Source organism: Microcebus murinus, chromosome 3, assembly GCF_040939455.1.
Source record: "Microcebus murinus isolate Inina chromosome 3, M.murinus_Inina_mat1.0, whole genome shotgun sequence".
Lineage (NCBI taxonomy): Eukaryota > Metazoa > Chordata > Mammalia > Primates > Cheirogaleidae > Microcebus > Microcebus murinus.
The window spans coordinates 16,428,647-16,500,327 of record NC_134106.1 but is presented as its reverse complement, the minus strand read 5'-3'; the positions used below and the strand labels follow the sequence as shown (position 1 = coordinate 16,500,327).

Genomic DNA, 71,681 nt, shown 5'->3' with positions numbered 1-71,681 from the left:
ACCTAGAATTCCTAAAAAATGTAGTGCCATGTGTCACTCCTGAGTATAATATTTACACAAGCATTCCAATTTCCATCCTATTGGAGCAGCATTTCCAAAAACATGTAAATTGAAAACACCCATTTGTTGTGTAAGCAGCCAATCCCACTCCTGTCATCATTGTGAAGAATGTAGATTACCATGGTGGATTCTGTCACTATGATTGTTGCTATTAAAATATGGAGAGAAAAGAATAGGTTGACTGTACCATATCCAGCTGGGCCATGATGTTTCTTTTTGAATTGGCATACTGCAATTCAGAAGATCATCTTTGGCTAATTGTATATTTGATCATATTGTGTATATATAATATGATTTTTAAAAGTTTGAATCTAAGCAAATCTAAATTTATTCTTAGAAATTATTAGGCTATTTCTCTTCTCTTTTGTTGTAGGGGAGAGAGTTTTTTTTTCTTAACCTTAGAATAACCCTATTGCTGAGGAACCAAGGGAAAAAGTTTACCTGCAGGACTTGTCCTCTAAATTACCAAATAACTTTTAAACAATTATGTAATCGAAATCCAGGTGTTTTTTATCAGAAGATTAAATGTAGCCTAATTTCCCAGCTGGTAACTTTCCCAAATCCAAAGAAAATTAATTTCATACCTAATTTGAAATTGCTTCATTTTCTTTGTATGATACCTCACCTAAAAAACAAAGCCACACCATAGGCCTCTTTTAATCCTAATTATTTAGAGTAATAATAAGTTTCTTATGGATAATTAATATTAGCAAAATTAATTCATTTACTAAAAGCAGTGATCTGACAACAGATGAAAAGGTTGGGCTTTTGAAAAAGGACATTGGCCTCTATTCATTCTTCTTAACATTCTAAATCAATAACTATCTCTGCCATAACTGGGTCATTACTCACAGCGTAAAAAAGGATAGGAAAAGTTAACAGTTAACCACACCATGTACCTTTAGTTATGTAATGTTGATTTTGGATTATTGTATAAGATTTGTACAAAGCAAACGCTGATTGACCACTAAGATAACAGAAAATAATATCAGTCCGCTTTATGACCGGTGAAAATCTAACATGATAATTTAAAAATATTCATTTAGTTTATGATGCCGTACTTCAAATACACATTTTGAGGATGATGGGAAAGATGATTAAAATTGGCCCAGTGGTATTTTTCAGATAGCTGAGAAAGGAGAAATATATTCTACCCTTCACAGCTTTATGTGTCATTGTTATTAACTGATAGGTTCTTTCCCTAAAGAAGTGAGCTAGTGGTCCATGTACTAGAGAGTTTATTATTTCCAGTTCTAAACTACATTTTCCTGAATCCCAAATAATTTTTTCAAAGTGAAAAATTATATCTCATTACTGAATCATAAAAAAGAATTGAAAACTGAACTCTGTGCTTTTTCACAGAGTATAACGATGTTTTCTAAAGCATAGAGCTACAGGGAATTTCACAAGACACAAAGGACAGGCATTCTCTATGTTACAATTGGCCAGACAGACAGTAAAAATTGCTAAAAAACCATCCACTGCATTAAGACATGTGGAATTTTTTTCCTTTCATATTCACTAATTGTTTTTTTTTTTTTAGAGACAGGGTCTCACTCTGTTGCCCAGGTACAGTGGTGTGATGACAGCTCACTGTAACCTCAAACTCCTGGACTCAAATAATCTGCCTGCCTCGGCCTCTACAGGCACACACCACCATACCCAGCTAATTGTTTCATTTTTTGTATAGATGGGATCTTGCTATGTTGCCTGGGCTGATCTCAAACTCCTGGCCTCAAGCAATCCTTCTGCCTTGGCCTCCCTGGGATTACAGGCGTGAGCCACCACACCCAGTCAATAACTACATATTATTATAATGGAAATACAAAGCACATGACTAACATTAAGAACAGCAACTAAATTTGCTGCAGGTATCAAGGAAGGCTACAGAGAAGATTTTGAGTTTGATTGTCAAACTACTGGGAAAGGAGCATTCCAGGCGGAGAGACAGGTATCTTCAAGACTCAGGGTCCTGAGAGAATTTGAAATCTTCAGGGAACCACACCACGATTTGTGTGGCCGTGGCTAGAGTGCTAGGAGACCACTGTCATAATACAGGAGGGACATGTCCAGATCAGTGGCAGTAGGTACGAGATGGAGGAGATATTTAGAAAGTAGACTAAGCTCCATGATTGATGGGGTGCAGTAGTAATAGAGGGACAGGATGACGATGACTCCAGGGTTTCTGGCTTGAGCCCATGGAGGACGGCAGTACCATGCACTAAAACTGGGAAGGCACACAGAGACAAGATTTATTTAGAAACAAAGATGGGTGAGATGATGTATTCAGTTTCAAGCACCTCGTGTTTAAGATGCCTGCAGGACATCCAACTGGGCGTGTCTGCTTTGCCATTACATTGGTTAGGTGAGGAGCCCAGAGATGGAAACTGGGCTGAAGAAATAAATGTGGAGCTGTCAGCATACAGACAGATGTTGAAGCCACAGAACAGCTGAGACAAAGAGTGGCAAGGACAGAGGCGGGGAGAAGACTGACGCATAACGTAATAAGGAGAGCAATAGCTGTGACGTAGGCTGCAAAGGCCCCACACGCAAAGTAGGAGGACTGGACTGTGACCTCAGGAAGCCTGGCGGGAGAGGAGGGCTTTGACAAGAAGGCAACGTACGTTCATGCCAAAACCTGTAGTTAGGGCAAGCAGAATACAGATTGAGCTGCTGCCACTGGATTTGTCAAATAAGCTTTGGCAACATTACTAAGGCAGTTTTCGTGTCTGAGTGGTGGAGAGACTGCACTGAAGTGAGGAGTGAATGGAAGTGGAAAAGTAGAGACAATGCCTGTGAACTACATTTGGGAGAAGTACATTGTGAGAAAAATCAAGAAAGAATAGAGTAATTGTTAGTGATTCCGTTTGGGGTAAAAAAAATTTTTTTTAGATAGTAAGAATTTGACAAGCTTTATTTGCCAACAACATAGCATGTTTTATATGCACTGTTCTAATGATTTCATACACATTTTCCTGGTTAATCCTCAGAATAACTCTGAGATAATAATATTAAATACTATTCCACATTTATTGAGTACTTACTATGTGTCAAGCATTGTTCTAAACACTCCATATATTACCTCATTCAATCCTCACAGCTCTTACTAAATGGTACTATCACCCCATTTCACAGATGAGAAAACTGAGAGACAGAGAAGAACCGGCATACAGCTAGGAAACGGCAAAGCCAAAATTGAACCAGAAGTCTGGTCTGAGAGTCTATGCAGTAATAAAACGGTAGTTCTTACAAACCTTTTAAAGATGAGAAAACTGATTCTAAGAGTTTAATCAAGCTGCCTACTCTTACACCAGTGAATGAGTCCCAAAGCACGATGCACATGCAAGTCTGATTCCGACACTGGGAACAATCATGTTGCCAACAGAACAGAATCCAGAGATAGGAAAGGGAGGGCACCGCAGGTGAAATGAGAACTTCAAAAGCAGGAGGGATGACAACACAGGTGGAGCAATTAGTCTGTTGTCGGAAAAATGCAAATCCAGAAATGTACAAATCACAGGATTGGAAAGAAACTCTGAGAGGCCACTCCGCTGCCATCCTAACACACCACCAGCAAAGCCAGACAGGCAAAACGTATCTGTTCCTGCCCAGGGAAGAAGTTCAGAACCCAGAGGGAGGTGGGAAGAGGGATGGAAATAAACTATCAAAATGACTTCCCGTCTCTCACACAAACACCTCTCTCTGCGGGCTCTCAAAAATATTTCTTCCAGCACTTCCCTGAAGAAGCCTGGTATCTCACGTAGATGAATCTTTTCTAATTTCTAGATTTTTCAGTCTGATCTTTTCTTGCAAGGGACACCTTTCTTTCTTTTGTTCTCCAACCAAATAATGCACAATATCAAAGCATTAATCTGCCCTTCCTGGTTAAGCCAAGGTTTGTGGCTGCAGTGTCTTGTCAGCTAAATGAATTACTAGCTTGAAGGTGCATGGGAGTCCTAGCACTCTGGGAGCCTGTCTTTAATCCCCGGGAGATGAGTTTGCTCTGCCCAGAGAAAAATGGCCCCACAGAGCAAAAGCAACAGGCTTTATTATTCTTTTTCCAGGGTCATTTTGCTGCTGTGGACAGGCTTTCTTAGTGCCCAAGGGCTGTTGTTTTTTGGATTTATCCTACCCCTGAAATGAATGCCACAGGATTTCACAGCTGTGTGGCCCCAGAGCACAGTATCTAATCTGCCCAGTGGTGCACCCTAGGGGCATTGTCCATCAATGTCCTTCATGGCAGCATCCACCACCACCAAAACCTCCCAGGAAGCACCCTTACACTTGGGGAAGCCACACTTAACGAGGCGGTTTCAAGACAATTTGCACTATTGTCCCTAGTTAGCTGGTGAGCTGATAGGGTCTTCTCACAGCAGTTAAAAGCCCTAAGGAGCTCCCGTACTTTTGCTCGTAGTCCCCAGTCAGGCTATTATGGGCTCAGCTGTGTCCACCCAAAATTCATACGTTGAAGCCCTAAGCCCCAACGTGATGGCATGTGCAGATGGGAACTTTGGGAGATGATTAGGTTTAAATGAGGTTATGAGGGTGGGACCCTCAGGACAGACTTAGTTCCCTTATAAGAAAAGATATTCTTTTCCCACTCGGCCTCCCTCCATGTGAAGACGCAGTAAGAAGGCAGCTGTGTGCAAGCCAGGAAGAAAGCCCTCGCCCTAATCTCAGACTTCCAGCCTTAAGAACTGAGAGAAAACAAATTTCTGTTGTTTAAGCCACCCTTCTGTGCTCTTTTGTTATGGCAGCCCAAGCAGACTGACACATATATTGAAGCGCTAACTCCAGGTACCTCGGAATGTGACTATATTTGGCGATAAGGTCTTTAAAGAGGTCATTAAGTTAAAGGAGGTGGTAGGATGGGCCCTAATCCAATACAACTGTTGTCCTTACAAGAGGAGGTGACTGGGACACAGACATGCAAAGGAGAGACCGTGTGGAGACCCAGGGAGAAGACAGCCATGTACAAGCTAAAGAGAGGCCTCAACATAAACCAATTCTGCCAGTACCTTTTTCTTGAACTTCCAGAACCCAGAGGTGTGAGGAAATGGATTTCCATTGTTTAAGCTGCTCGCTCTGTGGTACTTTGCCACGGCAGCCTGAGCAGACTAACCCACGGGCTGTGCTGGGAGTCAGTGTGGCACATTCCACAAGTGCCAGCATCACAGCCCACATAGCTCAGAAAACAAACTAATTCAGAGACACCAGGGCACCAAATGGTGGGGATGATAAAGACAACATGAAGGAGGGGGAAGAACTTCATAAACAGGGTGGAGATTACAGCTGAGGTTTGGTGGCCAGGGCAGGAGGGTGCGTGGCGGGAGAGAGAGAAGCAGGGCAGCGTGAGGAGAGGGTGAGAAGGGAAGTGAAGCAAGCCACACCCGGGTGTGCTTTCCCTCCCTCCATGGAAGCACTGCAGGGAGGGGAGTCGGGGCAGAGGGAAGAGCAGCTGCCCGGCTACCCTGACAGTGGGACAGTATCAGTGGGTGGGCTTAGAAGCTGCTGGAATTATCTGACTCTCCCACCTCTCTGTCCCCCGCCCTTCAGGCAGGCTCTGGCTTCTCTGTCCAGTAAGGGCGCAAATAGCTCATCTGCCCTCTAACAAGGAGACATGGCTATGTTATTAATGAAGTGAGAATGAAGTTATTATCTGGATAATTCAGGCATCCATCACCACTTTCCACTAAAGTGCCCAGGCAGAAAAGGCATAAGAGTCAAAAGGAATAGATTGATTTTAATAAACTGCCTCAATTTACCATTTTTATTTTGGCAGTGTCCAAATCAAGTGACAGAGCTGGCCTCCAGCCTTGCTAGGGTCAGCCAATGACGGAAACTGCTGTCAGCCAGGGTCCCCCAAGGGGTTCCAGTGCCAGGACCTGGCCCAGATTGAGAGGACAGACACGTCATTTCACACTGACTCATTTTCAGAGGTATTTTCTGGGTGTGATACAGCATCTCACATTGCAGGCTGTTAATCCATTAGGATTAGCCATGTAAAAGCATTATTGGACATGTCCAGGATAAGCATGGAACAAACTGAGATGGCTGAGCCCAGCTTTTTGTTTATCTACTTGGGGAAAATACATTCAGACATTTAGAAGGGAAAAAATTGCAATAAACAGCATTTACAATAAGACCACATCCACAGAGCAGCAACCGCAGGTGTTTCAGCATGTTTATGCCTCTCCCCATGCACAATGCATCAGAAATCTGGATATTATCAAAGGCAGGCCCTAGGAAATAACTCTAATTCCCATCTCTTTCTCTGTCAGTGGGTGGCTACGGTATTTCCATGTTGCCTCTCTGTCCTTCCTGAGAGCCAGCGGAGGCTCAGAACCCCCTGCCTTATTTCTCTAACAAATGCCAGGAAGAGTCTTGGGTTTCCTAATCCTCTCATTGAGATTCAGGGTGGCGGAGTATCAACGGCATGGGATCTAAAGTCAGGACACCTGAGTTTGAGTTCTGGCTCAGTTATTTATACACCAGGTGATCCTGGGAAGGCTTTTAACTCTAGGGAGTTTCAGGTGCCTCACTTGTAATGTATAAGGTAAAACTCACAGAATTATTAGGATAAAAGAAATGATGGATACCAAAGCCCTTTACAAACCTTAAAGTATTGAGTAATTTCAGGTCTTGCTAATAAGACGCTAGCTCATTTCTCCAGACAGGGGGCAATTGTGTGTACATCAAAGTCACAGAAAAGCAATCTGAGGTTGCTCGTTTGATCTTCTTACATATTCGTTAAGTGCCCCCTTCTAGGCACCTGTGCTTGGATAAGGAGGACAATAGAATTTGGTTAGTTCTGTAGAACTTAGCCTTGGCTTTCTTATTTGTAAGATCGACTGTAATTAAAATATCCCCTATTTTCCAGGTTTTTTCTTTAGAATGTTAAATGAGATAACTTATGAAAGTTAACTATTACAATGATTTGCCCATTTTTGGTGTTTGGGGTTTTTAAAAAATATTCACAATGATATGACTATTTTTCTGTTGCCACTTGGGAGCAGAGAGATGAACACTCTCTTCCGCATCTGGCGGACTGTTATCTCCCGTGGGTGAGGGGTCTTATCTCATTTTGTTGGTTTATGTGTTTGTTAATTCTCCATCCTCACCACTCATTCCCCCTCTCGACTCTTGTTCTCCTCCTCATTAACACCCAAAGTGACAATTGCAAGGTGTCTGATGTCACTTTATTTTTTTAAAAATTTCAAAACATTAAGGAGGTACAAATGTTTTTGGTTACATGAATCACTTTTGTAGCGCTTAAGTCACAGCTATAAATGTGACCATCACCCATATCGTGTTCATTATACCCGTTAGGTAGGTTTTTGCCCTTCCTCTTCTCCTTCCTCACCCCCTGCTTGATCTCCCCTGATTTTTGCTTCCCTCTATGTACACGTGTGCTCATTGGTTAGCTCCAATTTTTTAATAGCAAGCACATGTGGCCTTTGTTTTTTCATTCTTTAGGATACTTCACTTAGGATAATGGTCTCCAGTTTCTTTTGCAAATTGTTGCCAAAGACATTAACTCGTCCTTTTTAAACGTTTTTTTTTTTTGGTTACTAGTTTTGTGTGTTTCCTTGTAAAACAAGTTGAGCTGTGTTGGGTGCATAGCAAGCTTTCTGTTTCTAACCGCTGACACTTTCTGAAGGAAAAGGGAAGAATGGTCATCAAGGCATCATGGACTCCAAAAGGAGCTTGAGATTTCAGCTTCAGAGACCAAGAACATCTCTGATTTTCCTTCTGAAAAGGCAAGGGTTGTGGGCTTGTCCCCTCAGTGACTTAGCTGTCAGCCCAGGTGACTGGTCACAGCTTTGGAAAGCACCAGGGAGGAGCACATCCTGATAAGGTCTGATCCTGCCCATTGTGCAATAGGACTGATGTCACCCTCATTGGGGACAGCCACGCCGTATTAGCAGGGAGGCAGAAGAAGTAACTCAGGGCCACTTACAGGCTCACAGAAACCTAGAAATTTCTAAAAGCAAGGATCAAAAGGAATCCTCTACACATAAAAATGAACTCAAAATGGATCACAGCCTTAAATGTAAAACCTAAAACTGTAAACCTCCTAGAAGAAAACACAGGAGTAAATTTTCTTGGCCCTGTTTTAGGCAATGGTTTCTTAGATATGACATCACAAGGACAAGCAACAAAGGAAAGAAAAATAAATTGAACTTTATCAAGATTAAAACTTTTTTACTTCCAGGAAAGGTGGAAAGACAACCTACAGAATGAGGGGAAATATTTGCAAATCCTATATCTGATAAGGGACCTGTATCTAGAATATATAAAGAATACTTACAATTTTAATAAAAAAAAAAGTCCAAACAATCCAATTGAAAAATTCAAAATCCAGAGGATTTGAATAGACATTTCTCCAAAGGAGATATACAAATTGCCAGTAAGAACACAAAAAGATGCTCTTCCTCTTTGGTCCCTAACCACAGGGCCACAGAGTGGTATGGGTCCATGGCCTGTTAGGAAGCAGGCCACACAGCAGGAGGTGAGCAGCACTCAAGCGAGTGAAGCTTCATCTGTATTTACAGTCGTTCCACATCACTTGCATCACCACATAAGCTGCCGTCAGATCAGCAGCAGCATTAGATTCTCATAGGAGTGTGACCCCTACTGTAAACTGCACATGGGAGGGATCTAGGTTGCCTGTTCCTTATGAGATTCTAATACCTGATGATCTGAGGTGGAGCTGAGGCAGTTATGCTAGCACTGGGTAAAGGCTGCAAATACAGATTATTACTAGCAGAGAGGTTTGACTGCACAGTAAATGTAATGCACTTGAATCATCCCAAAACCATCCCCCTCACCCCTAGTCCATAGAAAATTCATCTTCCATGACACCGGTCCCTGGTGCCGAAACGGTTGGAGACCACTGCTGTACATCATTAGCCAATTTACATGGAAATGTAAATTGAGATCACAATGAGATACCACTTCACACCCAGTAGGATGAGTATAATCAAAAAGGGTCAGCAAGGATGTAGAAAGACTGGAACCTTCATACACTGCTAGTGGGAATGGAAAATGGTTGAGCCACTTTGAAAAACAATCTGGCAGTTCCTTAAATGATTAAACAGAGAATTACCAAATGACCCAGCATTTTCACTCCTAGGTATACACCTAAGAGAAATGAAAGCATATGTCCATGCAAAAACTGGAACACAAATGTTCATAGAAGCATTCATAATAGCCATTAAGTGGAAATGATATAAATGTATATCAATTGATAAATAAATAAAATGTGGTATACCCATTCAATAGCATATTATTTGGTAATAAAAATAAATAAAATGCTATAAGAGGTGAGACTCTTGAAAATATTATCTAAGTGAAAAAAGCCAGTCACAAAACACCACACATTGTATGATACCATGTTCATGAAATGCCTAAAATAGGCCAATCTGGAGAGACACAAAGTAGCTCTGCGGATGCCTACGGCTGGAAGACTGGAGAGGTTGAGGGGTGATGGCTAACTGGTACCAGATTTCTTCTTGGGGGTGACAAAAAATTCTAAAATTGATTGTTGTGACTCTATTAGTATATTCACAATTCTGTAAGCACACGAAAAACCATTGAATTGTACACTTTAAATGGGTATACTTTATGCCATGTGAATTGTACCTCAATAAAGCTATTAAAAAAAGAAGTCCCTTTCCAGGGTAAACCTTAGAACACCTAAAGGTGTCCATTACATATTTTTTTAAATGACCTTATTAAAAGCTAAGTACACCACTAAAACAAAAAAAAAGACAAGGAACGTCTAATACTAACCAGAATATTTACACCCACTTTCTGCATTGCAGACCAAGTAACCAAAGCAGGCTGGGTTCCAGCAATGGCCTGAGCCCTCCTCCATGCTAACACAGTGGGAAGGACATATAGATAAAAACATCAGGCAATCTGGTAAATATCCGGTCTTGACTTCAGAATCTAGGTAAAGACAGTGTCAGAAAAACTTCACCTCAATACTGATAACGTCCCCAGCTTTCCCTGTAACGGATGGCCTGTGACTCAGAGGAGGACAGAAATAGCAGAGACCTGAGATAGGCCCACCCAGCATTGCTACACATATGCGGGCTCCATCTGGCCATCTGTATCTAGACAGGATGCTTCCCTTTCAGAGATGCCTAATTGCTATACTGACAAGAGCATTATCTAATTTCATAAAATTCCACCAGTTAGGCAGCCCACTAATGGCTGCCCAGGTATTCTCAGATTGCTAGAGAAGAGTGGGATTCAATGACCTTATGGCCCTTTGAGACCCTGAACCTCTATCATTCTATATAATTAGTTATATATTAATATTTATTCTAATGACAAACCCATTAAAAAAAATCACTGAAAGTTTTCACTTTTAATGAGAAATAGACTGCAAGGGAATGCACTGATATCAAAGATTCATGTTTATAAAGCAATCTTCAAGCAATTTTCTGTAGTCAAGTGGATTCAGTGCAAATAGAGTAGAACGAATAACCTAGACCAGGCGTCCTCAAATTACAGCCCTCGGGCCACATGCGGGTATTTTTCCCCTTTTGTTTTTTTACTTCAAAATAAAATATGTGCAGTGTGCATAGGAATTTTTTCATAGTTTTTTTAAAACTATAGTCCTGCCCTCCAATGGTCTGAGGGACAGTGAACTGGCCCCCTGTTTAAAAAGTTTGAGGACCCCTGACCTAGATTATAAATTAGAGACCCAAGTTCTTGCCCTTCTTCTGCCCTTGTCATGAGAACAAAAAAAGAACCATAGATAATAAAAACGAAACACCTTAGGCTTTAGACCTCAGTTTCTCCATCTATAAAATGAGAATATTAGTCTAGATCTCTAAGATCTTCTCTCTGTCTGAGACTCCATGAATTCCTGTTTCGATATCTCCCTTCCCAGCTCTGGACAAGGAGAACTCAGCCCCAATACTCATGGTTTTCTATGCAATCTAGAGTTTCAACGCCATTTAGTTAGTCTGGGAGCTCTATCCGTGGCCCAGGGAACAGCAAACTCTATCCCCATCACCACCCCACCCCCATGCACACCCCCAGCCCTACCCCCAGCTCCATCTCCACATCTTCCATCTCCCCAGCCTTCTCCACGGACCCCAGGTGGCTGGCTCACAGATTGCCGGACACAGCAGATATGTTCTCAGCTTCCTGCCGCCGCTCTCTCTGTGCTGCTGCCCCGTCCAACTACCCAGATCCTGCCCATCATCCAAGCCAGCTCAAGTCTCACCCCTCCAGGACCCCTGATGACCCCACTGGACCACCACAGTCTGACTGCGTAGACCCCACGCTGGGCATTTTACATACACTCGTTATTAGCCGTGATGTATAATTATGCCCTCCTCTTCTGGAAGCTCACAGGGGACAGTGCTCAGGGGCGCCCTAAATTCTTGAAGAATTGTCAAGAGAGGAATGATGAGGTTTGTTTATCCACCCAGCTGCCATCATCAGCACTGGTCTCTGGCTTCTAAGAGGAGTGCATGCGGGACCCTAGTCTTATGAGAACATAAAGAAAACAAACAAAAAAATAGTAAAGAGCAGCTAACAAGAGCCAGCAAAAAGCCTTTCAAAGGAAGCACTAAGTTGTATCAAAGGAAGGATAAAGCCTAAAGCTAGACATGAGGAAGGTCCCAGCAGCTGTGAGGCTTGAGCCCAGAATAATTTATGCATTTGTTTTTTAAGTCCCAAAGTTTCCACAGAATCAAAGCAGTCAGAGCTGGAATGGGGCTAAGAGGTCATCTAGTCCTGTCTTCCCATCACACAGTCGGGGGACTGACACCCAGAGCCTTAGAAACCACCCCACGACGATCCCAGTTCACGGATCCTGCCCCCTCTCCTCCAGCTTCAAGTTGGCCACGCATTCTAAATTAAGATATGAATACGTGCAGCAGCACCCAGGAGTAAAAACGGAATGCATATACCAAACAAGCCCATCTCGCATAGACCACGCCACATTATAATCACAAAATCTACCGCTTGACTGTGGCCTGCCTTGTCTAAGGAAGGTGTTCACGAGGGACAGGGCAGGGATAGACACACGTGTGGACGACTCACAGTTCTTGCCCTCCAAGCTTCTCTCTCTGCTTGGCAAAAAAAATATGTAACCACGTGATAAATTAAATAACGTTATAAGAGAAAAATATAAAGTGGGGGCAAGAACAGCAGGATTGTACGAAGGCCCTTTGTGATCGTTGTCCTACCTGGAAAGTGACTGACAGGGGATCAGAGTCAGAAGCCGTCATGTCTGACTGGGCTGGTGCCAGGGGAAGGCTCTTCACAGGAGGTGGGGCTGCAGCCAACCCTGAAGGGCGAGAGAGTGATAACTCACACACAGCCTCACTGCACGTTGAACCCTGCTGACTTCTGACTTCTCTCCCCCTGCTGGAACTGCTGCTCAACATGCTGACCTTATCTCTAGGATTGCAGAATGACAGAGGAGGAGAGTTTTTCTTTTTGCTCCCTCACAGGAGGTTAATAATCCATCTATAATGTCTGCACCTTGTTGACACTGGCCCACTCTACCATTTGCCACCTAAATGCACCATTTTTTTTCTTGACATTTCTCTTGTGTGTGTGTGTGTGTGTGTGTATATGTGTGTGTGTGTGTGTGTGTGTGTGTGCTTTATCGTTGGCATGTAGAGACCACATTGGGCATGCTTCCATCCACGATGCTTGAAGTTTACTTTCTAGCTTCTGGGCATCATTTGCAATTATAATGCTGTCATAGGCAGAAAAGAGATAGACTAATTAATCATTGTCAATACTGGTCCCTATTTGCCAAATGAGTTTTTGGAACAGCATGGCTGGGAATAATTTGTATAGATTATATTTCCTTGCTTTATGTCACTGAAAACATTTATTTAGCATCATGGTCACGGTACATAAACATCCTGGAAGCAACAGGGTATAGCTGAATGGCACAGATTCATTCATTCATAGTGAGAAAATGGTTTTCTGAGCATCTACTTCAGTCTGTGAGCCGCACTGAACTCAGAATATTGGGCATCTGGGCCTTTAGTAACTTCCATGGTACCCTGAACTTGGCCAAGATCCTTCTGGTCACCTGCAGTTGGGCAAAATGGATAGTTTCACTCCTAGAGACTTTAACTGGGACATTCGGCATTACCTAATTCCTTGAAATTCCACCAGTCAGGTGGCTTTCTAATGCGTACCCAGAGCCCTGTGATTAGTCAGATTGATGGCTCACCCAACAGGACTTTGCATTCATGAGCTGATAAGTTATAGTGACTAGCCGAGATTAATCTGTGTGACACCAGAGCGTGTCTCTACTTAAAGGAAAAGGAACGAGGGTGATGTCTGTGGTCACAAATAACATATTTTCAAATAGCTTTTGTCCAAGGATCTAAGGGGATTTTGTCATTTAAGACCAACCTCTGCATTAATCCTTACAGTACTTCTATGCATATACTCAAGTCAGCTCAACAAGTGCACGTTTGCTCTGTGGAGCTCGTATGCTAGACCCGGTCAGAGGACAAGCACTGCTGGCCGAGGCCAGTCCAGGGGACACTTCCCCGAGGCCGTCGGACAAAGAAAGGGAAGCTGAGCCCAGCAGTTCAGTCTTAGGTTTTCTCCTGTGGAGATGGTGATGGCAAACTCAGGCTCATCCAAACATCCCACAGTGTTTCCCTGCATCCAAGTTACCAGATTCATTTTTGATTCCCAATTTGTAGAAATCATGTTCTCTGTTGATGCCACCCGTAGGACACTGGCTTCATCTGTCATCCAACCGAGAAAGGCTGCACTTGTGCTTGTACATCAGCTAGCCATCTCTGTCTGGCTTCTCTTGACCTGAATATTCTCCCCCATTCTCCTTAAAGTGAGTGTGTATGGGAGCAGGACCCTTTCCTCAAATACTAACAGCAGCTTGTCCTGTGGAACATCAGTGCACGTAAAATAATTCAAATAAAATGCTCAGAGAAATGGAGTTTCGGGGCAATTACTTCTTTCAACCCTTTCCCAATTCAGTGGTGCAGTATGACCAGGCTTGAGTTGAGACCTCTGTAATATCCACCTTTCACAACATGAACATGCCATGGATGCAACTCAGCTGGTCTCTGGAGGGAGTTTAGCTGCCCATAGGAGTTTGTAGCTAAAGACAAATGAGGATGGTGTGGAGGCCCAAGTGCGGGGAACAAGGCATAGGTCATCGTGTGAGTCTCATCTGAGGGAACAGGGGTCTTCATACACAGTGATGACCCTCCTGGAACCAGCAGTCATGCCATCAGAAGATTTAAGCAACTTCACAAGTAGTTTGTTACATCTGGATATATCTTATAAATCAAGCAAAACCGACAGACTGTAACCATAAACACACACTGACTTCTGTGCTGTCCACATCCTGTCCCTGACAGTCCTGTGTCCCGGCTCCTGGCCGCCTCCTGCTCTCACTCCTTCCTGTGTGTCCCCACACAGCGCCCTCATCTCCTACCTAGATTGCTCGCTGGCACTTTCCTGTCTGCACATGTTGTCTGTCCAACCGGGCTGGAGTTGGGGGCGCGGTCAGGTGCAGACACCCGTCCGCCCCCTCACAGCCCCCCCAGCAGCAGCCGGTTCTGATTGATCCCGCATCAGTGAAATGAGTGCCCCCAAGTGTCTGTCCTAGGCCTGATGCCCTACAGCTGGGCAGGGGCGGCGAGCACTGGCAAGTTCCCTGTGGGAAATGGAAAGCACCTAGAAGACAGGGAAACAATTCCTAGAGAAGATTCCAGCATGTTTGGGAGGAACGTGCTGTGTCCAGTCCTCTACTCTACTTCTCCTCATTGCCCGAGCCCCACCACCACCACTGGGGGAAACCCAGGAGCCGGTGCAGGTGGGGAAAAGCCTCCTCTCCATTCCCCAGGAAGGCCTTGCTCAGGAGGGGGGGGCCCAGGGAGCCGGTCTTCTCCAGAGCCCCCACCTCGCTGGGGTTTCCTTCCTTGAGCTCCCGCTGGGACCGGGTGGCCCCCATCCCTCAGGGCCAGTCCCGGTCGCTCACCAGACCTCCCGGCTCCCCTCTCTGTCTCCTCCCTCCCGCTAGGCTGAATCCCAGGTGTGCGGCCCACAGACACCGATACCGATCAGGATTAGGGGTGTCCATGCAAATCCAAAGTCCACCAAAACAGGACAGAAATGGTGAGAAATGCCTCAACCAACACGCTGTGCAGGACGGGCCTCCAAACGCCTCAGAAATCAGAGCAGGGAGAAGGTGTTGTCCCTGTGGTTGGTCGTCCCTGAAGGCACCCCGGGCCTGGGCAGGCTTCTCAGGCACTAAGTCTCCCCCGGCCCACGGTCTGAGACCCCAGCGGGAAGGCCCCGGGTGGGGCGGCGGGTCCGAGTGCGCCCCCTCCCCAGCGCCTCCTCGCACCCCGGAGACAAGCCTGGGTGGAAAAGCAAACAGGGCCGGGACGCGCCCTTTGGACCTTTTGCAACTCCCGGCGCTCGGTCAGCCCGGCTCCTATAAAAGGGGCGCGGGCGCGGGCCGCGCATTCCCCCCTGGGCTGCAGGACGCGCGCCTGCCCCTAGCCCGGGTGCCGGTCCGAGGAGCAGCCGCGGGCGCGAGGCCGAGTGCAGGCCGCAGCCAGCCGGAGCCGCCGCACCGCCGCTCGGCCATGGGCCCGCCGAGGCCCGCGCTGCTGGCGCCGCTGGCGCTGGGGCTGCTGCTGCTGCTGGGCGCGGGCGCCGGGGCGCGTGAGTGCGCGGGCGGGCGCGGGCGGGCGCGGGGCCGGGCAGCCACAGGGTCCTCGGGGCTGGGCCGGGGCAGGACGCGCCGGGGGCGGCAGGACGGAGGGGGCGGCAGGACGGAGGGGGCGGCAGGACGCGCCGGGGGCGGCAGGACGGAGGGGGCGGCAGGGCGGAGGGGGCGGCAGGACGGAGGGGGCGGCAGGACGGAGGGGGCGGCAGGACGGAGGGGGCGGCAGGACGGAGGGGCCGCGCGTGGCCCTGCAGAGCCTGCGTGCCCCCAAGGGCGAGGCCGCGCGTGGCCCTGCAGAGCCTGCGTGCCCCCAGGGGTCGGGCCCTCGCCCCCGCCGGCACAACCGGGAGACTCAGAGTGCTTTCTCCTTCTCTTACAGAAGACGACGTGCCGGAAAATGTCAGCCCGGTCTGTCCACGTAAGGCCTCCCCCACCCCCGCCCGGCTGGGAGGCGCATCCTCTGTGCCCCGAGGCTGGCATGGCCCCCGCGACACGGCTCTGACTGCGGACGCAAGTCCTTTGAGCCTCTGCCCACCTCTAGGCTCTAAGCTCTCCTCCACCTGCCCTACTTTTCTGTCCCCAAATCTCAGCCTGGGGGTAGGGAAGGGTAGGGACTGTCACTCTGTTGGCCTCTGGACACTTCGAAGAGATATCGCTGTCCTGTTTATCAGTGACTAATCATTGATTCATTGCATGTGAGGGTGAGGAAATGCTGACTTTAACCTTCGTGCAGAAATACGGACCTCCACCCCCTTCCTATTTACCTGACCCCTGGGGTCAAGGGAGCCGGCCTTTCGGAGAGCGGTGGTACCCTGTGTTCCCGCCCTAGCCGCGGGGCCAGCTTCTGGTGGGGCAGCACCGCCATCTGGTGGGCGTTTGGCATCACTGCATCGGGTCGCCGCAACGTCACCCAGATGTTCTTTTTCTCAAATGGTTCAGAAAATTCCTCTCCAGCACTGTGAAAACTCCAGAGATTCCCTCTTGGGGCTTTCTTAAAGTTATCCAGACACCCCCAATGCTTAATCAACTTTGCCTCATGTATTCGTAGCATCAAAAATGAGTCACAGAATTGGTGTTTTCAAGCTAAGAAAAAGATTAGAGATAGCACTATCTCTTTGCTTAATGCTGTCAACTCTTCATTTACCAGAGGGTGTCTTCTATAGGTTTTTCTGAGGCCCATTACTTGACACTCGACACTCCCCTTCCTGTACCTCAGATGAAGTATTCAAGGAATGCCAGCTAATTTAAACATTGGCCTTGGCAAAAACATAATGAAATTAAATCTATAAAGGAAAATCAAGTGTAATACAAAGTCAATCAAAAATAATTTGAGTTTAGTTATCATTTTTAATTATCTATGCCACTGCCCCTCTCTGCCCAGAATTGGCTGTCCTTGGGAGAGTTATTTCTGCCCTGTGGCTGACTTATTCCTCCTCATTTTAGGAGATGCAACTCGATTCAAGCACCTCCGGAAATACGTGTACAACTATGAGGCTGAGAGCTCCAGTGGCGTCCCAGGGACTGCTGATTCCAGAAGTGCCACCAAGATCAACTGCAAGGTATGGAGGGTGGGGCTGGAGGAGCCTGGAGCCCTCAGCTTCCCCGAGCCCTGCTCCCCCAGGTGCCTAACACCCCACCCTCCGGCAGGTGGTGTGCTGAGCAAACCCAGCACCTGCCAGGACTGTTGTAATCTCAAAGTGCTCAGACTGTCCCTCAGTCTCTAAATCGGCGACATTGCTGAGAAGTTGTCTGCCACCAAAAAATCTTGCCAGCCTAATGTATCTTCCCGTTATCTTCCAAGATGCAATCATTGTCCATGATCTAGATTGTCAGCAGTGTAGGACTGTAGATTTAGCCCAGTGGGTGAGCTAAGGGAGGTGGGCATCTCAAGAGAGCACCAAGGAATGCAGTTTTTGTAATCTAAGTAGAACAGAACCTGTTGCTAAAAGCAAGTGGGAAAAAGAAAAAAATGTAAGCATGCAATTTGTTCCAGAGTTAAACTTATTATTGAGACTGCTGTACTCACATGCACGTGTATCTGGAGCAGATCTAAGGGCTCTTATTGGGGTTTGCGTGAGGAAGGGACGTCAGGCTGAGTGAGAAGTTGGCCTCTTCTTTAGAGAGCTCTGTAGCTCTTTTCTGTGCTATCAGATAAAGTAGACATCAGCCACATGTGGCTATTTAAATTGAAATAAATTGAAAATTCAGATTCCTAGATCAAGTGCCCCATAGCCACTGTGGCTAGTGGCTACCATATTGGACAATGCAAATGTAGAACATTTCCATCGTGGCAGAAATTTCTTTGAATAGTGCTGCATGACAACTAGGGATCTTTTAAATTCCAGCTGTGTGTGAAGCTCTAAATAGGCCCTAATGCAAACAAGCTGGTTTGTTGGTGACATTAAGGAAACATTTGCTATTTAAACCAACGCGACCCTTCCTGCTTCCTATTTTTCTTCTTGACTGTCACTCTTACTCTGCATCTGTTCTAGCCAATCACACCTCCCTATAACTAAAGTGAGTAAATTTAGAACCAACAGAAGCGTCTTTCTTCCCATGCACAGGGACAAAGTTAAGAAACTTGTTACCCTAGGAGGGAGAAAAGGGCTAAGTCTAGGTTGGTGCATGGAGAAACCACGAGGTGTGTTTAGAAGACAGGTGGTTTTGGGGAGCAGGCAGCTGTGTTCCCCTGGGTATCCTGATTAGAGATTAAGTCCTGGGCAGTGGGGGATGCCTCTCATTCCTGATGTAGAATCTCAGTGTGCTGCTACTCTCAGGTTGAGCTGGAGGTTCCCCAATTCTGCAGTTTCATCCTGAAGACCAGCCAGTGTACCCTGAAGGAGGTGTATGGCTTCAACCCTGAGGGTAAGGCCTTGCTGAAGAAGACCAAGAACTCGGAGGAGTTTGCTGCTGCCATGTCCAAGTAGGTCATGGGCTTGTGTATTTCAACTGCTGAGCTCTGTGCATCCCTGGGTGTTTTTGTGCATAAGTCTGCATCTGTGTGTGTGTGCACGTGTGTGTGTGTCCATCAAAGTATAAACTTATGTGTTCATATTAGGCATGTATGTGACTACAAGTATTTGTATTCTGTACTTACCTACTTACTGAGCATCAGGGAATTGCTGACTTTTCACAATCATCTAAAGAGGGAAGCATTATTTACCTTCCCCTATTTAGGTTCCCTTAATTATCATTTAAATGTGTTTCTAAAAGATCTCATGCTTTAAACTTCTTGAGACAATAAAACTGAGATGGTTTGTTTAAACAAAGAAATCTTGTTTAAAGAATTAAACAAGGCTGCTGCCTGGTGGTCCTCCAGGTGGGTCCCAGCAGTCCTGGCTGGCAGTGCAGGGTCTGTTTGGTACAGGGCAAGGGAGAAGCAAGGCCATGGCGGCTCCCCCACCCAGGGCTGGCACTCAGCCGCTGCGTGCTGATTAGCCATTGCTGTTGTTCACAGCCTGCATCTCCTCTAACTGAACAGTGCCCTGTTGCACCAGTTGTTAAATATTTCCAACATCACCCCTGCCTGGTCCCCAGGCACAGCTTGTAGGTTCCTGGGCGTGTCAATACAGGTAGTCGTGGAGTTGTTAATTTGGTAGCATTGGGAAAATCCATCTCTGCCCATTTTTCAGTTTGCTAAGCATTAGACTCAGATGCCAGTGCTTTATCTGCGAAACAGGCTTCTGTGCTTCGTTCTTTCATCGGTGCACCTCGTTTTCTCTGAGACTTAGATGTGTATGAGGGAGAGGGAGGTGTGGCAGGAGGGAGGACTTTTTGGTCCTTGTTCTTCTCCAAACACAAAAGAGACCCCTGCTCTTGCCCAGGTGGGCTTTCCAGGTCTGCATCGCCATGTCTGGAACTCTCTCTTTTCTTAATTGACGTATAATAATTGTACATATTTATGGGGTACACAGCGACGTTTCGATACATGTAACGTATAGTGACTACATCAGGGTAATTGGCGTATCCATCATCTCAATCATTTATCATTTTCCTGTGTTGGGGACTTTCGGAGAGGAATGGTTGTGGGAGATGAGCCTGGTGTCCTTTTCCTCCTTCTGATTTAACTAGAACAGCTGCAGCCAGGCCCTTGGAAACCCAGAGAGTCCCCAGAGGCGAGTCCCTAAGACCAAAGTCCACACAGGCTTCAGCCATGGCCAGACACCATACAAAAGAGTGAATGTCCAACCAATGTATAAAAAGAAGCTCAAATTCACTAGTAGTCAGGAAATGCAAATTAATGTAACAAGGAGACATTTATCGCCTTATACCCATCACACCGCAAAACTTCACAGTATCTCCAGCCCCTGTTGCTGGCAGGCCAGTGAGGAAAAGCATACTTTCATGCTCTGCTGGTGGAAACAAGAACCATTAGGCAATGTCTGTTTTAATTAAAAATATTTATACCCTTTGACACAGCACTTTAAGTCTCTGGAACTGTAGCCCAAACAGTAAAGTGTGAACATGGATGCATACAGGTGTTTATTTCAGTATTGTTTGTGTGGCAAAAAAAAATTTTTTTTTAAATCCAGAAAGAAAGAAGGTGAATACAATCCAATGGAGCAATGTCTGAATAAATTATATCTAGCCATACCATGGAATGTTATGCAGCTTTTTAAAAAGAATCTGTTAGAGCTATACTTAATGACTCAGAAGGATTTTTCTAAAGTATAATTAAGTGAGAAAAACTAGATAAAGTATGCATAATACAATGCCATTTGTATAAAGCAAGCAATGACAAAATCTTTATATGTCTGTGTTTGCATACACCCACATTTACATAGGATTGTGTGAGTCTGGAGAAGCAAATGGGACACCCACTAAGTGTCCATGTGGGGAGGACAGGACAGAGACCAGCTCGGGTGGAGAACAGAGAGTGGCCAGATGAGCCGAGAAAAAAAGGAAAAGAAATAAAAGAATGCTAAAAACATACATACCTGTTTGAAAAACATACATAGTTGTTCAAACATGTATGTCTATGTATAAATATATTTATAAAGAGATCATGTAAAAAGAAGAATTAGATGAGGAGGCTGTAAGCCCACCCAGGTTACTCTCTGCAGGCTTGCAGTGGACAAAGGACATCTCTGTACTCTCTCTGGGACAGGTACGAGCTCAGGCTGACCGTTCCAGAAGGGAAGCAAGTTTTCCTTTACCCAGAGCAAGGGGAACCTAAGCACATCCTCAACATCAAGAGAGGCATCATCTCTGCCCTGCTGGTTCCCCCAGAGACAGAAGAGGCCAACCAAGTGATGTTTCTGGTGAGAATTTAGAAAGCGGATATCAATGGCCCTTTAAATGCATCTTCCTGTGTTAGAGACCAGTCCCACTGTAGAGAAAGTGGATTGTTGACCTCGCTAAGTGGCCAGTGACACAGGAAACCCTGTATTGGTGTGAAATACTGATGGCCGAGGCTCATCCCGTCCCCTGGGCTCAGTGACAGAGCATCCTGATCCGGCTGATCAGATTGGGCTGGGGAGTCGTGACCACCCACCCCTGCTTTTCTTTGACTTTGTCCTTCTATTCCCTGCCCCCCCGTATAGCACAGTAAAGCTCATGTATATTTTAAACACGGAAAATAATGGAATATGTTGCCAGTCTCTTCTAAGAATTCCAGGTGTCAATCTGAGCGAGAATTCCACTTACTTCAGTCCCATGAGCACGTGTGCGCTCTTGCTCTGATTGCCATCCGCTCTCCACTGGAGCACACAGAGATGCAGCCTGCAGAGGCCTTTCCGCAGACCCACCCCTGACGGTGTCCTCTCCCAGCTCGAGCTGGCCGGCGCCAGCAGTGCCACGCTCTGCCCAGGAGGACGGGACGCCCCTCCCAAGTCCACATTCCTTCTGCCTTTTCTCCCAGGCTCCTCCCACCCCTCCCAAGGACCTAAGGATGTTTCCCCATGTTCAACGCACCCATTTGTCCCTTCCGCTCCCACAGGATACCGTGTACGGAAACTGCTCCACTCAGTTTACTGTTAAGACAAGGAAGGGAACCGTGGCAACGGAAATATCCACCGAAAGAAACCTGCAGCAGTGCGATCACTTTAAGCCCGTCAGCACAGGCGTCAGCCCACTCGCGCTCATCAGAGGCATGGTAAGTCCCGCCTCAGCCTTGTTATGCCACTAGGTAGCGTCATCCTCTTCACCACTACCATTCTGGAATGTTCTAACTAGTAGGCACTTCCGAGAAGAGCCTGCCCCGCCTGTTCTTATGTAGATTCCAGGTGGGACACTGAGCAGACGTGGGAAGGACCGCCCAGGTCACGTGGCCTGTGGCTAACTGAGCCAGGACTGGAGTCAGACTCCTGGCTCTCGGCCCAGAGCTCTGTCCCTCCTGCTGTCCTTCTGTCACTTCCACCAAACCGTCTGCCATCACTTGAGAGTGATGAGAAGGCTCTGCGACTGGATATAGGGCAGCTAAGCCACCTGCTGTTCCTTCCTGTGAAAGGGCTGGTGGTTTTACCTCCAAGCCTCTGGACACCAAAGAAGTCCCAAAACCTGTGTTCTCCTTTCATCTCCCTCTTTCTCTGAAGTGACATGACTGAGACTGTTCCAGCTTCCTGCCCTTCCACCCCTAGAACCAGCCTGACCAAAGCCTGTCCCCTCAGCCTCCTGCCCAGGGCACCCCTGGGTACAAGCCTTCTCTGCTGTTCACTGGGGTCACAGAACACAGTGTTACCTGAGCTTGCTTAACCCCTAGTGACAGCTTCCTGGGCAAGAGACACAGGTCGTCTCAGTGTACATGAAGATCTTGAGCAATCAATGCCATGCCTGGGGATGTTCCTGATCATCGTCCTTGGGGCTAAAAACAGGGAGTCTGATGACCCCAAGGGCCACAGTGAGATGAGGACAATGTGCTAGCTCAGGTGTCTTTTCTGAGCACCTACTGTATCCTCAGCCCCACTCTGGGCAGCACCACAGGAGGGACAGTGACAGATGAACCATGGACCTTCTCTTCAGGTGCTTCTAGTCTAATGCAGGAATGAGGTTCATACACATGCCGGTGAGGGACAATGCATGGCGTACCCCATGAAGGGGCAGACTGAGCAGTGCAGACTAGCAGTTCTTGGCCTGACCAGGAAGGAGAAAGTATTATTCACGTAGCTCACTGGGCACAGCCTCGTGGAGGATGTAGAGCGTGAACCTGAAAGATACAAAGGATGTGTCTATGGAAGGGAGACATAGGATGGGCTTCTAGGCAATCATGTGACGGGGCTCTATGGTGGGAAGGGCGTGTGCAAGATGCAAATACAGATTTTGTGCACTGGGTGAAATACAGAAGTCTGTAGCTTGACTTGGCTTTGGCTATGCCAGCTTTTTGCATCCCCCTGTCTAAATGCCAAGCACCTAGTTAAATTCTTTTTCTGAGCTTATTGAGTGGTACAGGGCACCCACTGCCGTCTACTGTGAAGGTAAATGCCTATGGCAGAAGATGCAGTGACTGATCAAACTCCCTTTCTCTGATCTGATTCGCAGTCCCGCCCCTTGTCAACTCTGATCAGCAGCAGCCAATCCTGCCAGTACACACTGGACCCTAAGAGGAAGCATGTGTCGGAAGCCATCTGCAAGGAGCAGCACCTGTTCCTGCCATTCTCCTACAAGTAGGTTGCACACTGCACTCCTGATTTGTCATGTAATGGTCAGTGTGAGCTGAGTGCCTCCCAAGCGCCAGTTGCAAGCAAGGCTGTGCCTTACAGGGGGAGCAATGCAGGGGCACAGAGCAGAGCCCATCCCTGCCACCCTTTTCAAGCTAACGGGCAATTTGGGAGAAACGTGCTAGGCAAGATAAATCATTCGAGACCAGTAAAAGATATCTTAGATCCCAACTTTGAGGGCTGTAAATCTGGAAAAGCCAGGGATTGGTGCAGGGTGACCTCATTAGAAAAGGCTTCATGGAGGATTGGGGAGTTTGCCTGGAGATTGGTAGATCCAAATCCATTTGAAAACTGATTATTGACTAAAACTTATGGAATAACTGCTATATTTTTGGATGCATGCTGTGGAAGATACAAAAGAATTCCAAAGCATAGTGTTAGTCCTGACCCTCTGGGCTCTCCAGATGATGGAGAGTACCAGGTGCACATGTCCTGCTGGTGGAGGGATAACTAGTGACCAGGAGGGGACGTGTGCCATTCACCATTAGGAGGCTGAGGATGGCCGGATTAACCATGCTTGGAAAGGTGGGCAGGATTTGGGTAGAAGCAGAGATCGAACATGAAAAGAATGTGCTTCCTTTGTTCCCAGGAATAAGTATGGGATGATGGCACACGTTACCCAGACTCTGAAACTGGAAGACACACCTAAGATCAACAGCCGCTTCTTTGGTGAAGGTGAGACTTTCATCCTCCTAGTTGCTGGGAAATCTGCTCAAGATGTGCCAATCATGGCTTTGCTCGTTGGTGGTAAATGTCTGCTGACTAATGAGTAAAGGTGGCTCTGGTGTTCTGGCAATGTCTAGTGAGAAAGCATGTTTGTCTCAGAATGTCAAGTTGCAATGGAATAAAGGAAAGGAAGAAGTTCCCACAGCTTTTGTCAAGAGAAAACTAGAATCCCAAGTTTCCCTTTGGTAGAACTGACATCATATATCCTATGATAAAGCCTGGGGCTGCCGGGATGAGGTGGGGCGGGTGGGAGAGGGGCTTCAGGGCCAGGCCAGACAGTCATCTCAGATATCAGTCTGTAGAGGTAGAAGGGACTTCAGAAATCTCTAGTCCAAACCTGACCCGTCATTGTTTTCTCTAAATTGTCAGAGCTCTTTCCCATGCGTTACCTCATTGTTCTCTTATTCACAGCAGCCTGTGGTATCAGGTGGTAGAGACATGTGTTTTTATACTCATTCTGCAGAAGGGAAAGTGACACACAAAGAGGCTTAGACCTGGATATATCCAAGGTCACAGAATATTAGAGGTGGGGCATTCCCGCTCTGCCTCTTAGACCCAGAGAGTTCTTGGGCAAAGCAAGTTGTTCACCTCTGGATCTCAGTTCCCTTATCCTTAAATGGGGGAGTGATGGTACCCACAAGGATGGGACGATGAGTCAGCGAGAACAGTTAAGTCAACCAGGCATCACGGAGCCAGATGCCTAATAGGCTGGAGTACAGGACGGTTTTCTTCTCATTTCCCCTGTGCCGATGCCTCCCCAATTTCCAGCTCCCAGTAGACAAAGATACAGTCGAGACGAAGAAGTAGGCAAGAGTTCCTTTGACATTTTCCTTCTCCCAGGTGCCAAGAAGGTGGGTCTCGCCTTTGAGAGCACCAAATCCGCATCCCTGCCGAAGCAGGCTGACGCCGTCTTGAAGACCCTGCAGGAACTGAAAAAGCTGTCTGACTCTGAGCAGAGCGCCCAGAGAGCGAATCTCTTCAACAAACTGGTCACCGAGCTGAGAGGCCTCAACAACGAGGCAGTCACCTCCCTCCTGCCACGGCTGATCGAGGTGTCCAGGTATTTAATGCTTGCAATCCAATTTTTCATGTCACTTATGGTAAATGGCTGAACTTTCAAACCTTGGCCAAGCAGAGAATCTCAGGGGCCATTTAAATTTGAATCCAGTTAATCAATTAATCACTTAACGTTTGCTGGATAGAGCAATACCAGCTAAGGTGCTTAGAATTCCATGAGCAATTCATACACACACACACACACACACACACACACACACGCAGATTTACACTCTCATATCTGCCTTGAATACAGTGTCTGTGTGTGTGTGTGTTAAAATGGGAGGAACACAGAACTAATTGTGGTTACACTGGAAAGTTTTGAGAGGAAAAGAAGTCTGTGCCCTCCAGAAGCTAATAGGTGAGTGGAAAGAGAACTCAAGCAAATAAAATAATAATTTGATTTCTCTACACTTCAACGCACTGGCTCTAAGTGCTGTGAAGGCCAGAGAGGGGACTGCAGCCAGGAATGAGACTGAAGCAATGTTGGCTAGGCACGTTCTGTGTCCTGACCAAAGTGAAGGTGACAACAGTCCTCTTTTAGCTACAGGTTGGGGGGTCTTTCTTCAGACTTTCCGCAACTGTGGTTCTCCAGGGGGTGATATTCCTAGGGAAGGCGGCATGGTTCTCAGGCTCTGAGCTGGATTCTGGAAGCTGGTTGGATTAGGATGGTGAGCGAGGGTAACAGGGACACTCCTGGCCGAGAGCACACCACGGGCAAAGGATATTGGATCCATCTTCAGAGTTGTCTGAACAACCTCCTCCATGCATTTCTTCTCAGCCCCATCACTTTGCAAGCCTTGGTTCAGTGTGGACAGCCCCAGTGCTACACTCACATCCTGCAGTGGCTCAAGCAGATGCATGCCAAACCCCTTCTGGTGGACATTGTGACCTACCTGGTGGCCCTGGTCCCAGAGCCCTCAGCTCAGAGGCTTCGGGAGATCTTCAACATGGCGAGGGAGCAGCGGAGCCGGGCCACCTTATATGCACTGAGCCACGTGGTCAACAGGTGAGTGTTCACATGGTGTTTCCCCTGGGAGCAGGGGAAACCTCGCATCTCTGTGTTAAAATTGTGCCTGTCTCTCCACTTTCAAACACTGCTGCTTATTCTTTTGTTCCTCACTGATCATTTTGGGAGTAATGACTGGAAATATGAAATCAGGAAACACAAGTTTAGATTTTCAGACAAACCTCACTATACTTTCCGAGTCCTAACTCTCTTCTCTTACTCTGTAGCTATCACAAGACACACCCTACAGAGACCCAGGACCTGCTGGACATTGCCGGTTACCTAGAGGAACAGATTCGAGATGACTGCACTGGGGAAGAAGATTACACCGAGTTGATTCTGAGGGTACTGTCAGTCTTCTGTGTAATCTGCATCATTTCAGAAGCTATTTTCCTGGACACCCTTTACTTCTCTCTCCTTCTGCACCCTGATATGGGTTCTTGTTTCTTTCCTTCAATGCAGGTCATTGGAAATATGGGCCAGACCATGGAGCAGCTAGCGCCAACACTCAAGTCTTCAGTCCTGAAATGTATCAAAAGCACAAAGCCATCCCTGCTGATCCAGAAAGCTGCCATCCAGGCCCTACGGAAAATGGAACTTAAAGACGAGGTGAAGTCCACAGAGGAGGTCTAAAAGAGAAAGCTTGTTCAGATTAACAAGCATTTGGAAAGTACCAGGGAAATGAGATCCTAAATGTCATCATTCTACTGACTTTTCTACTCTTTCCTCATTGCAAATTTCAGCAAGCCTGTTGGCTTGACTGCCTAGCAGTGTGTGAACATGAGAGAAACATTTGACCTGGTTGCTAAGCCAATATGCAGAATACAAGATTCTCACCACATGCCATCCTCGTGCCAGACCAACTATCATTTTCATCCTGTAAAAACATGCTTCATTTCCCCCCCCCCCGTAACCCCAAGCTAGGATAAGTCAATGTGGCCCCACGCAGGGGACAATGACACCAGAGCTTTGGAAACTACTTTATTGATTAGCCCCAAACTTTCACTATCCCTTCCCATCTCTACCCTCACACTGAAATAATTTATATTAAAACAACTTTATTTTCACTTAGTGGCAGATATTCCAAGCAAGTCATCACTTGGCCATAATTTCTGTATTTTAATGCAATTGGATTCAAGACGCATTCCATAGGCATCTTCTTGGAACTCTACCTTGATGATGCTCTAGGAAACATTGGCAAAAAGACTCAATACCAGCATTTGAAGAGTTATTAGAGAGATATTAAACTTGTGCTTAAGAAAGAGCTAGCAGCCCAGCAGACCATGCCAGTGTTTGCTGGGCACGTTCTGTCTTCTGACTGAAGGACAGAGATAATCATCTCCTCCTTTGACTATAGGAGCAGGGGGTCCTTCTTCAGACTTTCCTCGATGGTGCTTCTCCAGGAGATAAGCGACTGGCTGCCTACCTCATGCTGATGAGGGCTCCTTCCCAGTCCGATGTCAATGAAATCATCCAACTTCTACCACGGGAACAGAATGAGCAAGTGAAGAACTTTGTGGCTTCCCACATTGCCAACATCTTGAACTCAGAAGAACTGTATGTCCAAGAGTAAGTAAGAGTAATTTTCCCCCAGCAGCCACTGTGGGCCCTGGGCTGGAATTCCGGGTGTGGATTCTGGTAGAGCCTGCCCTGTGCAGAGTGTGCTTTCTCCTGGAACAAACGCTTGCGCGGATGTGCAGGAGGTGCTGAGCCAAGGTCTTGGGGCAAATGAAACCCAAATATTTGGTAGCAGTTGGAAATCCATATTTACTTGGGGTACAAGAGACAAAGAATAAGTAACCTGGTGTGTCAGTCTCAAACTATATTTCTTTTCATCTAGTCTTAAAACTTTAGTGAAAGAAGCTCTGAAAGAATCTCAACTTCCAACTCTCATGGACTTCCGAAAATTTTCCCGGAACTATCAGATTTCCAAATCTGTCTCTCTTCCATCACTTGATTCAGCCTCGGCCAAAATCGAAGGGAATCTTATATTTGATCCAAATAATTACCTTCCTAAAGAAAGCATGCTGAAAACTACCCTCACTGTCTTTGGATTTGCTGCAGCTGACCTCTTCGAGGTAGGTGTGAGGAATCGTAAGTTCTCCAGCCCTAGAGGAACAAGACCCATCAGGCTGTTCCTACTGAACATTGAAGCCTTCTTATTTTCCTCCTTGCTCGCCCTCCTCTCTCCCCACTAGGGGTCACCTGAAGCATGACTTCTTAGTGTTAATGGAACTACAGACGTCTCAGAGAAGCCCTTAAACCCCAAATCCAAGGAAATGTATGAGCTGCCTAGTCAGATCCGGTTCAAACCTCAAATCCACTTCCAACTGTGAATCTTTGGTCTAACTGTTTTGTCCTCTCTGAACCTTAGCTACCTCTTCTAGAAAAAAAAGCCAATAATCAGTTCAAGATTCTAGTGAGATTTTAATGAGACAACTTCTGTGAAGTGCTAAGCTCAGCTCCTGCCCTGTAATACGTATCAAATACTTTTTGCATTAAATAGACAATAAAGAAGGGAACAGGAGGCTGACAGACAACAAAGAAAGCTGATGGCATTGTCTTGCCCGATTTTCTTTCCCAGATTGGCTTGGAGGGAAAAAGCTTTGAGCCAACACTGGAAGCTCTTTTTGGGAAGCAAGGATTTTTCCCGGACAGTGTCAACAAAGCTTTGTACTGGGTTAATGGCCAAGTTCCTAATCATGTCTCCAAGGTCTTGGAGGACCACTTTGGCTACACCAAAGAGGACAAACGTGAGCAGGTATGTATTTAAGTATCCTCTCAAGGAAAGCTTTGGGTCTCTCAAGGCAAAAACATTCTATTCTGAGCCTGGAAGTCATCAAGGTACTATCAAACTGAAGCGATAACTATGGTTCTTATTAGCCAGACCTATGGGGTCTGTCAGTATAAGTCAGTAACCTCTGCAATTAAGGGTATCCTGGAAATTCACTGTGCCTAGGTAGAGGCACTCTGGCATGATGATTATGGGTGTGGACTCTGGGGCATGGATTTGAATTCTAACTTCACTGTCTTGAAGCTGTTCACACCTGTACAATTTGCTTGATGTTATATTTACCTGTTTCCACATCCCAGAGTACTAATAATAGTCTAGACCTCACAAAGTTATTTAAAGACTAAATGAAAGAACGTCTCTAAAATGTTAAGCACGATGCCTGACACTGGTATTGATTGTTCAAATAAGCAGGCATGATTATAAGTTTTAAATTAATATTTTCATTATTATTAACTGCTTTCTTTGGCTCTCGCGCACATCAGCGCACTAGCTAATGGGACCAAAAATTCTTTTTGAAGCTAGCAATGAGCCCCCATTTAATGAGTAAAACAGGTTGTATAATCTGTAGCTTCTTATTCTTTAATCTTTTTGCTGCCTAAAGTGTGGTCTGGAGATTAGCACTACATGAGAGCGTATTAGAAATGCAGGGCCTTAGGGCCCTTCCAGGATCTACTGCATCAGAACCTGCATTTTAACAAGCCCCAGGTGACTTGTGTGAACATTCAAGTTGGAGAAGCAGGGCAGTAATTTATTCCTAGGTGCACACTGGTGACCTCCCCTCCATCTCCTAATTTCCTGGCCTCCACTTGAGGCTGAGGGTCTTTGATCTCCTTTGGGTCTTGTCAATCTCTATTTTCTTTCTCAATGCCTGGGAATTCTATGGAATTCTCCTTCTCTTAAGAAGAACTTGTCTAGGATGGAGTGTTTTTTAGGCTTTTGGCCAATTTATGTAGCAGCTACATTCTCTCAAGAAACCCCAAGTACTTTTCCCTAATCATAAAAGAGGGGGCTGCCCAGGGAAGGAGTGGGGGCTGAGGGCCCTCCAATCTTGAGGAGTCCCAGCAATCCTGGCATCCTAAAGATCAGGGACCCCACACACACACACTTATGATGCCTACATTTTCAAGTTAAGAACAGCTTTGGGAGCATCATTATCCCTGGCAAGACCTCAGTGTTTTTCATCTCGGTGAAGAGGAATTAGTCCAGATTTCAGCATCTGCCCTGTGTCCTCACTGGGAGGGTTTGTGTTCAGGTCCAACATAGCCGCAGCAGGAATGTGAAGGTGTTGAACAGGGATGATGACATCTCACTCGCCATTTCATTACTAAATCTCAGGACATGGTAAATGGAATCATGCTCAGTGTTGAGAAGCTGATTAAAGATTTGAAATCCAAAGACGTCCCAGAAGCCAGAGCCTACCTCCGCATCTTGGGGGAGGAGCTCGGCTTTGCCAGGCTCGGGGACCTGAAGTTCCTGGGAGAGCTGCTGCTGACCGGTGCGCGCACTCTGCAGGGAATCCCCCAGATGGTGAGTGGCCAGGCCCCATCAGAGGGCCCCTGACACTGGACAGTGCTCTTTTGAGATGTCCCTGACTCCCTTAGCATCCCAGACACACAAACTAGAGAAGGGGCTTGTACTTCCTCCAGAGAAACAGGTTTGCCGTGAATGTCAATGAAGATGATTCTTAGATTACAAAGAACTGGTATCTTTTGGAAATGAAGCTATTAATAATATTAGCTGTATCTCTTGAGAGAATTAATTTGTTCATTTAGAAAGTAATGTGAAGTGTACCCTCCTCTACCTTTGTTGAAGGTCCTTCTACTATAGAAATGATACATTGAGTATGAAAGAACTTGGCAAACTAGAGTCCATCACCCAAATATTTGTTACAATTTTATTAATGTAGTAATAAATGAGAAAATACATAAACATACTCCTTATGATTTGATAAATAACAATGTTGGCTTTAAGAAAACGGATCTCAAAATTAGCGGGCATGGTGGCACGTGCCTGTAGTCCCAGCTACTCGGGAGGCTGAGGCAGTAGGATTGCTTAAGCCCAGGAGTTTGAGGTTGCTGTGAGCTAGGCTGACGCCACAGCACTCACTCTAGCCTGAGCAACAAAGCGAGACTCTGTCTCAAAAAAAAAAAAAAAAGAAAACGGATCTCAAGTTATTTTATGGAAATATTATTTTTAAAATGCAAATTGATAGGTACATCGTCTCCATAGGTTCTTGGTTTCAAACAATTGATTTTACCATAATAATATAATATACTTCAAGTGTACCCTCATTTACATTCAGAATCCTCTGAAACACCAGAATTAAGCCACACCATACACAATACTTAAAGTTCATGAAGGTCTGAAGCCCAGCAATATTCTTAAGTGCCTTCTGAGTCACCAGTTGAAAATGACATGATATTCCATCTTATGTCCCAATTTGGTTGAGAGCAGTAACCATTAATCTTTATTTTTCCAACTCTTCAGCTAATCACAATATACTAGTCCCTTCCTTTCTGGATAAAGAGGAATTATTGTCCAATGTATGGGAGGTTGCATTTAACAAAACCCATTTAGACTTCCTAAAAGTTGCTCTCCTCTCTTGCATCTATAGATTGGAGAGGCCATAAGGCAGGGTTCCAAGAATGACTTTTTCCTTCACTACATCTTCATGGACAATGCCTTCGAGCTCCCCACCGGAGCTGGATTACAGCTGCAGATGTCTTCATCCGGAGTCATCACTCCGGGAACCAAGGCTGGAGTGAAACTGGAAGTAGCCAACGTAAGGCTCCATTTGCCTTTTGACTTCTTAGGTTACTCTTTTCCTCCAGGGCGGGTTTCTGGTGCACATTTTTAAAATGTGTTCCTAGTTCAAGACAAAGTGCATCAACATTGTAATCACTTCATTAATTTTTATGAAAAACTTTCGGGTTCTACCAGAATGTGCCACCTCTCTGGCTCCAGTTGGGGTATCGCAGTAAGACAAGTGCTCAGTTCTCTCAATAAATGAGTATTCCTGCCATCTTTTCCTCTAGTTGTGCTTAAAGTTAGCTCAGGTACTTCCTAGTCCTGGGCACTGCAGTCTGGCTCTAGAGAACTGAGAACTTGCTTTTCTCCCTCCAAACAAATCACAACAATGTTTCCTGGGGTGTGAGTTATCCAGAGATTTTTGCCCGCAGATGGGAAAGGGTGGTTGATCTGACTGCCAGGGTGGGCAGAGGTATGTATTGAAACTGAATAGGTTGTTTTCTGACTTCCAGATGCAGGCCGAGCTGGTGACAAAGCCCTCTGTGTCTGTGGAGTTTGTAACAAACATGGGCATGATCATTCCAGACTTTGCTAGGAGCGGGGTCCAAATGAACACCAACTTCTTCCATGAGTCAGGCCTGGAGGCTCGTGTTTCCCTCAGAGCTGGGCAGCTGAAGTTTATCATTCCTTCTCCAAAGAGGCCGGTCAAGCTGTTCAGTGGCAGGTAATTCTTTCTGCTGAGATAGTTTGAAAGAGAGCCATCTGCAGGATTTGACCAGAGTAGATAGTTAATTGAAATAATTCAAGTGCCAGGGAAGGAGGGGAGAGGAGTAGGGAAGAAATGTTCTGGATTACCTATTTTCATCCTAGCCTAGACTCACTAAATATTTACCCTTTCCTCCACTTTTCACGTTTTACTAAATTGTCCTATATTTTTCTGCTTTGAGATTATGACCTACTGCTGAATTTGTTGTTATTGGGTTGTGATTTTTTTGTTGTTGTCTGTTTGTTTGACTGTTCGTTTTGAAAATGAAGGAACACTAGCTCTAAAGAAATCATCTTTGGGAAATGAACATTTTTTTCGCCAGGAAAAATACCAAAGGGCATACTGATTTGTGGTAGGGTAGCCAGCGCAGCAGGTAAAGCATGAAACTCCTCATCTCATGAGTTGGATGCAGCCTCTTCCTGAGAGTTCCATTTTCAGTGATATCCTCAGCCACAAGTTTACCTTGGCTTCCATATTTTGGACAGATATGTTCATTCAAAAATAGTATTTGATTGCCCGATAGGCACCAAGAATGTCGAGTGAGATACACAAGGTCCCTGACCTTCTAGAGCTTACGGTTTACAGGGAGGACATGCAATTAAGCAAGCAGTAACGATAAGGTAAGGGCCAAGCTAGAGAAAGTATTAGAGCACCACGGAATTACGTATCACGCAGCCTGTGGTGGTCAGGCAAGGCTTCCTAAGGCGAGCATGCTCCACTTGACATCAGAGGGCCACGTCAGGGTTATCCAGGCAGGTGGGAAAGAAATGAGTGTTCCAGGCAAAGGGAAGAGCATGTGTCATGTCCTGAAGCAAAAAGAATAGGGGTCAAGGAACTCAAAGAAGCTCAAAATGGCAACGTTCTCAGGAAACAGAAGTGCGGAATGATGTGGAGAGGTTGGCAGGGGCCAGACAGAGCCCGGCTGTGTAGGTGAAGCTGTGTTAGGGAGTCTGGACTCTTCTGAAGGCAAAGGAGTTGGAAAGGAGGCATAAATAAGATAAGGCTGGTGTTTTAGGAGAAATACTCTGACTCCAGAGTGAAAACGGGTGGGAAGGAGGCACAACTGGAGGCTGGTGGACCTGTTGGGAGGCTCTTACGATCAAATATGGATGAGAGGAGATGATGGCCCACACCGGAGGAGAGCAGGATGCAATGAGCATTCTAGAACTTGCCAGGAGGTGGAATCATGAGCGCTGGGTGATTGGCTAGATATAAGTACAAGGAAAAAGAAAGAAGAAAGAGAGAGGGGACGCCCTTCATTGAAATCAGGGCTACAAAGGGAGAACTGCTGGTTTAGAGTTTTGTGGAGACTGGGTCTCGCCATGTTGCTCAGCCTGGTCTCAAACTCCTGGCCTCAAGCAATCCTCCCACCTCAGCCTCCCAAAGTGCTGGGATTATGGGTATGAGCCACCACACCCGGCTAATAGTTGAACTTTCTTATACTTACTAATTTTTCAAGTACCACATCCTTGACAGGAGGATACCATATCCGGCCATATGTGAGCAACTCTATTGAAGGCTTCTGGGAGGTCAGGGGCGATAAAGCCTAAATATGCTCATCGGATTTAGGAGCAAGGAGGGACCTGGAGATGTTGATGAAATCGTTTCTAGAAGATGATGGAGTGAGCAGTCAGATCGCAGTTCAGTGAGAAATACATTGAAAGAAAGACAGACAGCTCTCTTGATTGTGAGAGACAAGAGCAAGAAAGGGGGGGAAAAAAGCGTGTGTGTGTGTGTGTGTGTGTGTGTGTGTGTGTGTGTGTGTGTGTGTTTGTGTTTTTCCAAGTAAAGAGACTTGAGCTGGTTTAATGCTGGTGGAAGGCAGCCAGCAGAGAGTAAGGCATTTCAGAGAAAGAAAGACAGGGTTCCTCTTCCCCTGTATCCTATGAAGGAAGAGGTACGCCTAAGTTCAGGCCCCTGCAATCAGTTATTTAACATCTCTGAGCCTCTGTGGCATTATAAAATGAGAATCCTATGCCTACTGCTATGAGGATTAAGGTAACAAAAAAAACAATCAGTGCAATGTCTGGAACCTAAGAGTCACTATGATCGTTAGTTGCATTGATGTTCTTCCTAGCATTATTTATTTCTCAGTAAATCAAACAAATTGAGGTGGGCGTGAACTTGAGGGGAGCTAGAGAGAAGGGGGTATTTGCACTGCACGGCTTTGGGATGTTCATTTCGACTCATGACTTGAAGATAACTCAGGCTTTCTCTTTCTTCGCCAGCAACACGTTGCATTTGGTGTCCACCACCAAAACAGAAGCGATCCCGCCTTTGATCGAGAACAGGCAGTCCTGGTCAGTGTGCAAGCCGCTCTTTACCGGCCTGAACTACTGCACGTCGGGCGCTTACTCTAACGCCAGCTCCACAGACTCTGCCTCCTACTACCCGCTGACGGGCGACACCAGGTCAGACATGCTCAGGGCCTGGCCCAGCATCTTCTCACCTTCCACATATGGCCTCCAGCAGGGCACAGGAAAAATGTCATGTGTCATAAGCCCCTGTCACCAGCCTTAAGGGTTTGCACCATCCTTTGTGTATTTCAAGCAGGGACCTCTGGTTAACTTTCTCCCTTCCTGCTCCCTTACTCACTGCACAAGGAGATTATGACACAGATTCCAGCTTGTTCCTAATTTGGGGTCCATGTTTCTGAGCCTCCAGACCCATAGGTATGAGCTGCCTGGAGCCCCCCAACATGCTGGAAGCCTTCACTGTGCTTTAGGGGCCCCTTATCTTCAGCGCCCCCCAGTTTCACAGCTTGTTTTCAGCGTTGCTGGCACAACCAGCCAACTCCTGCTCTGCTTGTCCAAAAGCCATGGGAATCCTGGGGTCTTCCCTCACCGTGGGCTCCTGGACTGAAGGGATCATAAAGATTACCTTAGTTAGGGGCAAGAGACAATGTTAAAATGAGAACCATATTTTTGTTGCACTTGAGACCGAATTGTTTTGGGGACATTTTCACCATCACTGGAAGCTCTGACATCATGCACGGTCTGCATTATGATATCTGTAGATTTGAGCTGGAGCTGAAGCCTACGGGAGAGGTAGAGCAGTATTCTGTCGGTGCAACCTATGAGCTCCAGAGAGAGGACAGCGCCTTGGTGGACACCCTGAAGTTTGTAGCTCAGACAGAAGGTGAGTATCCAAAACAGGCCTGCCCCATCTCTGCCCTCAGTCTCAGCTTCCCGACTCAAAAGAGCACATTTAATTTAACATATTTAACAAATATTGACTGAGCACCCAACTGGCAGGCCTGTTCTATGAGGTGGGACTAAAACACTGAGCAGTAAAGTTTCCATCTTCATAGAGGTTATGGTAAAAATCCAAACAAGTCAATATTCTAAATTTCAGGTCAATGCTAGGGAGGTAAACAGGGCACAGACAGGTCTAGGCAGGGCCATTTGGAATGATAAGGGACAGTCTCCCTGGAAAAGTGAGCATAAAAAGAGAGCTGGCACAGATAAGGGGAGAAGCCATGTGGAAAGAGGTTTATTTGTAAAGAGCCAGCAAGTGCAAAGGCCCTGAGGCTGGCACATGGCTGCCATGTTTAAAGAAAAGGAAGGAGGCCAGTTTGGCTGAAGCAGATTGACCAGGGGGGGAAGTATCAGAAGATGAGGCCAGAGAAATACAGAGAGATAGGGGAAGGATGGTCTTATAGACCGTGGTAAGAACTTTGGCTTTTCCTATGGATTAAATAAAAGCCACTGGAGAGTTGTCATGATTGTATTTATGTTTAAACTGAAAACAAACTGTGGGGGAACAAGGGCAGAGAAACTGGAATGTGGGTTACTGCAGCAATCCAGGCATCTTGGATTAGGGTGGTGCAAAGGAGATATGAGAGGGGGTGGAACTCTGGCCATATTTTGAAGATCAGGCTGACAAGATTTGCTGACAAGTGGATGTTGAGTGCAAGAGGAAAAGGAGAATCAGGACAACTTTGAGTTTGGGAGCCTGAGCAACTAAAAAAAAAAAAAAATGGAATTGCTATTTAGTGAGGTGGAACAGGTTACTGGAGGAATATGTGTTAGGGAATGGGCAAATTTAGGTGTTCACCTTGGAAGATTTTTTATATAGGGATGGTAGGTCAGAAAATTAAACTAGGGGAAAAAGCCCACAGGAAAAAAGCATGAGGGGGCGGTAATGCGTGCTGGAAAAAAACTGTTCTGTAGAAGCAGTCTTATAAAAGATATAAAATGCATGAGCCTGTGAATTGGAGGAAGCCTGAGAACCTTGTTACAAATACAGGGGGAGGCAGGAAGCAGGAGGCCAGGGCCGGGGTGGCAAGGAACCAGAACAAGCGTCTTGGATGGAAAGTAACACAGAGATGTCGTGTCTGTCTGACCCAGAGGACTGTGAGCCCTTACTATTCCCCAAAGCACCAGTGTTCCCTGCCTCAGGGCCTTTGCATTTCTGACCCTCCTCCCAGAATGTGCTCCTCCCGAAATGAGTTCCTCCCAGAATTCAGACGACTCAGCCCCTGTCCTTCATTCTGGTCTCTTCCCATAAATTTCCTTATCAGAGAGAACTTCCCTGACCACCACACACGAAATAGCGCCTCTTCTATCCCTTTCTACTCTTTATCCTCCTACGCAGTCATGACATTCACGACCGCCTGACTTACGCGATCTACCCTACCGGAAGGTAAGCTCTGTGAAGGCGGGGACTCCCAGTGCCAAGAGCAGAGCCTAACTCACAGTGGGCAGACAATAAATACTTGTAGATACATCAGATGTGTGAACATTACTAAGTTAAAAAGTAAAATACTGAACTGCGTCTTTGTTTAAGCACATCGAGTTCTTGGGGTTTCTCTGCCTTTTCTTCTCCTCCCTTCCAAAATGTAGCTTCTCACCACACATTTCTGGATTCTCTGATGCGCTCTTTCAGGTGTGAAGCACACTGAGGCTACCATGACATTCAGATACAATCGGCAGACTGTGACTTTGTCCAGTGAAGTCCAAATTCCGGATTTTGAGGTTGACTTTGGGACCATACTGAGAGTTATCAATGAATCTGTTAAGGACAAAGTATCTTACAAACTCACCTTGGACATTCAGAACAAGAAAATTACTGAGATCGCTGTCACGGGCCACCTTAGGTAAGGGAGGCTTAGGGGGTTCTGACCTGAGCTGCAGGCCCTGCTGGCTCTTCCCCTTCACCCTCTTACACCCTCTTACAAATCTGACCAAGCCACGTGTGTCCCTGGTCTACACTCTGAGCGGCATATAGAGCCCTCAACATTTTAACCCTCTGCGCGTGTCCAGTTATATTTTCCTACCATTTGTCAGGCACTTATTATTTATTGATCAAGCACTGTGCTGGATGCTACAAAGAAATTATCTCAGTCCTCACAATAAACTGCAAGGTAGGTGTGAGTTTCCCTGTGTTATAGATAAGGAAATGGTAGCTCAGAGGGGTTGAATCACTTGCCCAACGCCATAAAGCTAGTAAATAGCGGAGCAGGATGCAAAACAACTTTCAAAAAGCTCCTCTTTTTGCCTTTTTTTTTTTTTTTTACCTCTTTGCAAAGTCCTGAATTTGTGCCGAATGTTGGTTCTAGAAGTTAACGAGTATGACCTCTGGTTGTTTCTCTGAGCCATTCATGTATCCCATTTTTATCACCACAAATGGAACTTCTGGGTAATCCTATGTATCTCCTTGGAATGGACAAAATCATTGATGCCAACTGATTTTCTCTTCCGTAGTTGTGACAGAAAGGAAGAAGGCAAAATCAAAGGTATTATTTCCATACCCCGTTTGCAAGCAGAAGCCAGAAGTGAGATCCTCACCCACTGGTCCTCCACTAAACTGCTCCTCCAAATGGACTCATCTGCTACAGCTTATGGCTCAACCATTTCCAAGAGGGTGGCGTGGCGTTATGGTACGTCCCTCTTTTCCCCCGTGAGTACTTCCAACAGCACTGTGTACTCACATGCAGGGTCGACAGCCATGGTTATGGGCTGACACAGTACCGCTCACAGCTACTTCATATGTGCATTTTCAGATGAAGAGAAGATTGAATTTGAATGGAACACAGGCTCCAACGTGGATACAAAAAAAGTGGCTTCCAATTTCCCTGTGGATCTGTCTGATTATCCTAGAAGCTTGCATATGTATGCCAATAGTCTCTTGGATCACAGAGTTCCTCAAACAGACATGACTTTCCGGCACATGGGTTCCAAATTAATAGTTGTAAGTATAAATCCTTCAGCCACAAATACATGGTTGTAAGTGCTAATTACATCCTCAATTCTGGAGTTAGGTGCAGGAGGGTATCTAGAGATGTATAAGGCATGCTTCCTGCCTCCAGCAAACTCCTGGGAAGAAAAGAACCATTGCCACATGCGTAGTTACCAAGATACACAAAGCTATATGTGGTAAAGAACAAATGAATGCTACTTGGCAGAACAGTTTGCTGTGTCTAATGGTATCAAAGGAAGCTTCAGGACACTGGCCAGGAGTCTGACTATGTTAGTTATTACCTTTATCAAACACGGGAAGAAATCAGTGACTAGCAACCAAAATTCATAATTTTCTATGATTTATTTTTTAACTTTCAGTACATTGTCCTGCTTAATAGTTGACCTGTCAGGTCTGGATTTTCACCTAATGCTGATTGTACCCTGAGACTCATTGATGCCCGTCACTCTAAAACCTTCTATCATTTTGTAGGCAACAAACGCATGGCTTCAAAAGGCATCTGGGAGCCTTCCTTATGCCCAAACCTTGCAAGATCACCTTGATAGCCTAAAGGAGTTGAACCTCCAGCAAATGGGATTGCCAGACTTCCACATCCCAGAAAACCTCTTCTTAAAAAGGTAAAAGAAGAAACCAGCAAAGTTTTTCTTGAACCATGTGAAGTAAATGGAAGATTTTATTTAGCATGATTTATAGGCTATTTTTAAATTTCAATTTTCAAAGGAAATAATTTAAGCATTTTAAGGAGATTAATAACTTTAGCATAAACACTGTGGCATTTTTGCATTATTAAACATGAGGTCAGAATGTGAACACCAACCCGGTCAGGAAAAACCTAAGAAAGTAATGGGAGGATTCTGGTACTTTTGCCCTAAGATGTTTTATTCACTATAACCAAAATTTGAAAGCCTTTAAACTTTCTTCCATTGTAAGTAAAGTCCCCCTTTGACTATGGAGAATTCAAGAGTGGCTGGAGGAATTATTGACTATAGGCTTACTGTTGAGCTATTGAGGGTCAAAACAGCCATTGAGAATTGAATGAAGGCAGCATTCTAAGAAAATGCAGTTATCCTTCGGTACTCATGGGAAATTGGTTCCAGGAACTCCCTTGGATACCAAAATCCAAAGATGCTCAAGTTCCTACTGTAAAATGACATATTATTTGCATATGACCTACACATATCCTCTTGCATACTTTAAATCATCTCTCGATTATTTATAATACCTAATACAGTGTAAATGCTACATAAGTAGTTGTTATACTACACTGTTTAGGGAATAATGATAAGGAAAAAAGTCTGTACATGTTCAGGAAAGACACATTTTTTTCTGAATATTTCTGAATCTATGGATGCAGAACCTCTGGTATAGAGGAACTGACTGTATTTCACTTTAGCAATATAGCTTAATCCTTCCAGGGAAGTCAGATTCCAAACTGCTCAGTCCATTTCTATATTTACAAAAATACATGCTATACTTTGATTTCTTTATTTCATAAAAATAAAATATCAGTGTATGAACTGAAAAGATTATAGTTTTTTCTAGATTGACTGCCCTCTGGATTATCCTCAGGGTTAAGAAAACAAGTGGCCTGTGTCACTTGGATTTTCCATAAGTCTATGGCAGAGCAGCAAAGTTTAATAGAACAGATTATTATAAAAGGGCTGAAGTCTGCCAGAGTACTCATATGGACAAAGCCTATTGAAGATAAGATAAAAGAAAAGAGAAAAAGGTTTCAAAGGACTCAGAAACCTTCCTTCATTACTGGTGTTTCTAACCAACGGTCTTCTGTGGTGCTATGCTGAAAAGATAGCTACAGGACCTTAGACCTGAACAGGACCTTAGTGGTTATCAATCATCCTCCTACTGAACCTGGACAGGCAGCAGCCAGCCCCTGTTGGAATAATACAATGAGCAGTTTATTTATTGAGAACAGTTAAACCCTGCTGTCCTACTGTATTTTTAAAAATCATCATAAGTCTATTGTATGTGCATAGCATTGAAAAGATTGCCAAATGCTTTTAGATGTTTCTTCTCATTTGATATCCAAGGCCATCTCTGTGAATCAGCAGAAAGGATATTATTATCCATTTACAAATAATATCACTGAGACTCAGGGAGACTAATTCACTAAGATAATATTGCCAATTAGTTGAAGCTAAAACTGTAACCCAAGTTTACTGACTTCTACACCTGTGTTTTTTCCACATATCAAATTGCCTCAATTCAGGCTAGCAAATATATATTCAAGCGTTCCTCTGTGAAAAATACTAGATTAAGTGCAGTGAGAAGACAGAAACTGGATAAGGTATACTCTTTCCAAGAAGACGCCATGTAGGCACCAACAAATGAACAAATAACCAATTATAAAAGCAGAATTATGATATGCTCTTGGAGAGAGGTGTAAGGGCCTGTGTCACTATAAGAATGAGAGAAATTAGCTATGGCGTAGGTGCAATGGTAATGATAAGGAGTGGCTCTTGGGAGACTTTGAGGGTTTGAGTGTTTGGAAAGTAGAGGTAAAAGCAAAGGGATCCAGGCATAGGAAGTTGCATGAGGGAAAGCACAGAGTGGGTTTGGGAATGGAGCAGGTGCAATATTGCTCAGGAGGTCAGGTGGCGGAGAACTTTGAGTTCCTGATGTCTGACTGTGGGGACACTGTCTTTGTTGTTCATTGCAGTGATGGCCGGGTCAAATATACTTTCAATAAGAACAGTATGAAAATGGAGATTCCTTTGCCTTTTGGTGGCAAATCTTCCAAAGATCTAAAGATGCTAGAGACCATTAGGACACCAGCCCTCCACTTCAAGCCCATGGAATTCCACCTGCCAGCTCAAGAGTTCCAAGTTCCTGCTTTCACCATTCCCAAGTCGTATCAACTGCAAGTGCCTCTCCTGGGTGTTCTAGACCTTTCCACAAATGTCTACAGTAACTTGTACAACTGGTCCGCCTCCTACACTGGTGGCAACACCAGCACAGACCACTTCAGCCTTCGGGCTCAGTACCATGTGAAGGCGGACTCTGTGGTTGACCTGCTTTCCTACAGTGTTCAAGGTGAGCCAGGCTCAGGGACAGGGCACACAGCTAATTCACTGCAGGCTCTGACAGGAGAGCCTCCTCTATGGAGGAAAGGACTTGGGCTTTCTTACAGATAGTTTCCTTGCTACTTGGAAGTCTTTTCATTTATTCAACCAGTAGAAATATTTATTAAACATATAATATGTATTAATTATTCTACTAGGCAGTAACAGAGAAAGTAGATAGATGAACCAGAAAGTACAATTCAGTATCAGAGGTGCTATGTATGGGTGTAGTGTATAAGTATAAGGTACAGTGGAAACACTCAATAAGGGAGCCCAGCTACGTCTGTGGTGGTCAGGGAAGGCTTCCTGGAGGAATTGGCTTTTGCTCTCAGATTTTATGTTTTCATTATAGATGGAGGAGTCTATTGTACAACTGACCCAGATGAATAGGATTTTATTTTGAAAGACTCTCAACATAGAGATTGTTCTGGAAATGTATTACTTAATTTAACTAATGTCTTTTAATTTTTATGTTAGGTTCTGGAGAAACAACGTATGACCACAGGAATACGTACACACTATCGTGCGATGGGTCTCTGCACCACAAATTTCTGGATTCAAATATCAAATTCAGTCATGTAGAAAAAGTTGGAAACAGCCCCGTCTCGAAAGGTTTACTAACATTTGATGCATCTAGTGCCTGGGGACCACAGATGTCTGCTTCGGTCCGTTTGGGCTCAAAAAAGAAACAGCATTTGTATGTCAAGGAGGTCCAGATTGATGGGCAGTTCAAAGTCTCTTCGTTCTACACTAAAGGCACATACAGCCTGTCTTGCCAGAGGGATCCTGCCACTGGCCAGCTAAACGGAGAGTCCAATCTGAGTTTTAACTCCTCCTACCTCCAGGGCACCAACCAGATAACAGGAAGATATGAGGATGGAACCTTCTCCCTCAGCTCCACCTCTGATCTACAAGGTGGCCTCATTAAAAACATTGCTTCTCTGAAATATGAGAACTATGAGCTGACCCTGAAATCTGACACCAATGGGAAGTACAATAACTTTGCCACTTCTAACAAGGTGGATCTGACTTTCTCCAAGCAAAACGCATTGCTGCGCTCTGAGTACCAGGCCGACTACGAGTCACTGAGATTCTTCACCGTGCTTTCTGGATCACTGAATTCTCACGGTCTTGAACTGAATGCCGACGTCTTGGGCACTGACAAAATTAATAGTGGTGCTCACAAGGCAACACTGAGGATCGCCCAGGGTGCAATATCCACCAGCGCAACGACCAACCTGAAGTATAGTCCCCTGGTGCTGGAGAATGAGCTGAATGCAGAGCTCGGCCTCTCCGGGACCTCTATGAAATTAACAACAAGTGGCCGCTACAGGGAACACAGTGCCAAATTCAGCCTAGATGGAAAAGCTGCCCTCACAGAAGTGTCACTGGGAAGTGCTTATCAGGCCATGATCCTGGGTGTGGACAGCAAAAACGTCTTCAACTTCAAACTCAGCCGGGAAGGACTTAAGCTCTCAAATGACATGATGGGCTCCTACGCTGAGATGAAACTTGACCACACGAACAGCCTAAACATTGCAGGCTTATCCCTGGACTTCTCTTCAAAACTCGACAACATTTATAGCTCTGACAAGTTTTATAAGCAAAATTTTAATTTGCAGCTACAGCCCTATTCTCTGGTAACTACTTTAAACAATGACCTGAAATACAATGCTCTGGATCTGACCAACACTGGGAAATTGCAGCTAGAACCCCTGAAGCTGACTGTGGGTGGCAACCTAAAAGGAGCCTATCAAAATAACGAAATAAAACACATCTACACCATTTCTTATGCTGCCTTATCAGCAAGCTATAAAGCAGACACTATAGCTAAGATTCAGGGTGCGGAGTTTAGCCATCGGCTCAGCACAGACATTGCTGGGCTGGCTTCAGCCCTTGACATCAGCACAAGCTATAATTCAGACTCTCTGCACTTCAGCAACGTCTTCCACTCTGCAATGGCCCCATTTACCATGGCCGTCGATGCACATACAAACTGCAATGGGAAGCTAGCTCTCTGGGGGGAACACACGGGGCAGCTGTATAGCCAGTTCCTGTTGAAAGCAGAACCTCTGGCCCTCACTTTCTCTCATGATTACAAAGGATCCACGAGTCACCATCTCATGTCTAGGAAAAGCATCACTACGGCTCTGGATCACAAAGTCAGCGCCCTGCTTACTCCAGCTGAGCAGACAGGCACCTGGAAACTCAAGACCCAGTTTAACAACAACGAATACAGCCAGGACTTGGATGCCTACAACACTAAAGACAAAATCGGTGTGGAGCTGAGTGGACAAGCGCTGGCTGACCTAACTCTACTAGACTACCCCATTAATGTGCCATTTGTATTCAGCGAGTACAATGTCATTGATGCTTTAGAGATGAGAGATGCTGTTGACAAGCCCCAAGAATTTACAATTGTTGCTTTTGTGAAATATGATAAAAACCAAGATGTCCACACCATCAGCCTCCCATTTTTTAAAACCCTGCCAGAATATTTTGAGAGGAATCGAAGAATAATTATAACTGTACTAGAAGTCATCCAGAAAGAATTGAAACGCGTTGATATTGATCAATTTGTGAGGAAATACAGAGCATCCCTGAGCAAGCTCCCACAGCAAGTTAATGATTCTCTGAAATCATTCAATTGGGAGAGACAAGTTTCAAGTGCCAAGGAGAAACTGACTGCTTTCACAAAAAAATATGGAATTACAGAAAATGATCTACAGATTGCATTGGATAATGCCAAAATCAACTTTAATGAAAAACTGTCGCAAATGCAGACATATGTGATACAATTTGATCAGTATATTAAAGATAATTATGATTTACATGATTTTAAAACAGCTGTTGCTAAGATTATTGATCTAATCATTGAAAAATTAAAAATTCTTGATGAACATTATCATATCTGTGTAAATTTAGAAAAAACAATCCATGATCTATATGTGTTTATTGAAAATATTGATTTTAACACAACTGGAAGTAGTACTGCATCTTGGATTCAAAATGTATATACTGAGTATCAAATCAGAATGCACATACAAGAAAAACTACAGCAACTCAAGGCACACATTCGGAATACAGACCTCCAGCAGCTTGCTGGAAAGTTAAAACAACAGGTTGCGACTATTGATGTCAGAGTGCTTTTAGATCAATTGAGAACTACAATTCCATTTGGAATAATACATGATGTTCTTGAGAGTGTCAAATATATTATAGATCTTACTGGAGATTTTAAAGTATCTGAGAAAATTGATGCTTTTAGAACTGCAGTCTGCAATTTAATTAAGGCATATGAAGTAGACCAACAAATCCAGGCTTTAATGGACAAATCAGTCCAGTTGGCCCACCAATACAAGTTGAAGGAGACTGTTCAGAAGCTAAGCAATGTTCTACAACAAATTGAGATAAAAGATTACTTTGAGAAATTGGTTGGATTTATTGATGATGCTGTCAAGCAGCTTGATGCCCTGTCTTTAAAAAAATTCATTGAAGAAGTTAACAAATTCCTTGACATGTTGGTAAAGAAATTAAAGTCATTTGATTACCGCCAGTTTGTAGATGAAACCAATAACAAAATCAGTGAGGTGACTCGGAGAATCAACAGTAAAATTCAGGATCTGGAACTACCGCAGAAAGCGGAAACACTAAAACTGTTTCTAGAGGACACCAAGACCATGGCCTCAGAGTATCTGGAAAGCCTAAAGGACACCAAAATAACCTTAATCATCAATTGGTTACAGTATGCTTTAGATTCAACATCTTTGACTCACATGAAAGCCAAATTCCAAGAGACCCTGGAAGATATACGAGACCGAATGTATCAAATGGACATTCAGCAAGAACTTGAGCAATTCCTGTCTCTGGTAGGCCAGGTCTACAGCACACTTGTCACCTACATTTCTGACTGGTGGACTCTTGCTGCTAAGAACCTTACTGACTTTGCAGAGCAGTATTCTATCCCAGGTTTGGCTGAAAGCGTGAAAGCATTGGTAGAAAAAGGGTTCACTGTTCCCGAAATCCGGACTGTCTTTGGCACCATGCCTGCCTTCGAAGTCAGTCTTCGGGCTCTTCAGGAAGCTACCTTTCAGACGCCTGACTTCATAGTCCCCCTAACAGATTTAAGGATTCCATCCATTCAGATAAACTTCAAAGAGTTGAAAGATAAAAAAATCCCATCCAGGTTTTCCACGCCAGAATTTACTATCCTCAACATTTTGCACATTCCTTCCTTTACCATTGACTTTGTAGAAATAAAAGCAAAGATCATCAGAACCATTGACCAAATGCTGAACAGTGAGCTGCAGTGGCCAGTTCCAGAAGTACATCTGAGGGATCTCAAGGTAGAGAACATTCCTTTCGGTAGAATCACCCTGCCAGATTTCTATTTGTCAGAAGTCACAATTCCAGAATTCGTAATCCCAAATCTCAACCGTAATGATTTTCAATTTCCTAACATTCACATACCAGAATTCCAGCTTCCCCACCTCCCACACAGTATTGAAGTACCTGCTTTTGGCAAGCTATATAGCATTTTGAAAATCCAGTCTCCCATTTTCACGTTGGACGCAAATGCTGACATACAGAACGTAACTACTTTGGCAAACAAAGCAGATATTGGAGCTTCCATTGCTGCCAAAGGAGAGTCCAAATTAGAAGTTCTCAATTTTGATTTTCAAGCAAATGCACAACTCTCAAGCCCTAAGATTGATCCACTGGTTCTGAAGGAATCTGTGACATTTTCCAGCAAGTACCTGAGAACAAAGCATGTGGGTGAAATGCTATTTTCTGGAGATGCTATTGAGGGAAAATCAGACACAGTGGCAAGTTTACACACAGAAAAAAATACACTAGAGGTTAGTAACGGTGTGCTTGTCAAGATAAACAATCAGCTTACCCTGGATAGCAACACTAAGTACTTCCACAAACTGAACATCCCCAAACTAGACTTCTCAAGTCAGGCTGACCTACGCAATGAAATTAAGACACTGTTGAAAGCTGGCCACGTGGCATGGACTTCCTCTGGATTAGGGTCATGGAAATTGGCCTGCCCCAACTTCTCAGATGAGGGAATACATGAATCACAAATTAACTTCACTGTGAAAGAACTCATGACTTACTTTGGATTATCCAATAGGATCAATAGCAAACACCTAAGAGTAAACCAAAACTTCGTTTATGAGTCTGGCTTCCCCCACTTTTCTAAATTTGAAATCCAGTCACAAGTCGAATCCCAGCATGTGGGCCGCAGTATTCTCACTGCCAAAGGCACAGCCCTGTTCAGGGAAGGGAAAGCAGAGATAACTGGTAGCCACGATGCTCACTTAAATGGAAAAGTTATTGGAACTTTGAAAAACTCTCTTTCTGTTTCAGCCCATTCATTTGAGATTACTGCATCCACAAACAATGAAGGGAATTTGAAAGTTAGTTTTCCATTAAAGTTGACAGGGAAGATAGACTTCCTGAATAACTATGCTCTATTTCTGAGTCCTACTACCCAGCAAACAAGTTGGCAAGCAAGTGCTAGGTTCAATCAGTATAAGTACAATCACATCTTCTCTGCTGGGAACAACAAGGACACTATCGAGGCCCACGTAGGAATAAATGGAGAAGCTAACTTGGACTTCTTAAACATTCCTTTAACAATTCCAGAAATGACTCTACCTTACACAATAATCACAACTCCACCACTGAAAGACTTCTCCTTATGGGAAAAAACAGGCCTGAAGGAATTCTTGAAAACAACAAAGCAATCATTTGATTTAAGTGCAAAAGCTCAGTATAAGAAAAACAAAGACCAACTTCCCATCCCAAATCCTTTCCGTGTGTTTTATGAGTTTATCAGTCAGAACATCAATTCCTTTGACAGTCATTTTGAGAAAGCCCAAGATGACACATTGGATTTTCTCACCAAATCCTATAATGAAGCAAAAATTAAGTTTGATAAGTACAAAGTTGAAGAATCCCACAACAACCTCCCCAGGACCTTTCAAATTCCAGGATACACTATTCCAGTCATCAATATTGAAGTGTCTCCATTCACAGTAGAGATGTTGGAATTTGGCTATGTGATCCCCAAAGCAATCAACACTCCTAATTTCACCCTTCCGGGTTCTGACTACTATGTGCCTTCATACACATTAGTCCTGCCATCCCTAGAGCTACCAGTTCTTCATGTCCCTAGGAATCTTCTCAAGCTTTCTCTTCCAGATTTCAAGGAATTGGGTACTGCAAACAATATTTTTATTCCAGCCATGGGCAATATTACCTATGATTTCTCCTTTAAATCAAGTGTCATCACACTGAATACCAATGCTGGACTTTATAACCAATCAGATATTGTGGCTCATCTCCTCTCTTCCTCTTCTTCTGTCATTGATGCACTGCAGTACAAATTAGAAGGCACCTCAAGATTGACAAGAAAAAGAGGGTTGAAGTTAGCCACAGGTCTGTCCCTGAGCAACAAATTCGTGGAAGGCAGTCATAACAGTACTGTTAGCTTAACCAAGAAAAACTTGGAAGCATCGGTGACAACAACTGCAAAAGCCCAAATTCCAATTTTGAGAATGAATCTCAAGCAAGAACTTAATGGAAATACCAAGTCAAAACCTACTGTCTCTTCCTCCATTGAGTTAAAGTATGATTTCAATTCCCCACAGCTGTTCTCTACTGCTCAGGGGGCAGTTGACCACAAGCTCATCTTGGAAAGCCTCACCTCTTACTTTTCCATGGAGTCATCTACCAAAGGAGATGTCAAGGGTTCAGTCCTTTCACGGGAATATTCAGGAACTATTGCCAGTGAGGCCAGCACTTATTTGAATTCCAAGGGCACTCGGTCTTCAGTGAAGCTACAAGGGGCTTCCAAAGTTGATGATATCTGGAATTTTGAAGTAAAAGAAAATTTTGCTGGAGAAGCCACTCTCCAACGCATATATGCTGTCTGGGAACGCAATATGAAAAACCGCTTACAGCTAGAGGGCCTCTTTTCTTCACATGGAGTACATACCAGTAAAGCCACTCTGGAACTCTCCCCATGGAAAATATCAGCCCTTGTTCAGGTCCGTACAAGTCAGCCCAATTCCCTCCTTAACATCCCTTCCCTTAGCCAGGAAGTAGCCCTGAATGCCAACACTAAGAACCAGAAGGTCAGCTGGAAAAGTGAGGTCCAGGTTCATTCTGGGTCTGTCCAGAACCACATAGAGCTTTCCAATGACCCAAAAGAGGCACACCTTGACATTGCAGGAGCCTTAGAAGGACACCTAAGTTTCCTTAAATATGTCACGCTACCAGTTTATGAAAAGAGCTTATGGGACCTTCTAAAGCTGGACGTAACCACCAGCATTGACAGGAGACAGTATCTCCATGCCTCAACTGCCCTTGTATACACCAAAAACCCTAATGGCTATCCTTTCTCAGTCCCCGTGAAAGTTTTGGACAATGAATTCATCATCCCTGGGCTGAAACTAAATGATCTCAGTTCAGTTCTTGTCACACCTGCATTCCAAGTCCCATTTACAGATCTTCAGGTTCCATCCTACAAACTTGACTTAAGTGAAATAAAAATCTATAAGCAGCTAAGAACTTCACCGTTTGCCCTCAACCTACCAACACTACCCAAAGTAGAATTCCCTGAAGTTGCTGTGTTAACAAGATATTCTCAACCAGAAGATTCCTCAGTTCCCTTTTTTGAGATATCTGTGCCTAAATCGCAGTTAACTGTGTCCCAGTTCACCCTTCCAATAAGCATTTCAGTTGGCAATGCTGTTTGGGATCTAAATGAGATGGCCAGCAAGATTGCAGACTTCAAGTTGCCCACCATCATCATGCCTGAGCAGACTGTTGAGATTCCTGCCATTGAGTTCTCTATACCTGCCGGGATTTTCATTCCTTCCTTTGGAGCACTGACCGCACGCTTGGGAGTGGCCTCTCCCTTGTATAACGCTACTTGGAGTGCCGGTTTGAAAAACAAAGCAGATCATGTTGAAACATTCCTGGATTCCACATGCAGCTCAACCATACAATTCCTGGAATATGACCTAAATGGTAAGAGCATAGCCTGCCTCCCCTCCTAGATACTCTTATGTTTCCAATGAGCATTATAAGTAAATAATTATGTATTTAGTTATGACCAGAGGCACGATTACTTCCTATGGTAAAACTTAAGAGAGGAGATACATACCCAACATGTAGAAACCAAAGTATAGAAAATCTACCGACATTCAAAAGGAACAGACTCAAAGAAAACAGATTTTCTATAATTGTTTTAGGACTAATAATGTCTTCTATTTATTTAAAAACAACTGTGAACTACACATTGCATGCTTTAAACAGTTAAGCAAGATATTTGGTTCAGATAGAATTCTCCCGGGTCTCGCGATAAAAATGTCTATCTCCTATAGTTATGAATCTAATGAAAATGTAAAATCTCCCCTCTACAGTTGTGGGAACACACAAAATTGAAAATGGCACGTTAGTCTGTAAGACCAAAGGAGCATTTGCGCACCGTGACTTCAGTGCAGAGTATGAAGAAAACAGCAAATACAAAGGACTGCAGTATGGAACTTTTGTTGAAACTTATCCTTTTTTTAAAACTCCTTGTGACTTTTTCCGTTTCCATACTCCTTTCGTGATGGCTTATCTGCTTTTCTGCTTTCAGGGAATGGAAAAGAGAAGTTCATCTTGACATCACCGGCGCAGCCTTCACGGATCTCCACCTCCACGAGAAAGCCACCTCCCCAGCCATAGGCACTGTGGGCATAGACTTAGAAAAAGATGCTGAGATTTTTAAATGGAACTTGTACTACCGTAGCCCTCAGGTGAGTCCTATCTAATCATTTACACACCCGAGAAGCAAGTAGAGTTGGGGTAGACACACTTAATTCTAGACAAAGTATTCTCTTAGAGCTTTCCCAAACTAGGCAGTGAGCAGGCTGAACGGCTCCCAGAAGCTATTCTCTGGTAAGCATTACGATCAGTCCTTCATTGATTTTAATTATTAGATGCACCCATGACATCATATTAACACTATTATTTTATTAATTCTGGGCCAATCCAGAAAAATGGTTTGAGTTATTCCTCACTCATCATCCAAACCATAGGCAAACTCTACCCTAGGCAGAGGACATTTTTCAGAGAGTGGTTTCTGGAATATTTAAGGCTTCCAAATTCTTCCCCACAGTAACACTTCTAGATGGGTTCTATCAACTTCCTCTCGTGGTTTTCACAAGCTCTGCCAGGGCCAAATCGAAGAGGCCATTACCAGTGGAGAAGACCTAACTTCATTCTATTACTATTACTAAATAGTAGTTGGTCATGGGCGTGGAGAATGAGTACTGATACTGGGATTCTGGGTCTCTGCTGGTGGGTTCTGAACTTTTTCCTTTCTGCTACTACTTCTTTCCCTGAATCTGTCTTTTCCTGTCTCTTCTTCCCCTTTCTCCTCTGGTTCCTTTTCCTCCTCCTCCTCTTCCAATTTGTAGTCCCAGGAAAGCCTCAATGTTAAGTATCACTGTGTAAATGCCAAATGCCAAGCATATTTTTTTTTTATCCTTTCTGGGGCATGTTATAAAGAGGAATTAACAACAGTAGACTTGTTTAACCATAAAACAAACACATGAACTGACATATGAAAGATAAATTCCCTTCAGAATACGAAAGATCCTCTGATCTTTACTTTTAACTGGTAATGAAGTTTTAGTGTAGTATATTATGTAATCAGGGTAATTGAAAACATCATGTTCTTTTCATCTTTTTTTTCTTTTTTCTTTTTTTAAACTGGATTCAGTCCTCTCCAGATAAAAAATTCACCATATTCAAAACTGAGTTGAGGTACCGGGAATCCGATGAGGAAATTCAGATCAAAGTTAATTGGGAAGACAGGGCAGCTTCTAGATTGCTAACCTCCCTGAAAGACAAAGTGCCCAAGGCCACAGGGGCCCTTTATAACTATGTCAACAAGTACCACCAGGAGCACACGGGACTCACCCTGCAAGATGCTTCTTCGAAGGCAAGAAGAAGTCTGCAGAACAAGGCTGAGTGGGCCTATCAAGGGGCCATGAGGCAAATTGATAAGATGGACACCCAGCTCTGGAGAGTAGCCAATGATGCCACTGAAACCTACCAGGAGTGGAAGGACAAGGTCCAGACTTTGTACCTCAAGGATAATGTGTTTGACAGTTTATTACGTATCGCTCAAGAATACCATATGACAGTCCAAAGTCTGATTGACTCATTCATTACTTTCATGAACTCCACCAGATTCCAGCTCCCAGGGAAGGCCAGGATGTACACTAGGGATGAACTGGGCACTATGGCCATGAGGGAAGTAGTGGAGGTACTGTCCCGGGTACATTCAAATGTCCAAAATGGGTTAGAAATACTGCTGTCCTATTTCCAAGACCTAGTGGAGAAATCTGAATTAATCAAGGACCTAAAGATTAAATTCCATTTTGTTTCAGGGAGATATGAACTAATAGATATAATCCTGGGGTGTAGAAAATTGTTAGAATCTTTATCACAAGAAATCCAAAAGGCATTGAATGACCTCCAGTCTGTCAAGATCACAAAGATGCTAAGTGATCTTCAGGACATTTTACAAAGAGTTTTCCAAGAGATAGAAGGAGAAATTAAACGGTTAAAGAAGAAGAAATTTACTTATCTCACTAATGATATTCAGGATGAAATCGACACAATCTTCAACAAATATATTCCGTATGTTTTTGGATCCCTGAAAGAAACCATCTACCTTAACCTTGGTGAGTTCCATGAACTTGTTCAAAACAAACTTGAGGAAATTTCCCAAGAGTTACAGCCTATCCAGCAGTACATAAAGGCTCTTCGTGAAGAATATTTTGACCCAAGTGTAGTCGGCTGGACAGTGAAATATTATGAACTTGAAGAAAAGATATTCAACCTGATCAAGAACCTAGTACTTGCCCTGAAGGATTTCTATTCCAAATATACTGTCAGTGCTGCTGGCTTTGTTTCCCAACTCTCAGGTCAAGTTAAGCAAAGTATGCACAGAGCTATCCAAGAATATCTTAGCATCCTTACTGATGCAGATGGAAAGGGGAAAGAGAAGATTGCAGAGCTTTCTGCCACTGCTCAGGAAATAATTAAAAGCTTGACTGTTGCAATGAAGGAAATCATTTCTGATTACCACCAGCAGCTTAGATATAAACTGCAGGATTTTTCAGACCAACTCTCTGATTACTATGAAAAATTCATTGCTGAGTCTGAAAGATTGATTGACCTGTCCATTCAAAACTACCACATGTTTCTGAGATACATCATTGAGTTACTGAAAAAGCTGCAATCAACCACAGCTATGAGCCCCTACATAAAGCTTGCTCCAGGAGAACTTACTGTCACCCTCTAATTTTTTAAAAGCAATCTTCATTTATTCTTCTGTTCCAATTAAAGCTTCACATGGTAGGGGGAAAAAAAAATCAAGCTGTATTTACTGAGCCAGCCCTGCAACAGGCAGCTGACTACCAGTACAAACACACATGAGTTGAACCTGCACGGAAGCTGGCACAGGGGCTGTGAAAGTCTCTGAACTTGGACAGATGACGTTTTCTACAAGTTAAAGAAAATCAGGATCTTAGTTATTTTGCTAAACTTGGGGGGGGGGGAACCAATAAATGGAGTCTTTATTGTCTACCATACCCGCTCAGTGTAGTTCATTCATACTGAAAGACAGTGAAAGGAGGGTATTGATGTGAATGTGTCATTTCAAAGCCTCTAGAAGGATATATTCTGTGATTTAAGTGGAAGGATGAAAGGGGGAAAGGGAAAGTTTGTGGAGGAAAACATTTTGCCACATAACAAAAAGAGGTAATTGATCTCAGGAATTGTATTTGCCAAGTGAGGAGGAGAAAGTACTCACAAAGACTTGCACATCATTTGATCCTGAGGAGCATCTCGTTTGTGTGAGCCAGAAAGAGCCTAGGGAGGCAGAATACGTGGTAGTGCATGGATCTGGTACTCAAGGAAAGTCTGTTGGAGGATGGATGGATGGATGGATGGATGGATGGATGGATGGATGGATAAATGAGGGGTCAGTTCTGAAGATGAGAGAAGGGGGAAAACTGGACCCGGATCCCAGAGTACCACATGAATGGTTTCAGGCATAGTTCAGCAAGGGTTTCTGAATTCTTCAGTAACAGAAAGGAGACCCGGAGTTATGGCTTAATTCGGAGGAGAAGAGAGAGTCCAGGGTTCCCAGTGCTCATGTGATGATATCTATATCTGGGGCTGATAAGAGGGAAAAATAGCCACAAATTCAAAATGATCACATGAGCACACAGTACCCCCTGCCCAGCTCCCTGACTGGTATCCCTCATACAAGGTGCCCCTGGACTGGCTTAGAAGATCTTCCATCATTCTGAATAAAATTGGAAGAAGAAAGGACCCTTGGGAGGGCTTAGACTTTGCTTGGTCCCTTCTTTGGTCTTCTGCATATCAGGATACTTCTCTGGGTTCAGTTAATGGCTACATTCCTTATTTGCTTTTAATTTGGGTAACTTATTTCCTTTCTGTGAGCCTCAGTTCTCTTTCCTCTAAAATGAGGATAATATCTATCCTGCCTGCCTTGCAGGATTCATGAAAATTAATTGAAATAATATATGTGAAAGAGTTTGTAACATTAATGTTATGTTGAAACAAAGTGACATTATTAGATGAAATGAGATTATGGCAAGGAGAAAGAATGGAGGCAGGGATACCTATCCAGTTCAATAAACATTTGTGAAATGCCTCTGTATGCAAAGCGCTATCAAAAGGCTCCACAGAGGAGACAAAGATAAGTAAGGTGCGGTTCCTAGAAGGCTGCCTGCCCGTCTGCCTTTCAAAGGTGGAATGTATTGTCTCATAATGGGCATAAACAAAGTACTACAAGAGATTAAAACAGGAAAGGTTGTGAATCAGGAAGTTTTTGTGGAAAAGATCAAAGTGGATCTTGAAGATACATAGGCTTTGATAAGCAGATAAGGGAGAAAGGGGAGCCTAGGAAGAGGAGAAACAAGTGAAGATAGGTGGGTGTGTTTCAAGACACCGGATTGTCTAGTTTAGCTAGAGCACAGGAAAAGTAGCAGGAAAACAGTATTGGAAAGGCAGGTTTGCAATATTGCAGAGACCTTGAATGTCAGAGTGAAAAGGTGGCACACTTTTTGCTGAAGAAGGACAGCCAGTGAACGTCTTTGAGAGTGATATGAGTTGTGATTCAGGGGAACCAATATGGCCAGGTATATAATGAGTTGTAATGGGGATGGTTCTGAATATGAGGCTGTGCCAGGGTCCAAATAAAAGATGACAAGCTCCTTAGGTCTTACATGTAGGGAATAGAGGGAGGAGTAGGGAAAAAGTAGGTCAGGAAGGCAGAATTGACAGAATCAGGTGGCTGATTGTTTCAAACACAAAGGATAGGTGCAAGAACTGCCTTGGTAAGTCACTGGGGCCAGGAACTGGAGGAGTTACAGGGGAGAGAGGAAGAGCGAGGAAGCAGGATGGGCAGAGCTGACTTCAGAGTTAGGACATTTTGAGCCTGTGTAACTTCAAAGATGATGGGGCATCAGTAGAAATAGGAGGAATGTGTCGGAGGGGAAGGTGAGAATCTAAGGCAGCTGCAGTGAGCCCATGGGATCGCATGGTGAGCTTCAGTTTGCAGTGACACATTCAAGCAGAGAAATATCTAGCCCACAAATTAGCAATGTGAACTAGAGAAACAGTATCCAAAGGAATAGGAATGAAGGAGAATTTTAACCGATTATTATATTAATTTTATGTCCTTATAAGTATCTTTAGAAACTTAACAAGAAGACAAAGAGTTTTTCCTTTTGTGTAGTTAATGGGTCTCGTATCCTGAGAGTGAGTTGACATGTACATCCCCAAAGAATGTACCATGAGGTGATGTTCTATTATAAACAACAGATATTCTTCCTATGAAACAAATATCCAATGTTTCAACCCAAAGGAGAAGTCGAATAAAGGAGCCCAGCGCACATCCCTGGAACTTCAGAGTCGCAATCAAGCTGTGTGCTTTGGTTTGAGTCCCAGGTCCTTAGAGCAGCCGGGCTGTCCCCAGGATAGACTTAACATAAATGGATCCCATGGGACTGGGGCCCCACCAGGCGCCTTTGGAGCTTTCTCCATTTTCTTCTGCTTTTCTCTGAGGCTGGTCAGTTTAGGAGCCTAATTCCCCTTTTTGGGGGAGTCGAGCAAAGCCCCTTCTGATACCCTACTCGAGGTCCCACTTCTGGCTCTAATTTATGACTTAGTTCCCATTCAGTCAGAAATTGGGGCCGGCAAGATGGGAGCCAGAGTGGACAAACAGATGTTCCCTCTAAAAGTGTCTAATAACCAGAGATAAATGTGCAGAACCAGACCCTGCCTCTTAGCTCATCTCCTCGCATGCTGTTTCACATTAAGAGGTCAGCTACGGAGCGCTCCATTTGTGGGTGAGATGGTTGGGTGGTCATCAACAAATAACATTCCAGGGCCTTATAAAAGTTGGTGGAGCAGAAGGGCCCTGCCCTGTTCCTCCTGTACAGACTGGCTCATGCCTCCCTGGGTCTGAGCAGTGCTTAAGGTCAGTGATGCCCAGGGCACTAGGAGGAAGCGCGGAGCCTTGTGTCCATTTTACCCCCTGGACTGACACCACTGAGGCCCAGTCTTAGGGTCAGAGGGATGACTCAGGCCTTGGAGGTGGCCTGTTTCATGAGCCGCAGACCTGTGTCCCCACTCTTGTTTTTAAGCCATGACTTGGGCTGTCGGATGTGCAGAGTGAACTCCAAACCACACTGAGCAAAAGCATCCGGAGTTTAGACTCTAGACCAAACAGTGGCCTGAGGAAGGGGGCAGCTCAGTCAACAGCCCAGCCCCACCAGCTCCCCCTAAGCGTCCAAGTGGACTCTCCATTTCTCATTTCTTCCATCAAGTGGGCCCATCCAGCCTGGTGCCCAGGTCCTTATAGAGTAATGAGCTCAGGACAGCCCCAGAAGACCTAGAGCTCTTGTACAGGGACTGGGCCGGCTGGATGGGAGCCGGGGCCCTCAGAACATTTCCATAATCAGGTGGTGCACTGGATGGTCATGAAAAGAACAACAGTGAGCAGTAAGACTGTTGCCCCATAGCTCTACTGAGCTGAGGTAGGAAAGGCCAGGGCAGCCAGTGGTTCCCTCCTTAAAAGAAGGCCCAGCCCGGCTCTTGGGCCAAATTCAAACTTCACCATTCATGTGCTATGGAACCTCAAAAAAAGTCACTCGATTTTTCTAACCCTCAGTTTCACCTTTAACATAGAGATTATGAAAGAATAGTTTGAGCCACTCTGAGCAGGAGTTGAAAGTGGCGCTGTAGAAAGTAAATGAGACAGTGTGCATTGAGCCTGACACACACAGATGGATAGACTGATTGTGTTGTATGGACAGCAGTCAAACTGAGTGGTGTACAATTACAATCATATACACAACTACCTAGAGGAACCTCACCACAGTAGGATAGGGATTAAAAAGGCAAGTCCCAGAAGACTAAATGCAGCATGATATTCTTTTTTATTTTTGAGACAGAGTCTCACTTTGTTGCCCAGGCTAGAGTGAGTGCCGTGGCATCAGCCTAGCTCACAGTAACCTCAAACTCCTGGGCTCAAGCAATCCTCTTGCCTCAGCCTCCCAAGTAGCTGGGACTACAGGCATGCACCACCATGCCCGGATAATTTTTTCTATATATATTAGTTGGCCAATTAATTTCTTTCTATTTATAGTAGAGATGAGGTCTCACTCTTGCTCAGGCTGGTGTCAAACTCCTGACCTCGAGCAATCCGCCCGCCTCGGCCTCTCAGAGTGCTAGGATTATATGCATGAGCCACTGCGCCCAGCCATGATATTCTTATAATAAAGTTAAAATCAACTGCAACCAAATGCTTAGTTTTCTAGGATTACAGCTCTAAAGCAAGGGAATGATAAGATGCAGGACAGGTCTGGAGGGGAGAGACAGGGAAAGGAGGGTGAGGACTCTCAGGTAGATGTGGGTGACCCTCATGCTGGGCCGGGGGTGGGAGTGGGTTTATAGGTGTTTATTGTGCTACTGATTGATTATATTATTTATTTATTTATTAAAGCAGAAAGAAGCACCTGTGAGTGCATGGCACTTAAATTATTGTGTGCTTCCCTTCCCTCTTCACCTGAAATTTTGGGATGAATTAACTCCCGCTTTTCAAGGGAAAACTGACTTCAATAGCTATTCATTAAGCCCTTTTCTGGGCCCGGCATTCTCCTGAGCATTCAGGGAAGATACATGAACAAGGCTCTGCCATGGAAGGCCAGATATGACCAGTCTGGGAGGGGCCCAAAAGAGGAGGACTCCAGGGACCCTGGGATCCGCGAAGAGAGGGGGCAGGAGGTGGCAGACCACACTTGAGAGGGAGACCTGGGTGTGAGTTCCAAGTGTGCCACTCACTAGCTATGGGGCCCAGGGTTCCCACCTCTCGGATCCTCAGTTGCTTCATCTGCTAAATGGGAACTCAAGGAATGTGCTTGGATGAACTGCGTGAGTCCGGGTCCTCCTATACTATCTAAACTTTTTTATTTTCATGACTGGTTCTTTTCTGGGGAAATCCTTCAAGCCCCAGCAAAGAATGTCTCTTAGTCCTTGAAGACCCCTCCGGTCTCTGCTGCAGCAAACCCAAGCCAGGTGCCTGCTGTGATCTAATCTTCTGGCCTGCATTGCCCCAAACTGAAATCAAGCAGGTCACTCCAAGGCTTCCACAAAGTCCTTGTCAGTCTTCTCCTACATTTCACCATGTGGCTGGGTCGCTGAAGCGCTCCCTCTTGGGGGATCCCTGAGTTTGCTGGAACACCCATTCCCTTGCATGGACGTGGCTGAGGCAACTCACTCAGCACTGTCCATGCTGCTGTCCCCTGACCAGCTGGCCATGAACACAAAAGTGGCACTTCTAGGCGTTTCCGCTTGGGAAAGGGTTTGGATGGGAGGAGGAAGGGGCTGAAGTCCCACGGGGCTGACTGGGTCCTCACTCTCCTGGCAGACTGGGTGCTTTTCCCTCCTCCCCGCACCCCGCTCCCTGGCACCCTGCCTCCCCATTCGCAGGCCCCACTGCCCATGCAGGGGTGACTCCTCTCCTGTGGCAGGTACAGATGTAAACTGGGGGTGCAGGGTCTCCCCTCAGCTGTGTGCGGGGCAAAACCACAGTGCAGGGATGGGATGCACACACAGCCCCAGAGGCAGAGGAGAAGCCAAGCAGAGCGCGGCCAACCCTAACGCCCCTCTCCTTCTCCAGGGCCGCCCGGCTTCTCCCCATGGGCCCACTGAGTCTTTGGGATGCAGTAAGCAATAGAATTTAAAGCCATTTTTCTGCTGCAAAAGAAAGTCACTTTTTAGAAGCTGATTTCTGAGGCAATCACAGCCCTGCCTCACTTTACACACTCACTAGATCCTGGAAAGTTTGAGTGTTCGCTTGGATAAATCAAAGAATATTTGAAATGTACAATATAAGAGAACCTGATGGGGAATATTATTGGAAAACAAAGATTCGTCTTACTTTGTAAACCATTCTACCTAAAATAGGCCTTCTTTGCAGATTTCATGGTTTTTGATGGAGTTTGCTAAATAGAGTTGGTACAGCGCCAGGTCCTGGAGGCCGTTGGCAGATGGTATGCAATAAATGCACCTGGTGGCAGGAGTTTCAGAAAGACTTCTAGTCCAGGAAATAACCAATCAAGAGAAATCAAGCAAGTTCCTTGGCTTGTGTGTGCAGCGCATTTGCCTCACACAGGCCCCAGACTGTCACCTGGTCGTTGTGACACTTACAGAGGGCAAAGGTTCCCTGACCTGGGCCCCACTCTCACCTCTGATGCAGGCTGCTCCTGCCCTTGGGTCACGCCATGCCGTGCTCCCCACTCCCAGGCCTGGCTTCATCCTTTCTCCACCTGCCACACCAACCCCTGACTCCAGGCCTCTCTCAATTCAGGCCTCTCTCAAGTCCCAGCTCCTCCAGGAAGTTCACCGGGCGAGCCGTGCAAACACTCTGGTCTGCAGGCCCTCTCCTCAGCTTGGGGCTGAGGGTCCTCTGCTGTGAGGACAGGACTTGGTTGTGCTCCCCCAGGAAGGTACACTCCAGCCCTGGCGGTGGCCCTGCTCAGGGACTGCTGCCATTCAGCAGAACTGCAAACGCAGTGAGGTTTCCTCTTCAGTGCCTCTTCTAACTGAGCTGTGGTGGAGAGAGTAGCTCAGGTGCCAAAAGAGCCCGGACTTGGGGATCCGCAGACCTACGTCCTAGTCCCAGTTCTGCCTCCGGAGTACCCAGTCCCGTCACCTCCCTCAGCCTCCATCTCTTCATCTTGCAAAGATCCCCCTCCCAGGAGCACCTGGTGAACTCTGAAGGCGTTGTACCCCCAGAGCCTCGCGCACTGCCCAGCACACAGTAGGTGCTCAGTAAAGGTTTGTTGAGTGCTTGAAGTATGGTCAGGATTCCATGCATTCCCTAGCTGAGTAGTCACATGCCCAGGACTGTGCCCCAGCCCGGCTGGGCTTCGACTCAGAGACCAGCCCTCTCACCCGCTAGTCCAGCACAGGCGGCTCCCTGCACTACCTTGTTTCTTGCAGAAACTTTCTCCTGCCGGACAGAACACACGCTTCCCGTCAGCTTTTATTTCTGTGATGGCTTGCTTACGAGCAGGGCATTCTGTTCTTGGAATTTCTTGTTAAAATATTTCATTTAATTAAGTTTTTACAACCAGCTCTGCTTTGTGTCTGTCAGAAGGTAGCGGCCAGGGCAGCCCTACCCTCAGCTCGCTGGGAGGCCAGGCGCAGAGCCTCGGGGGACAGCGGAGCCCGGGCCTGGAGGCTGCACCCCTGAGTCTCCAGGCGTTCTCGTCCACCCGTGAAGAGATGGGTGTGTCAGAAGATGGGTCCCCACAGCAGGCCCTGCTGGAGACAGAGGTGCCACCAGAAATGCTGCCTCAGCACTCTCTGCTGGGAGTCTCTCTCAGCCCGGGAACCACCCTACATCTGAGCCCCAAACACAGCCCAGAGCCAGAGTGCTGTGGACGATCACAGCCACCTCTCAGCATTCTCAGAAACCCCACATAGGACCCACGCCTTGCCCCATTCCTTTCTGGAACCCTCCTCAGTTCGTTCCTCTGGCCTGTTCCAGCCTTACTCGGCCCTCCTTCCCAGGAGCCCTCCCTGTCCCCCAGTTGGACTTGCCATCCTGCTCCAGCCACGCTCCCCGTGGAGAGTATACCCCTGCCCGACCCCTCAGTCCCACCCCCTTCTCGCCCCAGCCTTTGCACAGACTCAGGCCACAGCTGGGACACCTATGTCCTCCACAGGCCGCTCAGGGCCTTGCTAGGGAGACCCCAGGAGATGCTGAACCCAAGTAAGCATGTTGTTCTTCCTTTTCCCACAGAGCCCTGCAGCCACCTGTAAGGAATTTGTGGTCAGGGATGGGGCAGAAAGCGCTCTTCTCCCCTCCTTGTATTTTAAGAGGTTACAGGTTCTGTGCGCCTGACAGGCAGAATGTAAGGCCACTCAGAACAGGGGGATCGGGCGGGGGGGGGGGGCCCAGGTGAGCAGGGGGTTTGCACGGGGTGCTCTCAGCAGGGATGTGGCTACACTCAGTACCCAGCACAGAGCCTGGCAAATCCTCTTTGCCCAGCAAGCACAGCAGCACCTACCTGGGAGTCTCCCAGTCCTTCTGGAAAGCTCCAGACCCGTGCTGACAGGGCTCGAAAGGTGGGCTACTCCTGCGCTCTGCACGGCTTGCCACCCATCCAAGGCTGCCCCCCGGCCTGTCACAGGGTGGCACTGGAGCCTGAGCTCCGCCTTTGTGGGCTCCTTCCTCCCAGCAGGTGGTCTCCTGACCCCACCCTGTACCTGGCCTAAGGGAACCACCGTGGCCCCTGGATAATTCCAGGCTCCTTGTGGCGTTGCTAAGAGGCCGGCTGCCACCTGTCAGGAATTTGCGGTCAGGGATGTGGTAGAATGTGCTGTTTTCCCACACTCGTATTTTAAAAGGTTACAGACCATGTGTGCATAATAGGCAGAACATTAGGTCACTTGTCTCACTTAGAACAATAATCCGTTTTGCTAGGGGTCACGTTGACACAAAGAATCTGTCCAGACCAGGTCTCTTGATGGGACTTAGCCCTCCCCTCAAACTAATGAAATTTTCAACTCGTGGGTACTTGAGTTAATAAAGTGTGCCACACATCTGCTGGCAGAAGAAAGCCCTGGGGTTCAATTTTGAGATCACTGACATAATGTTTGAGTGGCTTCCCGCTGGGGCCCGGCGGGACACCAAATTAAGGAAAGCCGCACAATGAATGTGTGAGAAAAAACATTAGTGTATAAACACAGAGGCCAAGGGTCCCCGGGCGGAGCGTGAGCCAGGGGAGGCCGTGGAATTGCGGAGGGAGGGGCGGTGGGGGCTACCGCTGGGATTTCACACCAGCGGCCCACAGGTAGTGAATTATCTTAAAGGAAATTGGCACCAACATGATCTAAGGTCAAAAAGATGAAAAAAGTAAAAGGAGCATATTTTCTATGGCTGTTGAGTTAAGCACTGAAGTATCACGTGAATGGTTCTGAAAAATATAAAGCTGGAGGCAAAAGTTTAAGACAGCACCCCCCCCCCAGAGGTTAAGTTCCAAGCCTGGAGACCCCTGAGAATCCAGCCCTCCTGCCCTCCCCACTGCCGCCACCCCACTGGGCCAGCGGTGTCCCCTCGCCAGGAGCTGAAGAGCCAGGGGTGCGCATCGGGGCTGAGACCTCCCCTGGCACCCCCCTGTTTCAGCACCACCAGAACAGTCCCATGTCCCCCAGACATGAGTCCAGAGATCTCTGGGGGCTGGCAGAGGCCACAGCTAACTCCTCCAACTCGGCCAGTCTTCTGCCCAGGTGAGCACTGCTGGGACACTAAGTCAGGGAGGGGAGACACCTGGTTACTCACTTGTTCTTCAGTTCCCTCAGTGGGTCCACTTGAAGTGTCTGCCATGTGCTTTGGGGGCCTGTCCCGTGGGGCACACAGAGGGGCTTGGTGAACACATGTGAATAAGGGACAAGCCAGACTCTGCCCTCCGCCCATCTCCGCACACACGATGGGCTCTGCAGCAGCACCGGCCGGCAGGCGCCCGTGCCCTCGTGTGGCAGCCAGCCCACCTGACACCTGAGGAAAAGCACTCAGCAAATGTGTGCACTCAGCAAAAAAAAAAAAAAAAAAAATCAGCAAGGCTTTGCCAGCCAGCCCTGACCCTTCTCTTCGCTTCCCAAGTGACATGCCACCTTTCCGTCCCCTGTTCTCCCTGGCAAAACTCCCAGAGTCCTCCTCTGGGGGCACCTTCTCTGACCCCCAGCCTCCTAACCTGCAGGGACCTCCCTCTGCTCTGAGCCATCAGCCCTCTCTCTTCCTGCTGCTCTGGCCTGTGCACCCCTGGCCCGGGCCTTGGGTCCCCTCCATAGCCCACAACGGGGGCTCAGCCAAACTCAAACACACTCTGGGGCTTTGGGGGTGCCAGGAGCCCACCCTCCAGGAGAAGGCTATGCTCCCCTCCTGTCTCTTTCTCAGTGAGAATTTGGCAAGTGAAGGAGGAGAGGCAGGGCAAGGTGGGGCCCGTCCCCATGAGGGGGTCCTGCCGTGATTAACGGTGCCCCCAGCGTTCCCCAGAGGCTCCAGGCAACTGTACAACCCCCCTCCCCCACCCCCGCCGTGGAATGCAGCGCCAGCCCCCAGGCTCTCCTCAAAGATCCCAGGCTGCTCTCTCCTCCTAGAGAAATGTCCTTGTTCACAGTTTCCCAGCATTCAGCCCAAATCTCACCATATCCCCAGCTCATCCTCCCTCTTGGTGCCTCCTGGCGCCTCCTGGCAGCTGCCAGAGACACTGCATTCCAGGCTCACTGTCAGTCTCTGCCCTTGAAACTCTCTGTCCCACACCCTGGCACCTCTTAGCTGCTCCCATGAGAGCAAGGGCTGAGCCCTCTGAGCCTTGGAAGCAGAGAGGAGCTCAGCTGCGTGGTCCATGGCTAGTCCTGGAGAGAGAGGGCCACAAGCAAGCCCTTGCCACCCGCCTAGAGTGCCCCACATAGGACTGGCACACACTGGTGCTCTGCTTGATAGATGTCACCCCAACTAGAAGGGACAGTGCCAGGCACAGGCAGGCAGGGGGGATTCCAGCAGCTCTAAGCTCCTGGCCAGCCCACACATTCAGCCTCTCGTCAGAAAGGAGATGAGAGTCTTCTGGGCCTGGGACGCCCCTCAGCTGGCCTGCTGCTCTCCATGGGGTGCTCCGAGACACCCAGCGAGGGTGGGCTTCCTGGGACGGCTGTGGAACTTCCCACCAAAACCGCATCGCAGCACTTTGCTCTCAACCAATCTGCACGTCATCCCTGAGCATAGGTGGGGACTTGCTTGGTCCTGCCTCCTGATCCAGCCAGTGTCACCTGGTGCTAACAGACAGACACAGAAGGAGACGTGGGTATATTCTTTCATTCAGTAAACATTTAATGAGCACCTGCTATGCACCGGGTGCTCTTTGGGGTAAACAGGAGAGAACAGAACAAACACAAATCTCTTGATTCTGCCTGGAGGAGCTCTGCCTGCAGAGAGTCCCCCTGTCTCACAGTGAAATTACAGCTGTCAGCCTCTGTGACCTCTGGTGGACCAACAGCAAGGCATGTGGGGCCTTAGAACTGCTCACGTCCCTCCCATCTTGGACCGTTTATCAGAGTAACTGTCAGGGACTCTGATGTCATTGCCAGGAGAGCAGCTGAGCCGCCAAGGACAGGCCTGCCATGTCTGAGTGCGGCGGCCGCACAGCAGTCCTGGTCTCTGCTGGAGAAAGCACCCCCTCCCCCACACAGGCCCCAGGCTTGGGTTTCTCCAAAGAGTGTCACCCACCGAAGAACTCCATCGAAGGCCTGCTGGGACCCCGCCTGCTGGGGAAATTCGCCTTCAGCTGCACACGTGTTGTCTCTGTTTCATTCCATGGAGGGGCCCCTGGGAACTCCAGAGGTGACACTGGTGAATGGAAGGCACAGGGTGTGACTGCCAAGACCAACAGGGCCATTTGGAAACCCTTCCAGCCAAATTTCTGTGCTTGAAGAGCCATGCACCAGAACAGCCACCCCAGACCAAGTCGCTCTCCACTGGGGCCACCCACCTGCCCTCAGTCTGAGAAGATTCTGCCCCACCTGTGTGCGGGGACCATGCCTGACAGCATCTGCATGCCAGCCCAGGACTGGGCACAGGATAAACGGCCCCGTTAGCTTACTGACTTTGTTTGCCTCCAGAAGCATCTGCTCATCAACGGCAGGGTCTCTGGGTTGGCCCTTTCCTGAACATTCACACATCCTGCCCATCTCCCGTCCCCTGCCACACTGGGGAGTGTGAAGGAGAAGGGCCCAGGCAGGTGCACTTTCGCCCAACTCTGTGGGCCATGCGGGCTTCCTAAGTCAGTGCATGTGGCAAAGCTCCCAGGGCCACAACCCGAGCTGCACAGGAGCTGCACACTATCTCCTTCCAACCCGCCTTCCTACTCCACAGCAAGGGGAGCTGGCCGACTGGGTCAGGCTCACTCAGGGCAGGCTCCGTGGGCAGAAACCCAGCCCACCAGCCCTGGGATGCAGGGGGCCCCTCCCCTGCCCCTCTGTGGGCACCTGCCCCAGGCCCCAGCCTACTGACAGGCCTGGTGGGCCAGGCCATAGGCTCTTCCCCAACGATGCAGCTGCCGCCTCCGTGGCTGCTGGAACTCGAGGGCTGGCCAAGGCCACACTCCCTGCACGCAGTTTTGTGTGTGGTGGGAACTGTGCTCCCTGGAAAGCGCCTTCAGCCCATCCAAGCCACACAGGACACGAGCCTCAAGGCACGATCTGTCCTCAGACTGTGCCCACCTCTGCTCTTTTGTTCAGAAGCCTCTCCTCTTGTCCCACTGGGTGTGATCTGGCCCCTGCACACGTCCCTCCTGACTTCAGTATCCATCCCACCAAGGATGGGACTCACTGGCACAGGCTCTGTGCAGCGACTCACATGCTCCGAATTCCTGACATGCCTGGCATCCCAGCTCCCATGTAGCTCCTCAGTCCCCGACCCAGCAGGTCTGAACCCCGTGAAGCAAAGCCACTCCATTCCTCCACAAATGCAGGCACCCTTTCTCCTGCCCTCTGGCCCCATGGAGAGGGTGGCCAGCGCTCCCTCCTACCTAGAGCAGACCCTGAAAAGCTGAAGTTGCTGAGCGCAAAGCCAGGTCCTCTGAGCTGCTTGCACACCCAGGTCCTGGGGCCTGTCTGGGCTCACACTCCACTAGCCTTTGCCTGCACAGGCTAAGTACTCAACTTGCCCAGTTAATCAGAAATTACAAAATCAGCCTGAGAATGAGCTCCAGCCAGCAATGGTCATGTACATCCTTGGTCAGCCGTTTCAGAACAGGGTCCTTGCATAGGCAAGCACACAGGGGCTCTTGCTCCACACCAGAATGGGAAACAGAACTGAACCAGCACCTGCCTAATCCTTCACATGGTCCCTTTTGTTCAAAGTGAGGTCCGGGCCCTGAGGACTCAAGAACGGGCCTCACAGGCATCCCAACATTTCCATACTCATTTGGGCACAATCAGAATTTTTAAATCATCTTCCCAAGCATCAGTTTATGGGGGCTAGATCATTTCCAGATGTGATCCAGCATACCAAAAAAAAAAAAAAGTGCACTCATTGATTAACAAATGATTTCTAGATGGAGAATACACGTGACTAACAATCCCTGGTTGAAACTTGCATCAGATTCTGTGTGAGTAGGAGAGAAGGCAGGGTCTCCCTGGACTAGTCTGTCTCTTTTCAGCAGAGATCTGTGCATCTGTTTCTGACCAGATGAAACAGGAGCTGGAGAAAGAACTTTAGCCTGTACCAGATTCTCTCCCCGACCCCTTTTGTGGGTGATTTCCCACAGCCCCCATCCTGGGAGCCAAGAGCAAGAGCAAATCACACAAGGGGAAAGAATTCATAGCTACCAACCAAAGACAGCTGTCCAGTCCATACGCTGCAACAAACTGCTATGAGACCCTCAGCAAGACGCCTCACCTGTCTGTTCTAATTATTATTCATTTATTTGACTGTTTGCTCGACATACATTTCTAAATCACTTACCGGGCACTAGTTCTCAGTCAGCCTGTGTTGTGTGTGCCCCTGTCTGTGGAAGGCATTGCTATTTGATGGTTGTTCAACGTTCCCAAAGACCCCTCACTCACCAGGCGCACTAGGCACCCACTAAAAATCTACTCCTGTCCCAGGGATTCAACTTTGGGTAAGACTTGGTGTCCTCAGCCTGAGCTGGCAATTCAGCAAAGGAGGCAGATCCAGCAGAATGAGGTGCACCTGCCAAGAAGGCAGCACGAAAGCAAAGCCACCAGTGAACAGGGACTCAAGATTTCAGAAAGGGAGGAATTGGGCTTGGCATTTGGGCCCCAGTATAGGAACTTATCTAATCAAAGAGGAATGTGCCCATCCTGGAAAGAAAATAAGAACTTGGCAGAATGATCCAGAGCTGGTCAAAGCCGCTAGAACTTTAGTTCTAGCCACACTTAGCAGCAGCAGCAGACTCTTGTCCATGGAGGGAGCCTTTTGCTGCTTTTCTTGGTCTTTCAGAGCCCCCGCAGTTTCCCTGGATGCTCCACATTCCATTGGTTAATTGGTTTGTTCCTCCTACCCTGTGCACAGCAGAGATCACGTGACGTTTGCGTTATTCTCGGCCTCTCTTTCAAAGGGTATCAATTCCTCCAGCGCCCATAAGTGCCTCTCAGTTCCTGCGCGATTCAAGGGGCCACTGGAAGGGCAGATGCGCCTATCAAGAAGAAAAATGTCTGCATCTTGGGCTGCAACCAAGCCACAACTTAATTTCCTCCTCTGGCTGTAGTTCTTGAGAAGTAAATAAGAAAAAGGGGGCCGGGGTGACTTTGTCTCTGATAAATAGGCCACGTCCTGTAGCTGGACAAACAAGGTGCTTGGCTGGAAAGTGAGATGTTCTTTGGCTGGCATCTCCAAAACGTGACAGATTCTTCCCAGGTGCTATTTAAAGCACGCAGCTAGCTTTCCCTGCCTCTGTGCACGGCCCACGCCAGAATCAGGCAGAGAGCAAATGTAGCACCACCGATGCTGACAGTAATAAAGCTAATGTTCTCTGAGCACATGCTGGGCAGCAGTCATGGGGAGCAGTATTTTGCCTACATTTTCTTCATTTAATCTTTACTGCAACCCTGTGAGGTTGGTATGATTAATATTATCCCCATTTGACAAATGAGAAAACTGAGGCTCAATGAGGTTCAGTAAGTTGCTCAAAGACACACAGCCAGTAAGTGGGGAAGCAAGGAATGGAGCGCAAGACTAACTCCAAAATCTGTGGTCTTAATTGCTCCATGCCGAGCCCATGGACTCTCCCTCCATCTCTCTGCTGTCCATCCCAAGCCCAGAGGCTCCTGGCTTGAGCACGTCACCATGACAGGGGGCATTTATGTGGGCCACAGCAACTCTAAGATGCTCAACAAATCAGAACTGCTTTTTGTCCTCCTTCCAGGAGGTTTTGGGCCTGTGTTCCACAGGTGGAGACTCTGCCTGGCCCAGAAAGCACAGGGGCTTGATGTCAGGCCTCTGCCTCGCCAGAATTGTCACAGCTCTGGTGGAGGGACAAGAATGTTTCTGATCAGCACGGAGCAGGCTGAGACAGGGTATGTGACTAGTGACTGCCTCACAGTGGGAAGGAAATGCAGTGTGAAGACTAAACCACAGACAATGGACAAAGTGTCACTTCCACAGCCAAAAGCTCATTTTCTAGGCAGAGCAGAAATCTGTATTGAACACACCCCTTTGTCACAGCCTGGGATGATGACTTTCAAATATAAATGTAAGATAATCACACACGGAAATTTGTTGCAGGTCTCACCTAATGACTCATTTTCACCCTCCAGACAGATGCGTTACCATTGACAGGCATTCCCAGCCAGAGTCCCCTTATAGCTCCTGCTACATCTCCAGGGCCCTGAGGAGGGGACCATGCCAGGCAGGAGATGGGGCTGGCATCTATGCAGGGGCCTCCAGGCTGGGTGCCCAAGAACTTCCAGGCTAGGGGGACAGCTGCCACCTCATTATTGTCACCTCAACTGGATGACTTTTCCAGGGGACAAGTAGCTTCTCAATGTGTCATTTTGGAGTACCTAGGGGTAAAAGAGGTTCTCTTCTCTTTTGGGTACGAATTCAGCCCTGAACATTTTTCCTGAGTTAAACTGGATTCCTTTGGGACAGAGTAGAGTTCCTCCTGGAGAGTCTTTGGAAGGTCGTAGGCTCAACCTTTCCTCTGAGTTACCTTGGTTTGGGCACCGCCCAGCAACCACGAACAACGCCAGCGGCCTGCGACCCTGGATTCCCATCCTGGAAAGTCACTGGATTCCAAGCCGCTAAGACTCTCCCCTCCTCCTCTGGGGCCCGGAGGCTCGCATGCTCTCTTTTACAGTTGTAGAACTCGCCCTGCTGCTGTTTCCTCTAATATCTCTCTCTGCTTCTTGGACTTCTTCCTTGTGGTTACCCTCTTGCCTCCGAATTAGCCTTGAAACTAGGGTTTTCCCAACTATTAGCTCCACTTCCAGCCAAACTTCAGATGAACTCAGTGAATGGAGCTCTGCTGGGGGCTCCCAAAGCAAACTGACTCTTTCCAGCTCAGCAATCTCTTCTCTTCAGGAGCTTAGAGCAAGTTTTCTGGGGCAAGACTGGAGAAAACCACGTGGCCTGATTCTCTCTGTCTAATCTTTTCTCTGAAGAGTCTTCTTCCCTGCATATGGGAGCCTGTCTGTCCCAGGTGCCTGCCCCAGAGAGCCTGTCCCTGTATTCCCATGTCCCCTGGAGGGGAGCGTGCATGGAGCTTCCAAATCCTCAGGAATTTCATGACCCTATTCACCTATTTCCAGAATGTGTCAAACTCAGCGAATCTCAAATCAACTTTCCCATCATCTCCCAAACACAAACCACCAAACCTAGCAAACTTCCCTCTCGTGCTCCCCAACTCAAAAGTCTGACACCTTGAAGTCCCCCCGACACATCACAGGTTAGCCAAAACACCCAGGAATTGCCCTCATTCATTCAGCATGTTCAGCACGCATGTGCGCGTCTCTTGCATCTGGCGTTGCTGAAATCTCCCCACTGCTCGTGGCTTTTTCGTGTGGGTTTCAGCTCAGCCCCAGCCGTGGGCGTGAGTAATGCGTGGGGTGGGGAGCGGGGCGATACCTGACCCAGGCCGAACCAATCTGATTTCGCTCTCTCCTGTCTCTTACTCACTCCAGAATTTGACCTTAGACATACAGGAACTACAATACAGAAGTTTGGATCTCTGACACAAAAAGGTCCTGTAGTGTTTGGGCCACAGTTGGCATCAGAGTCACCCAAAGTCTTGGAAAAGCTGAAATTCTGAGGGTGCAGAAAGGAAGGTCACTGTAGAAGATCCTCCAGGGAAGGCGCCTGAGCTGAGAGAAGCAGAGAAGAGCGAAGATGCCATCCCAGGGAGCGAGACAGAGGGTCAAAGACCGACCAGCGCCACCTGACAGCTTGCCACACTCCCGGAGGCCTGGCAGCACTTTTATTAGCAACTCTCTGTTCTTACTGTTTATCCCTCTATTTTGCCTCCGTTCGTGTGAGTACTTTTTGCTTCTTATGATCAAATAATCCTCAACTGAGCTAAAAACTTAGGATGACAATTCAATTTTTTGTGTTCATGACCAGACTCCCCAACCAGACTGGCCACCTCCCAAGGGTACGTCTCATGGCCCGCTCGTCCCAGTCTCCTCCAACCTGGCCAGGCCTGGGAGCCCACAGAGGCCACTGTCAGCAGTGTCACAATTCTCCAAGAAGACTTTCACCTCTTCCAATCTATCCACTGTCCTAGTAGTCATGGAATATCTACCATGACCCAGCATGGCCCTTCAGTTCTCTACCTGACACTCCTGTTCTCATTTCAGTCTGTCCTGTTGGCCAGAAGCAGTGGCTCACTCCTGTAATCCTAGCCCTCTGGGAGGCCGAGGCGGGAGGATTGCTCAAGGTCAGGAGTTTGAAACCAGCCTGAGCAAGAGTGAGACCTCATCTCTACTATAGATAGAAAGAAATTAATTGGCCAACTAAAAATATATAGAAAAAATTAACCAGGCATGGTGGTGCACAACTGTAGTCCCAGCTACTTGGGAGGCTGAGGCAGGTGGATCTCTTGAGCCCAGGAGTTTGAGGTTGCTGTGAGCTAGGCTGACACCACAGCACTCACTCTAGCCTGGGCAACAGGGTGAGACTCTATCTCAAAAAAAAAAAAAATCCATCCTGTGGCCCAGAGACGCCCCTGGAATGGGAGATATCAGAGAGGGGCCAAATATCACCCCACCCATTACCATCATCCATTCATCCTTCTGCTGATCAATCCAGCCAGCCAGTCTGTATAGAGAAACACTCCTGGACTCAAGGAGGTTGGTAATATGACCTAAACAGCATCGAGTCCCTGCCCTGTACTCAGGGAGTTTGCATTCTGAGACCCTGTAACCTCCCTCGGAGTCAACGAGCTCAATCTCACCCAAGAGGCATAGCCAGAAACAGAGGAGGGAGAAGGTACTGGGGTCTTGCCTGGGAGTCTTCAAGCTAATGTTGACCCTCCCTAGAGCAAGAAAGGGGTTGTTGGGCAGCAGGGAGCAGGGCGAGTGTGGGTGCAGGGCCCCCTGCCTCTACTAATACCACAGGAGAGGGTGACTTCCATCCTTGTCCAGGTGTAAGGCCAAGCCCAAGGGAGGGCTTTGCAACACAGCCTGTGGTCCCTCACCCGATCTGTGTGGGTGGGAAGGAGGGCAGGGCAGGGACTGCAT

The 71,681-nt window shown here is 46.5% G+C and overlaps 1 protein-coding gene across 1 annotated transcript; it reads left to right on the top strand.

Annotated features, from left to right (window-relative positions):
• The first annotated feature begins 15,588 nt into the window (after nt 1–15,588).
• On the top strand, nt 15,589–53,470 carry APOB (apolipoprotein B). Its single transcript, XM_076000576.1, has 29 exons — nt 15,589–15,762; nt 16,146–16,184; nt 17,210–17,325; nt 18,544–18,689; nt 20,874–21,027; nt 21,705–21,860; nt 23,243–23,367; nt 24,011–24,096; nt 24,988–25,207; nt 25,985–26,212; nt 26,440–26,557; nt 26,675–26,821; nt 27,570–27,781; nt 28,053–28,290; nt 28,797–28,973; nt 30,342–30,533; nt 31,621–31,788; nt 32,267–32,478; nt 34,749–34,931; nt 35,537–35,658; nt 37,408–37,618; nt 38,226–38,401; nt 38,525–38,712; nt 39,193–39,338; nt 41,399–41,772; nt 42,279–49,847; nt 50,243–50,357; nt 50,461–50,620; nt 51,589–53,470. The coding sequence occupies exons 1-29, from the start codon at nt 15,684–15,686 to the stop codon at nt 53,179–53,181; spliced, it is 13,650 nt and encodes a 4,549-aa protein (XP_075856691.1). The 5' UTR covers nt 15,589–15,683; the 3' UTR covers nt 53,182–53,470.
• Nucleotides 53,471–71,681: the final 18,211 nt, after the last annotated feature.

Bases quoted from the DNA above. Each gene is read 5' to 3' on its own strand.
- APOB (XM_076000576.1), top strand. From the start codon at position 15,684: ATGGGCCCGCCGAGGCCCGCGCTGCTGGCGCCGCTGGCGCTGGGGCTG. The intron at 37,619-38,225 runs GTAAGGGAGGCT...TCTCTTCCGTAG, and splicing joins GCTGTCACGGGCCACCTTAG to TTGTGACAGAAAGGAAGAAG. The intron at 49,848-50,242 runs GTAAGAGCATAG...TCCCCTCTACAG, and splicing joins CCTGGAATATGACCTAAATG to TTGTGGGAACACACAAAATT.